The sequence below is a fragment of the Myodes glareolus genome, chromosome 1 (assembly GCF_982192425.1).
Source record: "Myodes glareolus chromosome 1, mMyoGla1.1, whole genome shotgun sequence".
Classification (NCBI taxonomy): Eukaryota; Metazoa; Chordata; class Mammalia; order Rodentia; family Cricetidae; genus Myodes; species Myodes glareolus.
The window spans coordinates 15418198-15490286 of NC_142026.1; the positions used below are offsets into that span (position 1 = coordinate 15418198).

General features: G+C 47.0%; 2 pseudogenes; both read right to left on the reverse strand.

Moving 5' to 3' along the window:
* Positions 1-39897: 39897 nt before the first annotated feature.
* Positions 39898-40723, reverse strand: LOC146896173 (exportin-5 pseudogene; annotated as a pseudogene).
* LOC125416432 (exportin-5 pseudogene) lies at positions 40720-41365 on the reverse strand (annotated as a pseudogene).
* Positions 41366-72089: the final 30724 nt, after the last annotated feature.

Genomic DNA, 72089 nt, shown 5'->3' on the forward strand with positions numbered 1-72089 from the left:
AAAGAAATTTATATAAACTTGTGGTCCTTAAATTATCCCCAGGCAAGAATATTCCTACCTATAGTCTCAAGTAACCACTAATATATAAGATTTAGTTTTTGAAAGCAAATTTGATTTTAAGCCCATGATCCTTTCTCCAGTGGCGACCCAGCAAGTCCAACAGGAGTGGGCTTCTTCATCTGGATGACAGCAGACACACACATTTCACAGCGAGAACCCACAGAGTTCTTCATCAGGTAGCTTGTAGGCGTGCATCTGTGCCTATCACATGCTGAGTCTTAGCAACCTAACAGTAAGTGCACATACACACACACACACACACACACACACACACACACACACACCCCTCTACCTCAACCAGGGGTCTGCACTCTCGGGTCTCGTCGCTGGACTAGACGACTGTAGTGTGAAGCACAGAAAACCAAGTGTTCCATCCCCACAAGGCTCCAGTGTTGTGTTGCAGGAGGCCCAGGAGGATGGCCGACCTGATCAAAAGGTCCAGGAAGAGTCTTCCAGGAGACAAGGTCGAGAGTAACTACAAGATCGACAGAATTAGGCAGATGAGCCCCGTGTGTTCCTGTTAGCTCTCAGCACACTGATCACTAGTTAATTATCTGAAATACCCCCTCTTCCAGTTAGCACGCTACAATACCAGGAAGCGGCTCGCCTTTCCCTCTCAGGGATGTGTCAGCTGGAGACCAGCACCTTGTCTATGCTAGAGGGAGTCGGAGCAACCGTGTTAACAGGGCACACTGCATTTCACTTGATCCTCTTTCCAACAGCCCATTGACCACGGTTTCCTTTTCCACACCAGCCACAAAATATTCCTTTGCTGTCCCTCTGCTGAGAGTCTCATCTACTTGAGTACCTTTGCCGCACTTGCCTGGACCGTCATTCATGTGGTCAGGCTCCTGGTGTTCTTGGGGTCTGGTTGAAGTCTACATAACTTTGGGGTCACTAACTGTCTTGCTCAGACCTCTTGCTAAGAACTTAGCTGAGTGTAGGGGGGACAGAGAAGACAAAAATGTCTGATTTATTAGGGCTGAATTTTCTGTGGAGGGGGAAATTTTTCTGTTCTGCCTCCTCCTTTCCATCACTCCTTCCACACTCCACAATCTCAGGAGTGGGCATCAGTTGTCTTGGAGGCCTGGAGGAGGTAAAGGTGTGTCTAAGGAAACAATGGCTGCCCTTCCTGCCGTCACCAGTCACGCCATTGTGCACCTATTAGGCACACCGAAGGCTCACTGAGTATGTTCTAAGAACCATCCGCCTTAATCTCCAAAGAACCTTGGAGGGAGATACTATTATTATGCCCATTATATAAATAAGGGAAATGGGCTTGGCAAGGTTAGTTTTTTGATTCTCGTAATACAGCTGTGAATCAGGGCGCATAGGGACTGGAAGTCAGGCGCTCTCAGCATGAACATCTTCACAGCTCCAGCCTGCTTATTTTGTATGCACTGTATTAGCATAGGGCTTGGGTCCTCGGTGTGAACCTCTTGGGGCCATACTCATCCTATCCATACAGGGGGTTATCATTTCCTGGGGTGGTGATCTTGCATATGACAACATTTTTCCTTCTCTTCTTTTTTCTTCTCCCTTCTTCCTGTTTTTCATTTTAGTTTTCTTCTTTCTTTCTTTCTTTCATTTTTTTTTTGGAGATAAGGGTTTACTGTGTAGCCCAGGCTCACCCAGAACTCTCTGTATAGATCAGGTTGGCATCAAACTCTAGATCCTTTAAATTCTGCTTCCTGAGTGCTGGGATTATTGGCATGAGTCCAGTATAAACCCTTATTATTTTCCTATTTTTTTCCTCTTAGGCATCCTCATCCCACACATTAACCTCTTTCCTTATGGTCTGTGAAGTGTTTTCTCAAACCCTGGTGGAAAAAAGTCTTTGCAAATACCACTAGGAAAAGATCCTGTCAAGTTTTCTTCAAATGTCTACCTGCCGCGTCAAGCCCATTACAAACCTAAAGCCATGTGGGGGCAAAGTGCTTTCCGCAGTCCCAATTTAAGTGAGTTCTCTGGGTACCTTGTCCACAGTCCTGCAGGTGGTGGGTAGGTGCCTCCCTGCCCCCGCAGATGGGCGTGTTTTCAAGTGAATTCAGATGATGGTCTTGCTCTGTGGAGGTGGACCCCTTGGGCAGAGGTCTAGCTCTGAAGTACAAAGACATACATTGTTCATTGTTCCATCTTTGTTCGTTGCCACGGTGACTTCTAAAATGGAAAACCTTTTCTTTTCCCCCCCGGCAAGGGTGATCATGGGATCACGGGATCATGATGTTGGTCTTACATGTATTTCCAGTGAGAGATGATTTAATCTAACTTTCCCATTTCCCAGATGAGGAAATGGAAGCCTAAGGAAGATTAGGTGTTTAATGAAGCTCATGGTGTTGGCAAGTACTCTATTATTTGGGAATATTGCTGCTTTCAAGAAGAAGTAAAGAATTCCAAAGGAGTCCTGCAGTTTTGAGTTATTGGGTTGTGAGGTGCAGCTCCGGTGGCTGGGAGAGAGGGATGAACTTCACGACTTGGGTATCAACCATGTTCTAGGATAATTCAGGGCATCTGTCCTTCATAGGAATGACATTTTCACTTGCTGAGTTTCTTACCCAGGATGTTGGGTGTCAACCAGGTTCTAGAATCATTCAGGGCATCTGTCCTTTGTAGGAATGACATTTTCACTTGCTGAGTTTCTTCCCAGGATCTGTAGAAGAATGGAATCTTCAGGGATGTAGCTAAGTGATAGAATATTTGCTTAGCATTCACGAAGTCATGAGTTCAACCCCGTAGCAAGACACACACACACACACACACACACACACACACACACACACACACAAACACAGAGAGAGAGAGAGAAAGAGAGAGAGAGAGAGAGAGAGAGAGAGAGAGAGAGAGAGAGAGAGATTGGGAATGTTTAGGGAATTAGTAAAACTTCCTGGTCTTGAGTATGCTTAGAAGGAGGTTAGAGGTTAAGGTGACACCTGGTGACATTGCAGTATGATTTGCAGGTGACAGGGGATGGAAAGGTGGTCCCTTAAACTCCAATACACTCTTTCAATTTCTCAAGACCACTGTAAGTTAGAACTCAATGCTGGGCTCAGAGATGTTCCCTCATGTTTGTTTTTAGCGGGGTGAACTGCCTCTGTCCAGATCCCTAGAGTTATCCATTGTCACTGGACTTCCCAGTCAGCAGAAGTCTGTCATGCTGGGAACTATCTCCAGGGAGGCAGACACAGTCCTGCTGGAGCCCCGTGGTTTGGTTTTCTTGTCCTTCAAACTCCACCTCAGGGCAGTATTAGTTCTTTTCTTCACTGTAAGTCGTCAGTGAATGTGATGTTCATGAATCAATTAAGCACTTATTGAACGCACACCATAGACACACACACACACCAGCACACACATTATAGTGACTGAGATGGGCCAGGCAGGGCCTCCACGTTTTAAGCTCGAAATGTCCATGCACTGTCACTGACTTTGCATTGATCACCTGGCTCCATTTTCTCTCACCTAAACTTAGGACTGTTTTATTTGGGGCAGTCTAGTTTTATTTGGGAGTCTCCACTGCGTTCAGGTTGTGTCTTCCTAGAGAGTTTCTCTGGGAATCGTGTTTTGTCAGAGTTCCACTAACTAAAGGGAGTTCCATGGGATGAGGTTAAGCCAACAGCACCAGATGTGGCCATAAGGCCACGTTGGGCATCTCAGAAGTCAACACGACTCCCACCCTAAACCTTCATTTGCCTTTTTCACTTTCATCCTTCTCTGTGGCTACCCTGGAGTTTCCAGAGACTCAACTCACTGCCTGTCATGTGGTCTTAAGCAGATTGGATGCAGAGGCAGCAGAAACGGGAACCCAGCTGTCTTCCATCAAGCTGAAATAAAAACAATTTGCCAAAACGTGGAACAACGCCACACTTCTCACTAAATTCTTTAAGAAAGTAGTTGTTTCTGTAACAAGTCAACATTGCATGTTAATTTGTAACATTAGAATTCCTTTGAAATGAACTGATAAATACTAAAAGCTTTCTATTATTATTATTATATTAGTATATTATTATAAATATATTATATTTCTATTTTTAGTATTATATAGGTATTAGTTTCCTATATAATATATATTGACAGTTATAATCTATCTAAATAAAAGTTGTCTGGAGTCTTCAGTAGGTTTTAGATCTCTCTCTCTCTCTATGTGTGCGTCTCTCTCTCTCTCTCTCTCTCTCTCTCTCTCTCTCTCTCTCTGTGCGTATGTGTGTGTGTGTGTTTGTGTGTGTGCCCATGAGCATGTAAATGTTACTGGAGACAATATGTAGAGGTTCATGCATTTTAAGCAAGTATACTATGCTTGGCTAGATTTTTACTTTTGAGATAGGGTCTCACTGAGTTGAATTGGCTGGCATTGAACTCACAGTGCATCCCAGGCTGCCCTTGAATTAATAATCTTCCTGCCTCAGCCTCCAAAGTAGCTGGGATTAAGGCCCATGTTACCAGACATGGCTAATTTCTAGAATTTTAAAAGAAAAGTTTAAAAACCACAGTCTAATCTGGTGACAGCTGTTGGCCATGTAAGTGACTCAAATTAGACCAGTCAGATTAGATTATGGAAGAATTTGCATTCCCTGTCAGAGCAGAACTTTCTCTGTTTTCTCCTAGTGGATGTGAAAGCCTTTAGCTAGCACTGCCAATGGTAGCCTGCTGCGGTCTTGAGCATCAACATCGACACAGTGGCTAAAAGGGTGGTGTCAAATGGTTTGAATGAGAAATGTCCCTTGTAGACTTATGCATTTAAACATGTAGTTTCCAGCTGGTGACAGTTTTGACTTGTGACTGTGGGGTCTAGCTGGCATATATAGGCCAGTAGGGCAAACCCAGAGTGTAAGAGATTGGCCCCAATTCTCTCCAGATTCTTTTTTTGTTTTCTGGTGTGTTGACATGCAAGACACCCAGCTGTCGATCCCTAGTACTGTGACCTCTACCTTGCCTTTTCCATCATAGTAGATTGGACCCTCTCAAACAGTAAGTCGAATAAAATCCTTCCTAATTAAATTCTTTCTGCCAAGTCTTCTGTCACAACAATGAGAATAGTAATTAGCACCCGCAGCAAGAGAAATGACCATGGGGTGTTGAGGTATCACCAGGCTGCATGTCCCATTGTCTAAAGCTACCCCATCTCTGCCCTTCTTGCAACATGAACAAGAGACTCTCTCATCCAGCTGGAGCTGGGTTCTCCATGGCTTCCTGCAGGATCTCCCAAGCTGATGTGACGGTTGGAAAGTGAGGAGCTGGCATGGCCAGATGGGTCTCACACTTTAGAGGACATTTTACTGTTGTGTGTAACCAATAAGCCACCATAGTAGATGAGCCCTGGAGGTGTCCCCAAGACCAGGGACCCACAGGGAATGAAGAAAGGGGCCCTGACAAAGAGAAGGCAACAAGTGTGCACCGTGGAGGCCTTCCTACATACAGATATATGATAGATCATGCACATGGAATGGGAGACAGCTAGGAAATGTGGGTGCCATGGTGCTGTAGGCCTTGTCAGTCTTCCAACAGCTGGGCTCCATCAGTGATTGTCCCTCCCTGCCCACCTTCTCCAGCACCCCCACTTCACCTTTTAGAGCTGTCTCCTTTGTCTAACAAACTGTCTACATGTCTTGGGAAGGGTCGGCTCATGGAAGGTTTGTCCCCTACTTGGCAAGTAGGGGACTCGATTTCACAGCCCTGGGGCAGAGAAGCTGTCACACCTGAGGCTCATATGGCCAACTTGAGAAGCAAGAGGAGGTCGCGTGGGTAGAGTTCTTTACTGCTTCTCAGGAAATGTCCCTGCGGTAATTTGAATGTCATTGGCCCCCATAAGTTCACAGGGAGAGGCACTATTAGGAGGTGTGGCTTGTTTGGAGTAGGTGCAGCCTTGTTGGAGGAAGCATGTCACTGCTGAGTGGACTTTGAGGTCTCATATATGCTCAAGCTACACCCAATGTCTCAGTTCACTTCCTGTTACCTGTGGGTCAGGATGCAAGAACTCTCAGCTCCTTTTCCAGTAGCACATCTGCCTGCTCACTGCTATGTCTCACCATGATGATAATGATTGAATCTCTGAACTGTAAGCCAACCCAAATAAATGTTTTCCTTTATAAGAGTTGCCGTGATCATGGTTTCTCTTCACAGCAATAGAAACCCTAAGTAAGACAGTCCCTAATACCTTTCCCATCTGATGACAATTGTGTTGGTTTCTGACTTGTAGTGCTTTTCAGAGCTATCGAAGGATCTTGTAGGTAAGCTGAGACAGGAGGAGGAGAATGTAAACACATATAGAATGACCTTGCTGCTTGTTAAAACTAGTCTTCTGACCTATTGGAACAGTTTCCTTCTCTGTTGGAAGTGAATTTGGTGTCAAGAGGTTGCCACCAAGGCCTCTGGTAACAGGGCTCTGAGCTGCAGATGAGCTGAGTGTCCACATTTACGGGTGGTTCTTGGCTGGAAATCATAAAAGTACAATAAATATGTACTTGGTTTTCACTTTCATCTTGACAGGCAGTAAGTCTCAAGAGAAAGCAGGAAAGGGATCCAGGGACCTTAAAGACTTCTCTCTAACAAGTTGTGAGGAAGACCCACAAGTACCTCTTGCTAGAAGGAGGCCAAAGTTGAAGAAAAAAAACCACTTGAACTTTTTAGAACAAGACTGGCCCAGAAGACACAAAGCACACTGTGCTGGGGATAAGACCCTGGAGAGCATTTATATCCAAGTTAAGATCATCTAAAAGAATTTAATCTTCCTGGTTCTGGAATGAAACCAAGGTTATAGTCAGCGATATGTGAGGCCAGTTAAAGCTAGCAAACACGATGACCGTATTTAGCTGTTGGTGTCTATTCTCATTCCATTCTACGTGTTGTTTTTCATATTTAAAAAAATGTCATGAGTAATTATTTCTATCAGAGTTTAAAGATGTCATAAGGAATAGAAAAAACATGTTCTAATCTTCATTATTTACTTTTTTTGTTCTCAAGGGTCCTTGAAGCCAAAGAGTGTCTGCTAGAATTAGAGAAAACCACAGATAATTACTCTCTCAGCCTCCAGGGCACCATAAGTTGCTATTCATTGTAAGAATGCTGAGAAGTTGCCACAAAATTAAACCAATTAGGATAATAAGGGGAGAAGGAGAAGATTAAATTTATTTCCATCTGATTTAACTTATTAATTTCTCAGGGGAAAGGGATTTCCTTGCCATTGGCTTCGTGTTTTAACCTATGAGCTCCACAAGTTCTCGAGACACGTCAGAGATTTGACTCATCTCTGCCTCTGTTTGCAGTGTTAGCTTCTGTTATGGGGAAGGAAGTTTGAAAAATGGCAGTCAATGAATAAATCAATACATTTTTTTGAAGCCTCTACTATAGCTAGTCGTGGTGGTACACACCTGTAATCCAGCACTTGGGAAGCTGAGGCAGCAGGATTGTCAGTTCAAGACTAGTTTGCCCAGCTTGGATATGTGTTTATGTACACACATACATATGTATGGATATGTCTGTCTCAAAAAAAAAACCAAATCAAACAAAACAAAGAAATATGAAGAATTATAAGAAAAACTGGATATGAGTACACAATTGTAATTTATCATTGGGAGGCCAAAACAGGTGGTTCACAAATCAGAGGCCAGCCTAAGCTACATAGTAAATCCATGTCTTACCAGTACAAAAGGAAAGAAAAAAAAGCAAAAAAAAAAAAAACCAAAAACCCCAAACCCTTCTACTACCCAGCATGTTCCAGAGTGAATAAGCAAGAGCCCCTGGCCTATAAAAACTGATATCCCAAAGAGGCAAACAAGATCATAAACACACAAGCAAATCCGCAAGTTCAGTGATCAACAAGTGCAGCGGAGAGCAATGGAATAGAGAAAGGAGACCAGTCACTTCCCAGGCTGGAGATGGGGCTCAGTTTCCAGAGTCCCTGCCTGGCATGCCTGAGGCTCTGGGGTTAATCCTCAGCACCGCACAAACCAGATACAGTGGCACACACCTGTGACCCCAGTCCTTGGGAAGTGGAATCAAGAATTTGATGTCATCCTTGTCTACGTGTGTCTGAGAGAAGTCCTGGCAAGGCAGGGCTGGGGAGGAAGGAGGTGCCATATGATTCTTCTCTTTCTTCACAGCTCTCTGGTTGCCTGTGCAACCGACACCTCCCACACCTTTCTCTACCTGATGGCAAGATGCTCACTAGAGAGAAAACGGTCAGGGAGGAATTGGTCGAATTCTCCTGTCTGCTAGGCTGCCAGCTTCCCTTTCTCAGCCCCCTGGGAACCCTGGCTTGAGAGCAGCCTCAGGGCTTGGCCCTGTCACCGTGACCTTGCTGAGTCACTCAGCTCTGCCGGCTGCAGCCAGTGTGAACCGGCTCTAGGGTAGGCTGATGGAATATGAGATACATAACGTCACATCTGTCCCTCAGAGGGATGAAGATAATGATTCTAGGATGAACACCAAGGAACTACACTGCAGCCTAGGGTCCCGTGAGAGCTGGCCCCTCTGTGGCATTTAATGAGTAGCACCAGTCCCAGAGGGCTGGCTGTCTTCCTACCTCTGCTCCATCTCTTTCAGTTCAGTTCTCTTATTATCCTCTCTCCCCTCACAACTCCATTCGGAATCAGAGTCTTGAGTCAGGCCTCAAGTCCCACCCCAAATCTCTGCTGTAATGTAGTTTTCAGGAGGGGAGCTTGTGAAACTGGATAGGTGCTGGGCAGGCAATGGACCAGCTTGCACCCTGACCAAGTGCGATTACGCTTCTCCACTCAACCTTGGGCCTCCTTCCAACCGCTCTCCTGTGGTGTTTAAGCAGGAGGGCTGCAAAGCCACAATCAATTTTCTTTAACAGATTCTGCAGTCAGGGTGTGTGTCCTCAGGCAATATTTGATCGGGACTGGGCCGGTTTCATCTGACCAAGGTTTGAAAGAAGAGTTGGTTAAGAGAGATTGTGTTTTGACTCCAAGCTCCGAGGGAAGGACAGCCATGGTTGTCTTTACTCATTTTTGTAGCCGCCACACTAAACATGGATCTTGACATATAGTAGGCACACGGCAAATATTTATTAAGTAAACAAGTAAATGGATAAAAGTAGAATTGGGAGAGAAGCCCTTTGGCATTGGATATCAGGCATGTTCATTTGAGCCCATGTTTGTTTAACAAATGCTAATAACGCTTGCTATGCACTAAGAGCTTCACAAATATTAACTCATTTAATTCTCATAATTGCTTGATGAGATATGTGTTGTTATTAATCCCATGAAAAACACAAACTCAGAGAAAGCATGTTGCTTGCCAAGGTCACACAGTCATTAAGTGGGAGAGCTAGAGGTGCATGGGAATAAGCGCCTCCTACTCTCTTGAGTTACCCAGAGAATTACTGGTTAACGATTTGGTGTCCCGGGGAGCATCCTGAATGTTGATCTGTAGTGAATGCAAGGTGCATAGGGCTTCTCTTACATCTCCTATATCTCCTGCTCTGAGGCCTCTTCCAGACTCCTCTAGTTCATATCTGCCCAGGTGTCTTCTTCCCTGTTTATCTTCCATCCTAGATGGGCTATGTGGGCCTCTCAAAAGTCTCGCGAATCCCAACAGCCTCAGTGAATTCCATAGTAGGGATGCAGCTGGAAGCACGCATCTTCCTGGTTCAGAGCAGATCTGGGGACTATGCCAACCTTGACTGATACAACTTCCCCCAAGAAGCTTCCGGAGAGGCCTCAACAGCGTGGGGTGAGTATGCTATCCCTGCCGCACCGTTGGGTCTAGCAGACACTCTCTTCTTGAGTAATATGAAGGAAACAGATCCTTGTAAAGCCAGATGAAGTTACAGCTCTGGGAAAACTTCGGGGCCCCAGGAAATGTGTGCCTGCAAATATTCTGGAGGGTTGACTCCTTATAGGTACAGTCAAGATAATTTGCAAAATTCAGCACAACACGAGAGACCACTGACAGTTCTCACAGGTGAGGGGGGTCTGTCAGGCAGACAGAGGATGGGGAAGGAGTGACAGAGAGAACGGGTTATACTGTGGCTTCAGAGTGCTTCCCATCCATCCCCCTGCCTCTAAGCTCTACTGCTCTTCCTGAGCTTCGACCTCTTCCTGGTGACCAGAAAGTCCCGATTTCTAACTGCTAACCCTCTCCATTAGACTATAGAAGTCTAGTCCCTTTTGTTACACAGTAGAATGTCCACCTCCATGTGCATGTGCTGCTAATGACAAAGAGTTCCTATGAGATTAGGGGACTGGGGATCTCCGCATCTAGGGAGAGCCCCACGAGGTTATAGCAGGCCCTGCAGTGCTGCGCTTTTTTCTGAGTCTCAAAACTACACTCCCTGTTCATCTGTGTGGAGCATAGCTTTTCCTTCTGCGAGGTTTTTTTTTCTCCTTCTGGTGTTTACATGAACTGGTTGAACCCATCACATGGTGACTGTGTTTATATTTGCAGAAGCACCACCCGGAGGGAAGTTCTGTTTGCATAGAGGTCACCCCATCTCCTGGGCTTGGCTGCAGCCCCACACTGGGGTTTCAGTAGCAGAAGCTGAATGCATGCCAGGGCCCCCTCCCTGTTCATTGTTCTCTCTGCTCCCTCCCTAGCCTCTCCAGCACGCCTAGAGAGGAAGAAGCAGCAGACTGGGTGTCGCAGTGATGAAACACCATGACCAAAAGCAACTTGGGAAGGAGCAGGTGTATTTCAGAGTACAACATCCCAGTCATGATCCATCCCTAAAGAAAGTCAGGACAGGAGCTCCAGGTTTCAACTGAAGCAGAGGCCATGAAAGAGTGTTGCTGGCTCGATCGCTCCACGTGGATCCGACATTCAGCCTGCTTTCTTATAACACCCAGGACCTCCTACTCAGGGGTGGCAGCACCATCAAGAGCTGAGCCCTCTCAATGTCAACCATCAATCAAGACAATGCCCTAGAGGCCAATCCTATGGAGGCTTTTTTCCCAGCTAAGATTCCTTCTCCTCAGATGCTCCTAGCTTGTGCCAAGTATAAAAGCTAGCCAGCACACTGGGTAATGGAAGGGTCTCTCCAACCCAGCCTCATATCCCAGCGCTTGCTGTCCCCTTCTTTTGAGCCTCACTGGTCCCTAAACTTGGATGGTAGATGACCCCACCCTATGACCTGTGGGTAGCTATGCTGAGTCAGCTGGGCTTAGACTAGAAAAGCCACTAAGGTTGTGGGCCATGCCGCACGCATGATGGAGAGCCCACTCACTGACTCCTGTGGGGAGGGGCTCCCAGGGGGTACGATACGTGATTGTTTACAGACGAAACTTGTGAAAACACAAACCTCTGACGCCTCCTCTTTGACGTTAGGATGCTCACCTTCACAGTTCATTACAGTAGCCAAACCATCTATTCCTTTTTGTTTTTTCCTAATTCTTTGGCATGTCACCATAGCTCGGTGTGTTAGGCTAGTGGTATCCACAGAGTAGGAGAGAGGTGTGTGTGTGTGTGTGTGTGTGTGTGTGTGTGTGGTGTTGTTTCTTTCTCTGACAAAGAGTGGCAGTGATCTTTAGGACAGCATGATTCCAAACACTTGGGATGACCAGAGCGTGGACCTAGATGAAGCCTGCAGCAGAGTATCCTGTAAAGATGTATGTAAAAAAATAATTTGTGTCACTGTTTTGTTTATTTTTGTTGAGACACCTTGCTTTGTAGATCAGGCTGGCCTCGAACGCATAGCAATCCTTCCTAGACACTGGCACTGCAGGTGTGTATCTCCACACAAGGTCAGATTTGACATTTGACCAAGGCCTGCAAATTCCTACCTTGTCCTGAGAGGGGACAGGGAATCTGGGAGGACTCTTGAGTGGCAATCTTTTTAGTGGAAGCATTGTAGCTTGGAAGGCAAACAAGTGCTCAGATTCCCACCATTGGCTGGCAGTGTGGATTCTGACTGTTACTTAGCTTCTAGATGCATCTTCTTAAATAAAAATAAGTTTGTGTTTTTGGTTTTCAGGTTGCTTAGCAATGTTGTGCTCAGGTTCTTTTTGGTTCTGACATCCTACAGGATCTACTTGAGACATCCTTTAAAAATTAAAATCAGTATTATTAATATTCTTGTTGTTGTTGTTGTTGTGGTGGTGGTGGTGGTGGTGGTGGTGGTGTGTGTGTGTGTGCCATGAAACACATGTGGAAGTCACAGTAAAACCTTCAAGAATGGGTCCTCTTTTTCTCCAGGGATCACCCACAAATTGTCAGGCTCACATGGCAAGTGTATTTCCCTGCCGAGCCATCTCACTGAGCCTGCCTAAGGGATTCTTCAGTCAGCCACGTGGACGGGACCTGTGCAAGAAAGTGCGTGTGCTTTGTGACTCTTTGAGGAACCATCCTTTCCCAGTTCTCCCTATTAGCACTAGAAAGCGCACATATCTCACATTCTCCGTGTGCGGACACTTTTCCTTTCTTCCCCACCATTCACTTCCTTCCTAAGAGGCCTCTTTTGTCACAGTCTGCCTCCATGTGTGAGCCTCTACCTACCATGTGGCATCCGCTCTGCCTTTGCCGTCAGTGGGAAATAATGCTCATGCCACGCGGAAGAGAGTGAGGGAAGGCAATGGCTTGCTGAGGTTCCTGGAGCTTGGCACTCAATGTAATGGCGCATGGGGGTGATGCTAGCTCTGGCTTGACTTGCCATCTTCCTTTAGTCAGCTGACAACAAGTGTGTCTTCATCAGGAAAAGGGAGAAATTTCCAAGGCAATCATGAGGTCTTCTTCCTTCTACGACTAATCTGTGTATTTGTCGGTTTTCTGTTGCTAGAATAAAATAGCTGAGACACGGTACTTTACAAACAAAAAGGTGCTTACTTGTCTTGCCATTATAGAGAATTAAAAGCATGACAGGCTTATCTATTTGGTTCTCTGGAAGCTGTTCTACCTGCACAGAAATGAGGTAGATGGTGACAGACTGAGACAGGAAGCCACAGAGCAGGGAGGAGACAACCCTGCTTGCTCTCTGTGCAACAATTCAGGGACCTGACCTGGGCTCAGAAAGAGGTGCATCAATCCCTTCTTAGCATGGCATCCCAAGTGATCTCCTTACCTTCTTGAGGCCCCATTCTTAAAGGGGCTTCAAATCAACATCACAGCATTGGAGACCACACTTTCAGAGTGTAAGCTTTCAGGAGACGAAGCTCACCAACACAGCAGCACAGCACACTTTTGAAGAAATCAATGGAAAGGATCAAGTCCTGTCCTTATGGTAGGCGTGTCTCATTAGCCAACCTCTTAGGACTTGGAAAACACTGCGTCTTTCCGAACTGTGGTCCACACTACTCTGCGAGCAAGACCTAACATTGATCTTGACTGGAGCCCTATTATAATGCTTCTCTATTGCTCTGTGCTCCCATCTACAACTCCAACCCTATCTGCTTGTTCACTTGCCCATAATCAGGAGAACAATTCCCTATAGGATGCTGGGTAAAGGAAGACCTCAATAACTCGGTTACTGGATGCTGACTCAGTTAGGAAGGGCTCTCCTAAGAAGGTAGAGGAAGAAGACCAATAGTTGATGGTGCCAGTCAGTCCTGTTGGATATTTTTGGTTCATTCATACATTTCCATTTCTGCTTTGCTGTGTTCTAAAATCCACAGCAAGAGAAGCAACTATGAAGTCCCACAGCCCTGGATGTTTTTATCCTTTCCCACTCAGCTGGTGGCAACTGATATCTCCATGGAGACTGGAGAGTGAGAAAGGGTGAATTCCTCTCCATCTTGATCTTTCTAACGTCATCCCAGCCTCATGGACTACAGAAGGGGTATTGAATGACAAGGTAATGTTAGCTTTTCAGTCTAAGTTGGGCGAGTCCACTTCCCAGACACCTTCTGTACCGCATTGACCATCCCCTCTCCAGAGGTTATTCTTTCAACAGAGCAATGCCTGTCGCACCCAGGAACACCTTTTCCTTATTTAGCCAACACTTTCTGCCCCACACGTTACACCAAGTTCTATTTTGGCATCACATTGTAGAGACTAGGAAGGCAGAAGCTGGGTTTTGACAGAAACAAGACCCTAACTCTTGCTAATAGTTAGCTTTTCCAAACTCCCAACCCAAGAAGGGTAAAATTAACAAAACAAATCAGGGTGCTCCCTCAGTGCACCCCAGTTGGAACATTCCCTGATCAGTGACGGCAAGGAAGAGAGACTAAGCATGTTCAGGACACGGGAAGGAACAGTTGTGGGATGTGGGAACACATATGGATTTGTTTTACAAAGGAAATCAGTTCTTGAAGGACGGATCCATTAAGTTTCGTCAAACACTAAATGCTTTTGGTAAAGAGGAATCACATCTGTATCTCTTGGCATCCAGAAAGAACTGACCATAATTTACCCCAGACAGAAAGATCCAGGAACTTTAGTCGTTCATAATTTACCTTACCAGTCAGCAAAAATGTCAAATCGCTTCAGTTTTCATTGCTCTTATTTTATTTGGACCATAAGGCAACAGAAAAGATCACCTTCTGTGTTGTATTTGGAAGTGGTCTCGAAGGAGCTCAAACCAGGTGACTTCAGTCTTCCTTTCCCGGTCGTGAATCATATGGAATGTTTTCAACAATCTATCCTCAAATTGGGCTTCGTCTTATAGGAAGCCTGTGTGGGAAGCATGTGTGTGACATGAAGAAATGTGTGTGGTATAACATGAGAGAAGTGGACAGCACCGTAGGAGAAAGTGTGGGTTGTAGGGTGATGAAAACAGGAAAAAATAACCCAAAATTCCACCATGATGAAGTTGTCCTCACCCCACCATCAATTTGGATTTGCAGAACGTGTCTCTGTTGGAAGTGGCACAGGCTGATGACCTTCCTGGACACCAGACTTAAATTACACATTTTTCTGAAAGTACCATCCCTGGTGGATTTTCTGGTTCTGTACTTGTTTTCTCTCTTATTACTGTTATTTTTTTTTGTTTTCTTTTTTGAGACAATCTCACACATCCTAGGTTGGCCCTGAATTTGCTATGGAGTCAAGGATGCCTTTGAACTTCTGATTCTCTTGCTGTCTTTCTCCCCAGTGCTGGGATTGCAGAAGGCATCTCTCACTTTTCTCATGTACATATACATGGATAGGCACGCATACACATGTGTGCGCGCACACACACACACATACACACTTTACATGCTTACTATCTTCTAATTTAAACTGTAATGAGATGGAGTGATGCCTCTGGGTGGGGGACCTATACAAAGGCACTATGGAAAGGCCAGCCAGTTGGTTCCCACCGTCCTCTAGTCACTTGAGGTAGGAGGAACTCAGTGGCTGCAGAGTTGGACATGGGCAGCTGCTGGATTCACTGGATGATTGCTTCCTATTCTTCTCCTAATCTAATCGGAGGGAGCAGAGGAGGTAATTTTCCTAAGATTCAGGACTCAGAGGTCCAAAATCCTTCTGACTTTGACTGTACTCTGAAGATTACGTTGTGGGAGGGCAGGTGGGAGACTCCCAAAGAGGGTGGTGCCAAGGTTATTGAAGATCAGCCATGTGGCCACCAGCCTTTCTCAGGAGCTGAAGTTACATTCATTATAGGACCCCTGTCTTTCCTGGCTCTAGGCCAGGTGACTCCAAATTCGCCTGTGACTCCTCCCATGTCACCTGTCCTCAGTCCCACAGCTGTGCAGTAATAGGGAGTCAGGAGCAGGAGAAGCCCTCTTGCATGCATGTGTGCTCACATCTGAGTCTTCCTACTTACAGGCGAATCCTTCCAATGGTCAGGCTCTCTCCCCGGGCCTACAGACATTCTAAATGCCTGGTTTCCTGTACTTATGTGCTTAGTGATCCGAGCAAGGAGGCCAGATTCTGGATCCGTTTGCAAAAGCCATCTATCCTTGCTCAGGTCTGTAGCTGTTGGCTGCTGCTTGTGGACTTGGCAGCGACTTTTGTTACTATGTGTGGCCAGTTGCAATGGCAACGGTAGCTAATGTTTATGGAGTGCTTGATAGGCATCAGGCGCTGTCTGAACAATCCACATGCTAACCCACTCAGTCCTCAGCTCTGCTCCACAGGGCGATTATATATTAGCTGTTTTGCAGTTTTGCAGATGAAGAGACTGAGGTCCTTGCCCAAGGTCCCTTACGCCAAGAACGAGCAGATCCTGCTTCTGAATGCAAGCCATATGACTCCAGAGGCCACTTACCCCTGTGCTTCTGGCGCTGCTACTGCTCTAGGAGGGTGGGGATGAGTCAAGGGAACGTGATCCCCAGTATCAGGAAACAGTCCTCCAGCATGGCAGGGAGGAAAGGGGCATGCAGACCCCGCTGGTGTACCAAGGGAAAAAAGGGGCATGCAGGCCCTGATGGTGTACCAACAGAGGAAAGGATCATGCAGGCCCTGATGGTGTACCAAGGGAGGAAAGGGGCATGCAGATCCTACTGGTGTACCAAGCCACCACCTCGAAGCAGCCACACTGTTCACCTGTGTGTCCCATCACCAGCGTGAAACCAGACTCCAAACACTGGAGACTTGGCTGGTTGGCTGTCTTATTTGGTTGGTAAGTACTTGCTGGAGTCAGGAGTCGTTCCTGGCTTTCATAAAGGGTTAGGAGCAGGTCTGTCTATCTGTGGAGTATGCTGAGCATGGAGGAGGAGGTCTGGATACTGTTCCATTCTTTTATATATCGTTGTCACCCTCCTTTCCCCTAGCACACACATCACCGTTCCAAGGATGTTTCTCTGGCGCTTAGTTCTAATTGATCTTAGATTCTTTCTTCTTTCACGTCTTGGAGTAGTTTGCTTCCCCGTCCCAGGCTCTGGGACCATCAAGCAATCATCCAGAGGCTCTCCAAGACCCCAGAACCAAGGCTTGAATGTTTCTGTACCCCCATATTACAGAAGAAAGAATGGGAAACCCCAAGCTGGGCTTCCAGAAGGTTCTGCTGCTGTTGTGAATGATAAGAAGAGTCCACACTCTCAGCTTACAGGCTGGGCCAAGCAGGAGTGTGCGGCGGTGTTGGTGAGTGGACTTGGTGAGCATAGTGGGACCTCGAAAGCTGCTCAAACGGCTGGAAGCGTGGATGCTTTGGACACCTGGCTTTCTTTTTGCCATGTGCCAGCTTAAACTAGCTGGACTCTATTAAAGGGACCATGACTACAAGCAAAGCAACTCTTACCCAATTTAGGCTGGCACGAGAGCAAACACATTGTCCTGGAGGCACACCCAGGTTGCCAACCACAGATGATGACAAGTGGAGTCCAAGGGCCCTGGCCTGGATAAGCGGGGCATTCTGGGTATTGACATGCAAATATGCGGAGTATAATATGTGCAGGTGGGCAGGAACATTGCCTACAGGTTTAGGGCATTCCCCATGAGACTCTCAATTTCTCTTGAAGGCAGTGGCCTATGACAAGGATAGCCTGGCATGGTGAGGCTTACCTGTGATCTCAGCATTCAAGAGGTTGGAGGCTGGAGAATCTCAAAGGTTTAAGGTTATCCTTGGCTACGTACCGAGTTTGAAGTCGGCCCAGGCTGTTGGAGACCCTGTCTCCAAAATAAAGGGTGGCGGGGGCGGCAGAATGGAACAGGAGAGGAGAGTTCCAAGAAAATAGAAAAGAAAGTGGGCAGCAGTGGGAACCAGCTGCTAGGAAACAGTGCTGGCTCATGGTTCAGGGGGATGCTGTAGAACGGGCTTGGCTAGACCTCAGATGAAGCCTTGACTGCCCAGGGTGCCCGTCAGAAAGCTGCCCCTTCCCTCTCTGGCTGGTCCCATCCTGGGAATCACTGCAGGCAAACTCTGACCCTCCTGTTCTATTCCTGCCTCATTGTCTCCCAGCACCTTGGCCACATTCTTCTGGCCTCCCTGCCTTCTGTGGTTGTCTTATCTCCCAGCAGCCTCGAGGTGTGCAGCGTCCAGTGGACCAGCAATATGGAGCATGGAGCTACATGAGCGTATCTGGTGACCTTCTCTTGGCTCAGTGACCCGAGACAGCCCCCACAGTTTTATTGCCACCCCAAATATGGCTTTCGAAGCAACTCTCCAGTGGGCCCGCTTCAGTGAGGCTAGGCCAAGCTACCTCACTCAGTGAATGGTCAATACCTTACTCTCAGTGATGTCATATGATGACCGTTTATCCTTGCCCACATCTCTAGAGGAGGCGGTGTAGAATGACAAGGGGTAGGGATTGGGGCCCAGGTCTTTCATGCCATGGTCACCAGTTCTCCAGTGGATCTTTTCACAGGCAGAAGTTGTCGCACCATGGTAGAGAGCTTGCCTGGCGCACTCAAAGATCTGGGTTCCATCCCCAGCTCTGTCACACACTCACACAAAATTGAGACTGGAAATAATAAAATAAAATAAAAGCGACTTAGTTATAGTCCCGAGTTCTGTGCTGAAGCTGCTCTGATGGTAGCAGGGTGAGGGGAGAGAGGAGTCTCTGCGAAGATGACCTGCCCAGTCTGTGGTGGTGTCCAACACTCCTGCCCACAGTCCCTCAGCTGGGGCTGGGCATACACAGCCACACTGGACTGGAGCCTGGAAACGCTGGGCCTTGGAAGCTAGAGACAAGTGTTTAGCGATCTGCTGGATCAGCAGTTTTCAACCTATGGGTTGAGACCCTTTGGGGGTCGAGTGACCCTTTCACAGTGTCACCTAAGACCATTGGAAAACCAGATATTTGCATTATGATTCATAACAGTGGCAGAATTGCAGTTGTGAAGTAGCAACGAAAATGATTTCATGGTTGGGGGGTCACTACAACATGAGGAGCCGTGTTAAAGAGTCGCAGCGCTTGGAAGGGTGAACACTGCTGGGCTAGATGATCTTGAACACAGACACTCGGACCAGTCTCTGGTGTCAGGGAGCCTAGAGGAGAATGGTCAGTCCTACAGCTCTATGGTGTGTGCTCGCAACCGTAGAGATGCTGTTGGCTACCGAGGTTAAGAACACTCAGCGAGTTACGTGACGAAGCCCATGCTCTAACCCAGGCCAGTGTACTGTGTGGTTGACCAGGCTACTTGTTCTCTGGGCCTCTGATTCTCTAACTGCACACTGAGGTTGTGGTACTGGATAAAGTGGTTGTTTAAATAAACACTGCACACGGAATGTCACTGCCATACTGCAAAGCATCCCGGGGTTGTTATGTCTTGCTCAACCCTGCCATGGAAGCTGGGGTCAAAAGGTTAAGGTCAGTAAAAACTATCACTAAAGGGTCTTGTTGTTCTTAAGGGGATTTAACATGGTGACTTTCCTTCATGAAGACCGTGGCCAGAGGGCTTGACCTTAGTGCATTAGTGAGTTTGGGGATTGGTGGCCTCACTGCAGTGTGGTATGAGGAGAGGATGTAAGAGACTGGAGAAGTGGGCAAAGGCTGTGAAGAGGGCTTAGCAGGTGGGAACGACAGTAAGCATCGAGGCAGTAGACAGAGGGGCTGCGCTGTTCCCCTCTGGATGATGGGAAATACAGCAGAAGATGAGGAGGCATTGGCTGGGGCTCAGGGAAGCGGCCCAGCAAGTCAATATGTCTGCTATTGAGCCGGGTCACCTGTGTTTGAGTCCCAGACTCACATAGCGGGGGGAGAGGACCAAGTTCCATAACTAGTCCTGTGACTTCCACACGTGTGTCATGGCTCATTTGTCACATCCCTTGTCCAAAATAAGCAACTAAATAAATAAGTGGCAGAGAGACACATAGGCAGAGAGACAGAGACAAATACACATACAGAGGGAAAGAAAGAGAGGGAGACAAAGAAGAAGGGATAGGAATAGGGATGGGGAGAGGGAAAGGGAGAAAGAAGGAGAGAGAGACAGAGAGAGAAAGAGGGAGAGGGAGGAGGGAGGGAGGGAGGGAGGGAGGAAGGGAGAGCCCTTTGCTTTGCTCCTGTTCTCCTAGGGCTGCACGCAGTCCAAGCCTCCTCCATCTGCATGGAACCCTCACCTGTCCCCAGGGCCCTCCTTTGTCCTGTGGAAAGCGCGCGAGTGCTTCTATGCACAATTCATTTCCTACCTATAACGCATCTGCCTTCTTTTAACCCCTGTCCTCAGGGGTAAGTACATGTTGATTTCTTTTTCCTCTCTGTCAGAAATAGACTGACTGGGCCCCTACCTGCGGCAGACACAGTGTGTGGCAGCCAGCAGAGCTGTTTTCCACAGACACAGACTTGCCTTTCTCTCCTTACGTGAACTTAGATGCTGCTGATGGCCGGCTTTGGATAATGAAACGGGAGTGGAAGCGAGGGATGCCGCACGTTTTGAGAGCAGGTGTGGTGCATTGTCACCCTTGTTCCATTCTGTCCTATCTCTGACACTGGCAATGTCTGAGCTGATCAGTGTCCCCAGCAGCCCGGATCCTGGAAGGGGCAACACGTGCTTTGCGGAAGACCTACAAAGGGAAGGTTTTTAATCCTTAGAGACTTTGGGGCTGTTTGTTGCCGAGCATAACCCACCTGAATGTCATGACTGATACACCTGGTCATTGGTTTGGTAGGCTTCATTATTGGCAGGGGTCACAGCCTCTGGAGACAAAGGCCTAGATTTCTGGACACCGTCAGATGCTTTCTGAGGAGAAAGATGATGATCAGGTGACAGTAAGAAACAGGCCTGCTGCCCAACAGGCTCACCGATGGGTGACTCAGGCAACAGCAGAAGGTGCTGAGGCCCTGATGGGTTGTCCTTGGAGGGCAGCAACAGGCACTGCTCATTCCCACTTTCCTTCACCCTCTGACTGTGCCGGGATACTTTACTGCATGGGATGTCATGGTGGGAACAAACTTTCCGTGTGGATCAAGGACCACCTCAATTTGTGCTTTTATGGCACTTGGAGCGGATGGAAGCGGCCACCTCCTGTGACTGGAATACAGTAGAGGGAGAAACACAGACAGTGATGGACTCACCATCAGTGCCCCAGGTGGCTCCAAAATTACATCTGGTTTGAATCCGTCTCTTTCACTCGCTCATCAAAATCCACACGTGTGGAGGATTGCAGGCCCCGAGCTCAATGCTGTGGATTTGAAGGTAGTTAGGATGTGACTTCAGGCCTCCAGGAATGCTTGGACAGATATGGAAATTCTTTTACATCTACTTGTGTGGGTTGTGGTGGGAGAATGAACATATGAAAACATATGGTTTGGAGGTCAGAGGTCAACTTGCAGGAAGTGGTCTCTTCTTCCAAAAGGTGGGTTCCAAGGTTTAAACTCAGCTCCTCAAGCTTGATGGCAAGGACTTTACCCAGTGAGCCATCTTACTGGCTGGCCCTGTAAAAGAAATCCTTAAACTGTGGTGTATCCCCGGGACTTCCGCTATCTGCAAGAGAGTAGGCATGGAGCCCTAAGAACTAAAGCACCTTGGATATGAGGGACTGGTTCATTTCTAGCCAATTCCAGGGGTAGCAACTTTCCTTTTCTGCCAAGAGAATTTTCTGCCAAAGAGAATTTCCCCTAATGGTCAGCTGAGAACGCCGGGGGTCTGCAATCTCATTGCCCCTCCAGAGGAAAAGCTGCTGGGTTACATAAACAGAGCCATGGCGTCCACATGCTGTGTTATTATAGTAAGGCAGAATGATTTGTTTATTTGTTTTTACTGCAGGTTTCAAAAACAAACTTTGACAGCTGGAGATGGGCAACCCACAGCCGAGGTAGATTGGGAGGGGAGGGTGGTGAGCTACAGCTTCCTAGAGCTGAGAAAAACCAACCAGGTTCAGGCTTGCACGGCACAGGGGGAAGCCAACACTTTTTGTTTCTTTTACTTTGGCTTTGATACAGGTTCTCACTATGTAGCTTGGCTAGCCTTGAACTTCCTGTATAGACCAGGCCTCAAAACCTGTGGCAGTTCTCTTGCCTCTGCTTCTCTCAGGGTTGAGGTTATCAGTGCACACCACCACACCTGGTTTTGAAGCTAAAATTTTAGCAAAATAGATGAAGAATCTATGTGGATTCTGCCTTTTTCATTAAATTTTCCCTTCCTTCCTTCCTTCCTTCCTTCCTTCCTTCCTTCCTTCCTTCCTTCCTTCCTTCCTTCCTTCCTTCCCTTCTTCCCTCCCTCTTTCCTCCCTTCCTTCCTTCTTCTTCATTTTCAAACAGCTTGTTGTGACTTACAGGCTAAAGTTTTGTTACCAGATCCAGAGGACCTTGCTTGACAATTAAGGAGGCTTTGGCTCCCTGAGGCTTACCACCAAGCCAGGAACTTCTTTCAGCTTCTGCCTCTGCCAGTCTGGTCTGGTCTGAGCCGGTCAGGCTCACACAGGCTTTGTACCTCGGCCAAGGAGGGACTGGATTGCTTACTCCTTTGGGGCTGGTGACTCCAGCTCCAATTTAGGGGCTCATTGAAAACGTCTTTCCAAGAAGGCAACCTTGGGTTTTGTTTCTGGATGAATTTGGGTGTTTGAGGATGAGAAAACCATTTTTTTTTTTCAAAGCACACAGGAGGATGGGCAGCTGGTGAACTCTGGGAGCTAAGGAGCTGAGGATGACTCAGGCTTGTGCTCAGCCCAGAGCCTCCCCATTTCAAGATACCAGGCAGGCCAATAAAGCGACTGTGCGCTGCCAATCCGGGCTCACTTTCCGCGGGGAGGCCAGCTGGATTTTCATCAGAGTCATGGGATATTCGGTCTCAGTGTTCTAAATATAGGCTGGGCTCTAGGATAAGAAGGCCCTACCCTCGGCCACGCTTCTCTTCAGCAACACCTTCTCCTGTGGGTTCATATCTGTGAAATAATGAGAAGGCTGTTCCCAAATGATGGTATCATGTGATTGCTGGAGCCTCAAACTCACTATGTAGCTAAAGATGACCTTCAAGTTCTAATCCTCTTGCCTCTGTTCTTCTGTGTTGGGATTCCAGGCATGTGCTACCATGCCTGGTTTTATGTGGTGCTGGGGGTCGAACCCATAGCTCCATGCATGTTAGTCAAGCACTTAATTAACTGAACTATATTCTTGGCCCCACTTTTCCATCTCTCTCTCTCTCTTTCTGTCTGTCTGTCTGTCTGTCTTTATAAAGTGCATTTTACAAAGGATTCTAATATTTCAATATGCAATATCATTTTGCATTTCTTTGAAACAAGACTTTGTAGTCCAGTAACCCAGACTTGCTTCAGATTCTCTATCTTCTTGCCTTAGCTTCCTGAGGACCGGGATTATGGCCATAGGTCCAGACCTAGTTGTTATGTAATGCTTGTTAAGGGGACAGCTTGAAACATTGAAAAATTAAAAATAAGTTGGATTTTAAGTGAGGGATGCGGGGAGCCTAGCCACAGCCAGGAGGCAGAGCAAGAACATCAGGAGTTCAAGGCCATCTTCAACTAAATAGTGAGTTCAAGGCTAGCCTAAGATATTTGAGATCCTGAACAGTCAGCAACCATGGATAATCTAAATAAATTACAATGTACCCTTCCACAGAAGGTCATGTTGAAGGTATCCATAAATGACAGAGGACAATCGTTAGAGAAAAGGAGCCTGGAGTCAGAGCCATCCAAACAGATTTTACTCAGGACTACTGTTGTAGGGGAAAGAGAGCTTAATGATAAATTGGGCTCAGTCCTGAGGTAATTGTGATTTGTAGCCTAGTACCTGAAATGGGAGTCAGTTGAAGGCGGGGGTGGGGGGATCCTGACTAATGATACATGACCTGGGGCTGGGGAGATATTTCAGTGGGTAAAGTGCTTGCCAGGCAAGTGTGAGTTCAAGTCCTAGACCCAATGGAAAGCTGGTAGTAGCAAGAGTCTGCGATTTGTGTGCTCCTCTGACAAGATAAGAAGCAGGGACAGAGAATCCCTGGATGCTTTTGGCCTGGGAAGAGCAACTACAGAGACACCCTGTCTCAAAGCAGGTGGGAGGCAAGAACTGAACCCAAGGCTGCCCTCTGACTTCTACCCACACGCTGTGGCATGTGTGCACCCTGCCCCTCCCCAGCCACACACAGAAAATACACTTGGTTGATTCCTGCTGAAGTAGGCCACGGTAGTTGAATATAAAAAATGCTCGAGGACTTTGATTAGCTATCAAGACTCTGGACTTTTTTCTGAACTGACTTAGTGGAGACTGGCCAAGGTCAACGTGTCCAGGCTTACAGTATCTTGGATAAAGGTCCATGAAGGGTGATGTCCTTGTCAAAATCTTTATGCACTGTTTCTACAACACCAAAGCAGGGCAGATATTAGTAGATGCACTAAGCTCCTGATTGTGTTAAAATATTTATAGGCTGGGAGAGTTTGGTTTCCCTTGTGCCTTTTTTTCCCATTTTTACCATTTCTACAATGAACTATTTTTTTTATAATTAAAATGCATTGTTTATTACATATATTTAAGAGATGGGAGATTCTTTATCTAGACTTTTTAGGATCAAGTTTATTCAAGTTTTACTGAAATTATGTATCCCTGAAAGCAAAAATTAATAGACTTTGCAGACCACTACTTGAAGAAGGGCCATTGTCTCATCATGTGTGTGTGTGTGTGTGTGGGGGGGGTGATGGCGGTCAGCTTTGGCAAGAGGGATGCTGAAACCAGAAGCTACTATGCTGTTCCCCTTAACGACCATGGCTTGAACACAGCCTAGTTGCCTGGTCTCAAATAGATGTAATAGGGCATCTCATTCTGTGATCCAGCTTACACAGCACATACTATTTGCTCTTACAGAGGATTTCTCATCCTGAGCACAGGGAGGCTGAGGGGTTATATAGTACACATTTATGAGGTCATTTAGGGTAGAAACAGGGTAAAGGTAGATATGTCCCTATTCCTGAGAAGAATACAGTGGACCATTATTTTAGCATTCGGAAGGAAATACATCTTATAAAACCATCAATGCAGCCTTCAAGAGAGGGAATGGATGAGTGACATCCAGATCTTAAGTGAAGTTAGGAAGGTTGGGTGTGTCCCCAAGTTGGTGGTTTCCAGCCGTTTTGTATTGGTAGTGCTTTCCTCAAGTCCTCTTGATAGGAAACAAGAGTTTAAAGATGGTGCTTGGTCCTCTTGATAGGAAACAAGATGGTGCTTGGTGTAAACATTCCAGCTCCGTTGGAAAGGTATCCCGACAGCTAGGAGCCAAGAAATACCACAGAGTCACACTGCACAACAAACCTCACACAGGAGATTTATTGGGAGGGATAAAAGCCAGGAGGGTGGCTGCCTCTGCTCAGGTGAGACACAGCAGCAAAACTGAATAAGATACAGGGCTAATATAGAGTTTCTTGGGAAAGGGGTGGAGCTTTGCAGGGCGGACCTTTCTAGGGTGGGAATTGGTCGGATTTCAGTCCCTGAGCTTGGGCTTTTTCCACTGTGGAGTGGGGGAAGGGCCCAGCAGTTCTAATGGGGCAGTAAGAGTAGTAGTCTGTGGGTGGAACTTGGCAGCCTAGAGAACCGCGGGGGAGGGGCCTGGCCAGTCAAGGGGCTCCAGAGGCTTACACTTAGTGTCCCAGGATCCTTAGGGTTCAGGATCTTATTAGGGCATTTTAATTAAGGTCTAGCACAGTGATTCTCAACTTGTGAACCATGAATGACCCTTCCACAGAAGTCACTTAAGACGGTTGGAAAACACAGATATTTACATTACGATTCAGAACAGCAGCAAAATTACAGTGATGACGTAGCAATGAAAATAATTGTATGGCTGAGGCTCACCACAATATGAGGAACTGTGTTAAGGGGTCGCAGCACTAGGATGGCTGAGAACCACTGGTCCAGTAGCTATGAAAGCATTCACTTATCCCATGATTCACTGCGGTACTTGTCAGTGTTGTGACCCGGATGACCTTCAGGACAGACTCCACTGGGCCTGTCCCCTTTGCAGCTCACCTCTGCCCTCTCACCTCTGTCAGGAAGAATCCATTCCAAGCCGAGGTACATAGTGCAACCACTCACAGGACTATCACTGCTCTGTTAAGTTGCAACAAAGTCTAGAACGCACCTTTAGATGGAAGACAGCCTTGTGAAGCTTGGGAGGACCTTGGTTTTGAAGCAGTCTCCAGTCTGTGCCAATAGAGAGGCTGCTAGGCCTTGGCGGCATCTGCTCATGGGACATGGAGCATGGGGCTGCATGGTGGGGGTGACACCTTTTATGCTTCAGCAGAACAGACATTTGCTAAATGGTTGCAGTGTTCACGGTGGTCTCATGGTCAGTGTGTATTTCCTTTGTTTCTGTTTCTGGAAATCTTGGGGTGATTGACAACTCATCCATTCTTCTCAAGTTCCATTATAAAATGAAAAAGCAACTAGGTGAGGCATGCTTTGGGTCATCACCATCATCCCCATGGTGCCTCCCGGAGGAGCCTGAGCGGTTTCTTACAGAGATACCTATAAGATTAGTTTTCTCCAATGGAGTCTTACTGGGAGTATTAACCCCACTTTAGGGCAAGCCCAATGCTCAGGAGGAGTTGGTCAATACAAAATGAACTCAATGATATTTTTGTAGCCTTTTTGTCTATTGCTTTGTTTGGGCTTTTTTTTTTTTTTTGTCTTATTGTTTTTGTCTTGGGGTCTTTTGTTTGTGTTTGGGGTTCTTATGTGTGTTTCTTGTTTTTAGCATCTGTTTTCAGTGAGATAGCTCAAATGAGCAGTAATAAAGCTGTGTGTGGGGGATGTGGGGAGGATCTGGGAAGAGTTAGAGGAGGGCAAAAACATAGTCAGAATATACTGAATGAAAAATAGTTTCTCAATTGAAATGTTATGTAAAAAAGATGTTTTTTTGTATTCTATATATACTTTTGGTATACTTACTCACTTTTAAATTTGATTTTTGACATAGGTTTCAAGTAGCTCAGGCTGGCTTCGGATTCTGTGGGAAGCCAAGGCTAGCCCGGAACACTTGATCTTTCAGTCTGTCTCCTGAGGGCTCGGATTGCAGGTGTGTGCTGCTGTGATGGGATCCTAGTTTTTGTTTCCTTGAAACAGAGTCTTATTCTGTAGTCCCGCCTAGTTGGGAACTCACTCTGTAACCTAGACTGGCCTTGAACATGAGGCAGACTCCCAAGTGCTCATACTGCAGGCATATACCACTGCTCCTAATTGGCGTAATCATTTTTAGCTAAAGAACTTTACTTCAGTAAAAGAGATAATCGGGTGGTTTCTGAGATACATAATAGGCTGATCAGATAAAACTAAAGGCCAAAGAAATACTTGTCATACATAGGTCTTGAGGAAGTCAAGATGTTTTTTAGTGTAAATATGGTTCTTGCTTGTCAGAGTCTCCTTTTTTGGGGGATGAGTTGTCAAGTAGTCCGGGTTAGTCCGGATTGATGTTGAATTCCTAATTCTCCTACACTTCAAACCTCCAGAATGCTACATTTTTATGTGTCTTCTGAGTCTCAGCCAACAAGGATGCAGGGTTCCTATTTCTTCCTGTGTCCCCCTAATTCTCTCTCTCTGAGTTGAGCACATTTGTGAATCTAGCAACAGGGGAGCTACAGCAGGAGGATTGCCTCAAGGTCAACTTGGGCTACACAACCAGCACCTGTCTTAACATCTTTTAGAAACCTCTCCACCCCAAGCTATAGTCTTGTCTTTCTATCTTGCTTCAAGGTAAGGCTGACTTAGTCGGTGGAGATTATTATTTAGAAGAATCCTGTGATTTAGAAATCTTTGCAGTCCTGATTTCATGCCAAAGTCTTGAGGTAAGATAATGGATGGAATAGAAACGAAATGCGTGTGTGCTCAGGCACCCTTGCATACACAGGGAACAGGTGTTTCATATGCTTGTGTTTGTACATCAATTAGACAATGTGTTGCTGTTGGTGCGCTCACACACAGGCTCCCAAGGCTGTGGTCTTTCCTTAGTTCACAGTCTGTGTGGAGTAGACTGAAGCGGTTGTGAACACTGAAAACATTCCCTGGGGGACTCTAGTTCATCTTCTTAGAGGACCGTCATTTCTCTTCTGCCTCCTCAAAGTAGGGTCCTCTTGCTCACTTCTCTGGATTGCCTTTACCTACACTGAAGGCTCTGCCATCTCTAGGCGCATTATCAGAGTGATAAAAATGCCAACTACTGATGCACTAAGGAGCCACCCCTTCTTTGAATCTGCACAGCAATTGCTGGCTCCAAGAGAGGCAGGCCACACCAATTGCTGTGAGCTACAGCCGTGGTGGACAGACCCACCTTAAATCCGTGGCTTGATCTTCTGAATGCAGGAGGCCTGCTGGACTGAGAATCCCTGATGATGAAGGTGCCGTGCAGGGGAGGGGCATTTCAAAAGCGGCTTTGGAGAAGAGTTTTAAACGGTGCCTCATTAAATATGCAATTATTATAGGACCCAGGTACTGGTTCATGGCCATTTACCACAGAGTAAAGAAGACTCAGCTGAACACCAGTGCAAATGTTGATAGGATGCTAAACCCGGAAGTAAACCAGAAGGCTAACCTGACTGCCATCCATTCACACAACAGAGTAATATTACTAAGTCTTCAAAAAGAATAAGCTGCTGGCGCATGCAATCTCTGTCAAACTATGCTGGAGGAGAGGCCCTCCTTTAAGATAGGACTAAAGAGCAAACCTAGGGCTTTGATGCCTGCCAGGCAACCAACGTGTAGTCCCAGCCCTGAAAATGAGCACTCTTGAAAAATTACACGTGATTCCATTTATATTAACAAAATAGATATCAGCTCAGAGAAACGGCGCAGGACTGCGGGAGTGGGCGTGTGGGAGGAAAGTGGAGGTAGCTGCCTGCCGGTGTGTGAGGGACTGGATGCTGGACGTCGTCCGTCCAGCATCGTCACAGTAAATGGCGCTCTCCCAGCTGGGACCCAGTGCTGCGCCGTCTCATGGGGGCGGGGGAGGGGGTATATCATCCGTGTAGTTTTTTTACAGCTGTGTGAAAATCTACCATTTTCTCAAAACACAGACTGTAGTTAGCTCTGAAAAGGTTGGATATTACAGAGCCAACTCTGGTCCTGAAGTTATGGTTCTGTACCGTAGAGGTTCAAGTTTGGTATAAGATTGACTCTGACTTAACGTTGTGCCGTCTTGGAAATAGGCCCTTTCCTCAGATTTGAATGTGAGCAATGGATTCACTTCCTCCAAGGCCCTGAAGGGTTTTTCTTGTCCTTGTTTTGTTTGAGGAAGGGTTTCTAGCTCAGATAGTTGAGGATGACTTTGGACGTCTGATCCCACTGCCCCTATCTCTCGAGTGCTTGGGTTACAGGCTTGGGCTGCCACGCAGGGTTTTAATGAGGTACTAGGGGTTAAACCCCGGGTCTCAGAAGTGCCAGGCAAGCATGCTGCCAATGCAGCAGCATCCTAAGCCCTGCTGAAGTTATTTTTAGCATAGTAACATCAAGCTGAAGACTCTCCACAGAGACTTCCCTCATTAGAGGCCGCATCTTTGTTGGTTGCTCTCTTTTGTGCTGTCTCCCACCCCTTCTTCCTTCCCAGGAGTCAAAATCCCTGCCTGGCACAAATCAGCCAGGGCCTGCGAGATGCCGAGTCCAGGAAGCCAGAGAAGGGTGACTGAAGGGTGCGGCTGTCTTTCCTGCCCCCCCTCTTCTCTCCCCTCCCACAACCACGTGCAGCCTGGGGTGGGAGGCTGGGTCGGGGTGGAGGAGGGGTGGAACACTTAGGTCAGCACCAACCAAGCTGATTCTGCCTGGCTCCAGGGTTGACTTTGCTGGGGCCAGAGCTGTCAACTCTGCCCTTAAAAAAAAAAAAGAGCAACAAAAGGGAGAAGGAAAGAAAAGGGGTGGGGGCGGACACAGACAGGGTGGGTGTGCGGGGTGGGGGGGGTCAGCGCTGAGAAACAGGTGGGGACTCCTTAAACAGAGGCCCTGACTCAGCCCTTTCCTTTCATGGACTCTCTAAGGCACTGTTTGTTTTAGTTCCACAGGCGGGTGGGAGTGAGGCTGGGAGGGGCAGGGAGCCAGGCCTGGGTTATGGGGGAGGAGAACAGGCACCCACTGGACTCCAGACACCCCTCTTCTTGAGGACAGCGTTCCGGGGCCTCCATGGACTCTAGGTGTCTTAGCTGCTGGACTCCCTTCTAGGAAATGTTGGGATGGTCAAGGTTGGAGACAGTGGGACTCAGAAAGTGTCCATGAATTATATATGATACCTCTATCCCCATCCGTAAAATAATGACATATTATTCTAGAAAACGTGCAGATGGAAAGAAAAGAATGACAAGGGCCTGAGGGGAAGGGAGGATGAATACCTATGCCTCCCAGGCTTGCTGTTATAGTGCACTTTGATGTTTCCAGAATTGAGTCTTTAGTTAACCCAGTTAAGCTCCTAGGCTGGGCAGAGCTTGGGGTTGCAACTGTCTCCTGGCAAACCACACCCACAAGAAAGTCCCTGGATGGTGCCCCCCTCGTATGTGGTGTTGGGAGCTCTCAAAACATCCTACCGGATAGAACCATAGGGGTTGTCAGTGTGCAGGGCAAGATAAGACTCTCCTGATGAGGGGGTGGAGAGGTTTTTCATTTAAGTCATTGAAGGAAAGCTGATGGTTTCAAAATGTTTAACTGGACGGGGCCCCAGTCAGTATCTATGAATCAATGACATGGTTACAGGATTTGATTGATTTCTCCCCAGGGAGTCAGGCTCCACCTGAACTCAGGTTTAGAACAGTTTTGGTCTAGAAGGCCAAGCTGTGCTTAAAGCAAGCGAGGAGACACAGAAGGAGGGCTGTCAGTCATAAGTTTGCCAGCTGGCTCTAACCTAGTGCGGCCTGAAAGACTGTCTTTGGCTTGCTCTCTACTGGGTTGGTCTGCAGGTCTCTGCTCTGTGCTGGGCTTCTCTTCCGCCTCCTCTCCTCACCCTAACTGCTGGTTTTGCATTCCCCTGCTGCTAGAGGTAGCTCAGCCAGCCTCTGCCTGAGCTTGTCTGGTGTCAGGGGTCGGGGTGTCTTGCATTCCCTGTGCACAGAACCCAGCACGGGGGCAGGTGGAGATGCTTGTTAATAAATATCTTTTGACTTTGATGCATGGAAAGGGAGCGGAGGGCTGCAGCCGACCAGCAATATTTCACCTGGTTGTTTTGCTGAATGTCAGACCAGAGTCGAAAGACAAAGCACACAAAAGACTGTGATTTTCCATATTTGACTAGATTTGCAATCCACGCAGAGAAAGAAGTGTTCTCACGCGAATGTGTGGGAACTAACACCAATTCTAGTCACTCTACCTTAGCGACAGGCACAGGGCACAGGGGCCACTTAATCTCAGCCCCCTGGTGACTCAGCCAAGTGGCTTCTCTCTTCTGTTTTTAAAGATAGACAGGCTGGGTGAAATCGCAGGTTCCTCTCTGTTTTTTTTTTCCTCACTACTGAGCTACCAATAATCCAATTATTATTTCATTATATGGATCTATGCTGTGGAATATCTGTGGCTAGAGTATTTAAGGATATTGTGTTATATGCCAGAACTTTAGAATAAGAATCTTTGCTCTGGAGATTGAGACGAGTGGGACAAAGCACTTGCCCAACATGCAGGAGGCCCTACATTCAAGCCCCAGTAACACACAAGTGCTCATTCTTGAACACATGGACACAACCCAGTATCTATTAATGCACGAGATAACCAGTGTTCACCTTATAGAATTTGTTTAATTCCAAGAAGAAAACAACAATAACAACTGCTGATTGCTAATTCGTCTTTGAAACTACTATATATCTAGTCTTTTTCACCTTTACCAAACCTGTACGTACTGTATTGTAAGATATAGATGGCTGTGGTCCATTTCCAACATGAGGCGTGATTAGAGTTTATCACAGTGCCCAGAGGGGCCTAGCTGGCTGCTGGCGCCTGCTTATCTTAGACATTGAGAATTCGAAAGTTTCAGGCTGTCTGTTACTTAACTGAGTTCAAGATGGGAAAGGGATTTGAGAATTAAAACACACACACACACACACACACACACACACACACACACACACTGTCATGGGTTGAGCATGGTGGCATATGCCTTTTATCCCAGCACTTGGAAAGCAAGAGGCAAGTGGATGTACGTGATTAAGACTAACATAGACTGCCTAAGTATCAGGATAGCCAGGAATACACACACTGAGACCCTGTCTCAAAAAAACAAAACAAAACAGAATGAAAACCACCATCGTCTTCTGTCAAAAAGTATTCCAGTGATCTGTTTTGTCTTTGTTTTGTTTTTTAGGTTTTCTCCATGCCTGCATCCCCTTTTGGCAGAATTGCATATTAAAAACTAGTTTGTTTCCACTAGCCTTCTGAATTTGTTATTGTCTTTCCCCGACATATATTACTATCTCAAACATTACGCTGAATGACTGATTAATTAATTATACTCAGGGTCAGGAAAGTTGATGGCAGAACTGGAATTTGAACCATGATTTAGTCCACCCAAGACCCTTCTCCTTTGTTACTAATGATGCTTCCTAAACACAAAAGTGTATTAGCCCATTTAGTTTGTTGGCTTTAATTTTTTTTTTGGTTTATTTTTTCCTCTAAGGATGACATTTAAGGATGAACCTCTACAACTGGGCTGATGTGACAGCAAAACAAGATGCCCAAAGATAGAGACAAGCAGTAAGAGTTATAACAGATGCAGTTTAATTTCATTACAATTAAAAATACTTACACTTTAAAGAAGAACTTCTTCAATTTTTTCCCACTCACCACCTCCTTTAGGTCAAGATAGTCATAGAATGTGGGCATGCAGAAATGGGTTTCTTTTGTGCTTTGGTTCTGGTTAATCCCTCCAATTGTCCTGCAGGCTTCCAGAGGATGGAAAATGACTCCAGGTGACTGGCCAGTTTCTGCGGGTTTCTGCAGTGCCAGTGATCACCGGTTGCTTATTTCTTTCAGTGCAGTTAGCCAGAGGAAGCTCCGTCTTGTCAGTCATTTCTGTCCAGCACAGGTATGGTTGTGCCGTTGTCTATTAATTAACGAATTATTATCTTATTCATTTAATAATAATTAATGTTTAATTTTAATAATTGACTAATTATTGATCAACTTGCAGATTAGTTGCTGAAGTAGAAAGGCAGCTACATCACAAATAGCGTTTATATTTTTCCCCGTACTTTTTTGTTTTTGTTCACTTTGGTCACTGAGCGGTGACTCTAAGAGTTCGCTCCTCTCTGTCTTCTTACATCCAGCAGCGGCCAGAGAATGCATGCAAAAATGGGTCACCTTAACTAAGAGGGAGTCAACTGAGCTGGAATGGGTGAGTTAGATTGCTGTGAGGGTGAGGGGAGCCTGAGCCTGCCGTGGTGTGAGCATTCATGTCTTTCCGGGGCACTAAAACAGGTCATTGAACTAGTGAGAGACGGATGCGTTCGCCAGTGCAGGGAATTGACAGTTCACCTTGTTCTCAGGAGACATCTTGAGACACTGGCTCTGGAGCTCGAACCCCATAGAGAATGAATTCTTCACTGGGCCAAGCTTCGTACCCCCAGTGCCTTGTCTCAATGATGGAAGGCGCTAAGGCACAATAATCTTTCTCTTCTTTACAAATGGCTTCATGCGTGGGGAAGCAGTGAGCATAACCGAGTAAGTGTTTTGTTTGTTTTTTAAGATGTAAAGGTAAATTTTGTGGCTCCTATTGTTTTCATTTACTAAGAGAAAAGAAGTATTTAACCCTTCTTAGCTATGAAAACAAGATTTATTCTCTCAGTGTATAGTACCTGGCATATCATATCCAGCCACAAGAATGGATTTAAGAAACTGTCTTAGATTGTTCTCCATCCATCCATCATCCATCCATCCATCCATCCATCTATCCATCCATCCATCCATCCATCCTCCCACTTATTCATTTACAACACCTACCAAGCCACCAATCTAATCAGCAATATAGTCATCCATTTATCCTTTGTAAACATGAGTATATTCATCCACCCAGCCACCATTCATTGATATCATTCATTCATTTACCCACCCACCTATCATCTAGTCATCTGCCATCCACTCAAACATTCATTTATAAAATTCATCATCATGTTCATCTGTCATCCATCCATCCATCCATCCATCCATCCATTCATCTGTCCTTCTGTCTGTCTATCATCCCTCTATCTGCCCATCACTCATTAATCTAGCTATCCATCCCTGTTGGCAGGCCTATTATGGATGCCTGCCTTTGTACAGAACCTGAGGGGGACCTGACTAGAGGCTGTGAAACTGTCCATGATCCCCAAAGAGCCTCAAGCATACCTGTTCGGTCGTTCTGTCTGGAGTGTGCCTTACTGGTGAAAGTGGGGTCATGGAATGCCTTCCTTTCTCTCTTCTCACTGTGGTTATCCTTGCAGACTTTGCCTAGTCCTAGTTTCTCCAGAGGTTTTGAACTCCTTCGGGTGTTCAGAGGTTCTAGACAGCTATATGGATGGGGGATTAGGACTCCTCATGGGAGCCTTTGGCGTAGAGACCTTCAGTAGATGTGACTGGGGCAAAGGTGGGGTGGGTGAGGGGAATGTCACAGACAGATAGAGGCTCAATCTGCCTCTATTTAGCGCTCGAAGTTACTGAGCTGTGCTTAGTGTCAAGTCCGCATCTCATGAGTCCTGCCTGTTTGCCTGACTGCGGAGTCCAGGCAAACTGCTCCCTCCATCTCATGAATCCTGCCTGCTCGCCTGACAGCGGAGTCCAGGCAAACCACTCCCACCACCAGCTTGTTCTGGATGCTAGCCATGCTTGTCAGTCAGTAGAAGCAGACCAAGTGCCAGCCTTGTCCCTGTTAGCTCCATGCCACCAACAGGCTCTTCCACTCCCTGGCATCGTGGACCATGGTCTTTTCCCACCCTCCTTGTCCCAGTTGATGAAGGTTTTCACTCAGTGACTGGCAATGTTGTCAGTACAGGAATTTCCTCCAGAACCCAGGCTTATTACTATTGTTTTTGAGACAGACTTTTGTTGTGTAAACATAGATGGCTTTGAGCTAATTCTACATCATCACTGGCTGGCCTTGATCTCTTAATAATCTTCCTGCCACAGCCCCTTAAACACTGAGAGTAGATACAGGTGAGTGTCCCTGCACCCAGCAAAGGACACGGGTCTAGCTTTCTCAAGCTTGACTCTTTCCAAACGTTTTTATTTTTGATTTCTGCAGTTCCGGGGATGGAACCCAGGACCCTGGGCATGGTAGACACTCATGCTGCCACGGAGCCACATCCCAGTCCTCAGAGCTCAAAGACAGTGGGGTAGAGCATGAAGGGAGGGGGAGGTGGTCACAAAGTCAGGTGGCAGCAGGATCACCTCTATCTCAGGGTCCTTGGATGCTACTGGATAACCTGTGAAGGGTCGGTCAAGTTCTTTGGAGGACTTGAGGACAAAAGCAAAACAAAGAAACAAAACAAACAAACAAAAAAATCTAAGACTACGTAGAGAAATAAGAGCAGTTTAACTTTCCCCACAAGATATGCAAAGTGAGGATGAGCCAGCAACAACCACAGGCGCCTTGTGCCTGGCCTTCAGCGACCTTCAGCTCTCAGCCCCGGATGCCCACTCTGTCTGGAGGGTAGCCTCAATGCTCGCCTCTTGTACTTTTGGAGGACAATGAAGATGTTTACGCCTTTAGAGCTGTAGAGAGTTCTAGACAAAGGCGCAGGCACTGAGTGAGAAGGGGAGGCCAGGGGAGTCTAAAATTAGCCCGCAGGGAAGGCTCCTGAGGCCATCTCCCCTGTTTTCTCTGTTGGACAGAGCCGCTGAGTACCGTCATCCTTATGGAGCTGGAGCGAAGGAACTGTGCAGCGGACTGCAAAACGGTCCAGAGAGGCATCTAGAGGTGATGCAATGACCACAAACTGGAGCCGGAGGCCAGGTCAAGTGGAGGGACTCAGTGCCCCCTGGGGAACTCTCGGTAACGGTGGTGCCAAAGCACCCTCTGCCGTTGTTCTCCGACCCTGGAGAGGATAGTAAAGGTCGCCCTGTGACTAGACGATGGCTTCCTGCAGGCCTGCCTCCCTCAGTGGAGACCTGGCCTTCGGATGACCAGGACACTGGCCCTCTGTGGATTTGAGGGAGGAAGGCTGACAGTTACCCCACAGATCCCAAAGCCCTCAGAACCCGGAAGAATGACTCATGAGTGGCCCGGTTCAGGCAGTTGGCTCCAGGGACAGTTTGGAACAGGTGGAGGCTTGCCTGGTTCCCATCAATCCCCCACTGTTATACTGGGTCATGGAAGAAGGAACGGAGGCAAGTTGGGCGGGTAGTAAAGACCTTATGGGGAAAGGACCAATTCTATCTATGGAATCAGGAGCCTTTCGTGGGTGGCCATGTTTTGGGGATGGCTTATTCTCCCAGTTTTAGGGATTAACAGCCAAAGACAGAAACAGATTAATCAACTGGCCCACACTGGCACGTTCTTTGGCGCTTAGTTTGTTTGGGACATGGACCGGTGTGTGTCTAACTCCCCATTGTGGGGTGTGTGTGAAAAACGAGAGTTCAACAGTTTCCTTTGTCCCCTGTGCTCAGACAGTGAAACCCAGAGAGAGTCCTGAGCTGACTGTCCTCATCAGTGCTTGCCGGCCTGGCACAAGCTAGAGTTAACTAGGGAAAAGGACTCTTGATTGAGAAAATGTCTCCGTCGGATTGCCTGTAGGCAAGCCTGTAGGACATTTTCCTGATTAGTGATCGATGTTGGAGGGGCTGTGCCACTCCTAGATAGCCCCTGGGTAGTTTAAAAAAACAGGCCGAGAAAGCCCTGAGGAGCAAGCCGGTGAGCAGCACTCCTCCACGGCAGCTTCTGTTTCAGTTCCTGCCTTGAATTCCTGGCTTGGCGCGCCTTTGTGAAGGACTGTAGCCTGGAAGCCAAATAAACCCCTTCCTCTCCAAGTTGCTTTTGGTCACTGTTTTATCGCAATAAAGAAACCAAACTAGGACCCTCACACTGGGAACCGACTCTTAGGTTCCCTAAGCTCAGGGAAAGCCAGTGGAGGATTTGACCCTGCCCGTGGCTTGGTTTTGGAGGGCCTAGTTTGGAGCATCCCCACGGTCCTTCCGTGGCTTAGAGCTGAAAGATGCATCCCCAAGCCCAGATTTTCTCTGGGTATCTGGTTGCCCCAGCCTGGAATCTGAACCGATCCGTTCTCCATGGGTGAATAAGTGAAACAATCCAGCTTGGACAGGGAGCACCCTTAACAAGCCTGGGAATGGGCTCAGGGGAGCTGCACAGGGTGGGAAGGGGGAGGAGACAACACACTGGCCTCCTCTTGTCTCACTGTCCCCCCTCCCCACCCCCGGTCCTCTGTGCTTGGGAACCTGCTGGGCTGCTGGTCTCCGTTCCCCGCCTGCTGAACGGTGGGAATTTGTTTTGGTGGTAGACTAGATTTTCCCCGGAGACGGTTTGAATTACCTCTACCTCCTTTCATTTAATTAGGTGGAGGCTGGTGTCCATTGTGTCCAGTGGGGCCTTTCAGCATGAATAAATAGTAACATGTTTGTTTTCTTTTGGGTGGGGTTCGTCTTTAAAAACGGTGGGTTGGCAAAAAGAGGAGGGAGCCTGGGGGAGATTATGAAGTCATTGGGTAAGAGGTAGAGGCAAAGTTTTACATCCCCTCGCCCCGAGCCAGCTCAGTAGCTCTTTTTCCTGTTTCTTCTTGGCCTGAGTTTTGTTCAGTGCATTCAGAACCTCCTCTGTTCTCAGTCCTCCCTGGTTGCGCTCTCTCTCTCTCTCTCTCTCTCTCTCTCTCTCTTTCTCTCTCTCTCTCTCCCCCTTTCCCTCCTCCTGGGAATTAGACACTTCCTTCTTAACACTGCTTGCCTAATATTGCCCTCTTCCCTTTACTGTACTGTAGTTTTCCATCTGACCCTTCATCCCTCTGCCCTGTCTTCCCCAGCTCCTGGCTACTGCAAGTAGCAGGGAACTTATTAACTGCAGTCTTCCCATAAAATACTATGCAGCCAAGAAAAAGAAGTCAGAGATCCCTCCTATACCAACATAGAACTGCTCACCAAGAGATGATAGAAAAAAGTAAATGCTATAAACCACTTGTCTTTTTTAAAAAGGCTTTTAACCCATGTACACAGCATTTCTGGAAGCATCCGAAAGATCTCTGAACACTGGCTGCTTCCAGAGAAAGGGAATGGAGGCTGGATTCAGATAGAGAACTACACTGATATGTTTTAAACATTTACATTTCTTTATCCTTGCCATCCCCGACCCCCCATGTGTGTTACTGTGACAGGCATGTATGTGGAGGTTAAAGGACACGTTTTGGGAGTTAGTTGACTCCTTCCTTTATGTCTGAAAAGAGCCCAGGTTGTCAGACTTGGCAGTGAGCAAGTACCCTTTATCTCGTGATTCATCTCACTGACTCTTTTACATATTGAATATTTAAAGCATATTTTTGCTGTTTTTTGCCATTTTTAATTATTATGAATGTTTATTACATTTTGTAACAGAGCCTGTCTTATGAGATGAAAATGTTAAACTTGAAAATATGAAACAGTACATGCTTAATCACCAGGCGTATTGAGAGCTGGCTCGGAGGATTCAGGTTTACATTACAGTCTGGCCCAGCAACCAGTGTGCAACTGTTGGCATTGACTTCATCTTTCTAAACCCTGGTTCCCTCATCTGTGACAATGGGCAGGAACAGCTGGCACTCTCTGAGATACACAAGCTTATACTTTGCTGAGAAGACTGTTGGTTAAGAATGTCACTAAATGGACTTGCTGTAAAGTCTTTATAAAATTCCTGCATGAAATGCAGATTCTGCAGATCATTAAAGGTCATTTTAAGAGCAAATGTTCCAGTCTTCTGTTTAGAAAGTGACAGAGCCCTTGAGAAACAGCTCTGTGTCTGAGGTGGGTGAGAAAGTCCACGGAGGAATCTCCTAGAGGCCGAGGCTTGAGTGGGTGACAGAGAGATTGAATAGGATGCCCTGTGAGGTCACTCTGATGCTGGGCATCACCAAAGTCCAAGTGAGCAGAGGAAGCATGGAGAATGCAGGCAAAGCCATTAGGAGCGGTCAGGCTGGAGATGTGTCCTCTCCAGGTTGATGACCAGTGATAAAAAGGCTGGTGCCAAGTTATTAAGACCCAGGCTGAAGCATACACTTCAAGAGTTTATCCCATAAGCAGTGGGAAGCCTGAAGATGGGACTAAAGGGGCATCTGAAGCTTCTAGCACTGTCACAAATTGCCTGCAAATTTAGAGCTACAAAGTCGCCATTCTCAAGATCACAAGTTCTGTGTGTCAGTTATTTGAACTTGCTAGGGTGTAGCTGCAGTGGCTTGTCTCTGTATGCCCCACTCCCCAATCAGGTGATACTTCAGTGGTTGTATTTGGGCTCCCTGGGGCTGTCTGCTTCTGTGCTTTCCTGCAATGCTGGCAGGCAGCTGAATCTTTGGCTGGGTCTCCCAGAACACCCCCACTCCCACCACGGCCACTGGAGTTTACCATGTTCCTCACAGCATGGTGCTTGGACTTTAAGGACAAGCCACTCCAGGCCTGCCAGGGGACTAGACAGTGTCTCCTCAGAGAGTTCTAGGAGCCTGGCAGCAGATTATCTGCAGACCCTTTCATCAAAGCAACCACAAGGTCGTGTCTGAGTGGAAGGGTTGAGAATCGCTGAGATCACGCCTCAGTGGAGGAGCAGTAGGGGTCAGAGACACAGGGAGCATTATTGCAAAACGCATTCTGCTGCAAAGAAGGGTGTGGGAAAAGCCAGGTATTGCAGACAAGCAAATATCTGTTAGAATTTGCTGTGTGTTAAGACTCCAGGACAGAGGTGGGAATACCATGATGAACAAAACTAGATATAATCCAAACTTTCTGGAGGTGGTAGATGGGTCGAGGAACAGACATTCGCTTTCAAGCATGTAGTGTTGAAGACTCTGCCCAAGGTAGGACTGTGAGTTCTTATAACAGATTCTTGATTTTATAGCCAGAGAGGGGAGGGAAAGTTTCCCTAAGGATGTCTGAGTTGAAAAGAAAGGAGGGTAAAAGGGAGGGTAGAAGGGGGGGTTGAGGCGTCAGGGGAAGAAGATGGGTTCTCCACACTCGGGTGCCAAGGCAGGATGGAGTCATATGAAATGATTGTGTAGTCCTGGGGAGAGAGAAGCGTGGACTACAAACTCAGTGAGTCAAGTCCATCACTAGCCAGACCTCTCCTTTCTCTGGTGCTTGAAGCTTCTGGTTGACCACAGTTTCCCCTGCAACAATCCATAGCTTCCCCCTGCACAAAGGAAGATGAGAAGGTGGAGCTGAAGCCTGCCTCTCTGGTTCCAGCTGTAGATGGGTCCACTGGTCCAGTCTCAGTAGAAGTTGACAGTAGCAGCTTGAACCACTCTGTAGCAATCTGGAGCTAGTCTTGGGATCCAAGAGACACATCCACTTCCGTACTTCTCTGTGCTGGACTCGAGAGGAATCAAGAAACGCATTTAAGTGCCTCATCTCTATGAAAATCAAATGGAGAACATTTATAGCTGGGGAAGTCTTAGAAGGAGAGTTCATCTTGACCGAGTTGGTTCCAGAAGCATGGAGGTATTTCGGTTTTATTGCTAATAGCAGTAGATTGGGAGATGCCTGAAGAGGGCTCCCCCAGTCATCTGGGTTAAAAAGCATAGAAACTGACTTGGGTGGGTTGCAAAAGTGAGGAATAAAATTCCAGGTGTTTTCCAATGTTTTCTGGTGTCTACGGATTGGAATCTAAGCCCGGCCATGTGCACAGGCGATTGCCCAGCTCATACAGTACCTGATGAGGTCTCTTCAGGAGAAGGTAGTGTTTTTCTACCAAGACCCCTCCACCAGCCGTCTGCACAGAAGAGGGAAAGCCATGCTTAGCAACGTCTTCCCATGTGATTATCGGGGATTCCAGCCCTTGCTTTTTCTGTTGACGGTGACGGTGATGACTGACGGGCACTCAGCTGCTCCCCACTATTGTTCCTGTTCATCTCGAAGCAGCCACAGTATCTAGGTGTTCTGCAGTTTTCAGCTGAAGGCACTTGGTTACATTTCCCTGAAGTGTGCTCAGTAGAGAACTGGGCATTCTTTTCCCATTCTGAGATAATGTTTGTTGGCTTTCCCTTCGTCTTCAAGGGAGGGATGTCTGAAAGGTCACTACAACCTCTGCCAGGTGTGAAGGGATGAACTTGCCAGTCCTGTCTCTGTTTCCCCTGGCCTGGAGAGCGTCCAGCTCCATGTCACCCCAGTGCTGTGCCCACTCTTGTTAGATCATCTTTGCCATAGTTTGACACAGAATGTCTTCCGTGTGGTTCTCCTCTTCCAAAACACTCGGTGTCCCGCGTGTGGTTAGCTCCATGATGCTGGCCTTCAGAGAGACCTCCTGTGGAGACATGCTGTTCCACTGAAACCTGCCAACATGTTCCAGGATCCACAGGCCAAAATGACCCTGGCAATTTGTGTTTTCCCAGCCAACCTCCAATCACACGGGGCACAGATAGGCACTTTTTTTCAAACTCATCTCAAACGCCGAGTGCTTCCGGCTGGTCGTGCTGGGTGGAGCTGGCTTCCATCATGACTGTCACTGGTTTCCCCAGTTCCTCACTCAATATGTTCACTTGCTCCATCTCCATAGCTAGTGCCAGGAATTCCACCATCCCAGAGAATGAACACAGAGGATGGCATGTACAGGTCCCTTAGCAGGACCACACATTGATACCGGGCCATGGAAGGCTGGTAGTCCATCAACATATTTTACAGGGATAGCTTTCAAGGCAGAATAGCAATAAGTATTTATTTCAGACATAAACAAGGTTGCTTCTTTGCTTAGCATAAACTTGGACCATGTGAAGGCGGAACTGATAGGCGTTTGTTGAAGAGAGAGAACCTGACAGTGAAAGAGAGCCTCTCTGGAATGCCATCTTTTGAGAGCTGGAAAGATGGGGACTGCCCAGCTAGTGTGGAGGGGTGGAGAGACCTTCCTACTCAACAGACCAGAACCCCACCAGGCAGTGGTGGCACACACCTTTAATTCCAGTGGAAGGAAAAACATCCTAGCTAAGTAGAGCGGCAAAGACAGGAAGAAACAGCGAAGCCTCCAGATCCTGGAGAAAGAACAGACACTTGTTGGATCCCTAACGGGCTGCAAATAGCACATTAGATGTTATATGCACATTGTATCTGTTAGAGGCCGTGTGAACAATTCCACACTGTTGTGACTGCCCCATCTCATAGAGAAAACCTGATATGAGGTACGGAGCAACTGTCATGGTCAGACCACAGTGTGGCTCCTTGTGGAGACAGGAATTTACACCAGGACCCCATGCCTGGTGATTTACCTAAAGAAGTGTGGTGACCCTAAAATGACTAATAGGTGGAAGAGTGCTTAGAGGACCAGGTGTGCTTTTAGCTGTGCCCCAAAACAGTGGAGCCTTACTTTACCATGGAAATGACTTAGAGTCAGGCATTTGAGACAGGTCTTAAGTTGACCTCTGAATATCCGGGGAAGTTGCTAACAGCCATGGTGGCTGAAACTGTGGAATTGTAATTCGTTGTTGAACTTGCCTTCCTCAGAGTCCTAACGTAGGGGCAAATCTTAATCTCATGAGAAAAACACCTGTTTCCTATATGGCCATGACCTTAAGGGAATCGGGAGGACCAGGACGTTCTGAGTTACTTGCTTCTGTGCTTAGTCCAGGTGTCCGTCCCCAGCTACTGTCTCCAAAGACCTTAAAAACATTGGGTGAAATGAATGCACAATTCAAGTACCTCCTGGATGTGGTGGGATGTGGTGTCTCTGCCTCAGAGTTTAGATGTAAAAAAATGAATGAAATTTGTGCTCTGGCAATGCTGCAACACGCATGGGCAGCCCACATATGGCGACTCTGTTGAACTTGTCCATATTGGGTTTCATGGTCTAAGTTGTTGAGGATGAATGACCAGGTCTCTTCCTCAAGAGGTTCCTCATTACAGATGGTTGTGAGCCATCATGTGTTTATTGGGAATTGAACTCAGGACCTTTGGAAGAGCAGGCACTGCTTCTAACCACTGAGTCTTATGTGTAGAAGGCTTGTTCTCCAATGCAGTGTTCAGAAGTGGAGAGTCTGGAAAGTGGCCAGATCATAAGCACACTGACTTAATGGACTTGTCCATCAATGAATCCATAACTGAATGGCATTATTGCAAAGTGACAGAGGCTAGGAGGCAGGGCCCGGTTGGAGCAAACATGTCATTGGGTGTGATGGTTGATCTTGACTGTCAACTTGATCGGGTGAGGAGACACACCTCTGGGAGAGTGTGTTTCCAAGAGCCCTTCCAGAGAGGGTGGACGGAGACAGAAAAATTTGCTCTGAAAGCGGGTGGTACTTTCCACGGACTGGAGACTCAGACTAAATTAAAAAAGGAAAAAGGAGGAAACCAGCCGAGCACCAGCATTCCCTTCTTTTGCTTCCTGACATTAGGCTTCCTCACAGTTCTGGAGCCACAGTTAGCCCTGTGTTGGCTACCATGTCACTCCTGCCATGATGGCCATGTCCCCTCAACTGTGCGCCAGAGAACACTTCCTTCCTTAAGCTGCTTTTCCTAGGCATTCTGTCAGAGCAAGAAAAGTCACTCAGACACAGGGTGTACCCTTGAAGGCTGCACCTTATCCTTGGCACCCCTACCCACTTCGTGTCACTTCCTGAAGAACAAGAAGGAAGAGCCAGGCATGGTGGTACATACCCAGAGGCTAGCAGCTTTCCTCTGCTATAGTCTTTTATTCTGACATCTCAAATCTTGCCTCAGTACCAGCACAATGGAGCCAGCTGACCACAGATCCCAACTTCCAAATATGGGAGCCAAATTAAAGCTATCTTCTTTTAGATAGTTGTTCCTTCAGTATTCTGTGACTGCAATGAAAAACGACAAGTTTCTGACTTTGAGTCTTCCCACTGACTGTGTGTCAGCTTCGCCCCTCAGTTCTCCCATGTAGACACTGACATAGCACTTAACTCGCAGGGCTGTGTGTTTGTTGAAGGAGGCCACAGATGCTGTCTGTTAATATTACAGTGCGGTATGTATGCGAGTTATGAATCAGCTCGATCCACTTAGGACTCTTCATAGAGTTAAGGAAGATGGTCTCTCTTCATCATTCTCTCTCAGAGGGAGCCCTCTAGATTGGTTGATGAGCTTTGGTCTGTGATCAAAATCGTTCCAACCTGCTGTTTCATACAGTCTGTGAAGGAAAGGGCAAGTTTTGCATTCTTATTTTTTAAGAGTCATCTTTCTCTTTTATTTGTGTGTGTGTGTGTGTGTGTGTGTGTGTGTGTGTGTGTGTGTGTGTGTATGTCTACGTCTACACACATGTGCAGGTGTCCTAAAAGGCTAGAAGAGGACATGAGTACTGGAGTCACAGGTTGTGAGCTACCCGAGGTGGGTCCTGGGAACCAAACTCAGATCCTGGTGCTAGAATAGTAAGTTCTCTTAACTACCAAGCCATCTCTCCAGCCCTGATCTTTGGCATTTTAAACGATTGTTAAGAAGAATACTATTTCATGACACATGGAAATCACATGAAATTCAAATCTTCATGTCCAGAAATACGAGGTGTTATTAGGAGGCAGCCATGCACATCGGTTGACTCTGGTGGCCACTTCGGGTCCAGCACCTTTACCATATATAGTTCCTGCCCATGGCACCAGAATAACAGAGGTCTCAGTGAACCCAATCCTGGCGCATTGCATGGGTTGTGTCCATGGCTCTCAAACTGCTGGGTCTGGGATAAATTCCTGCAGACCTGGCTTCTGAGAGGATATCAGCTGGGTCTGCTCTTGCGTAGGCAGCGTTGACAAGACCCTTGAGAGAGAGCCCTTGTGCCCAAGGCAAAGAAAAAGGCCTGTCCCCTTAGGGTGGAGGCAGCTGTCTGACTGAGTCCAGAGACACAAATCCCACCCTGCCTGCTGCACTGGAGCTATTGAAGTTGCCTGTGTGTCAGCTGGCAGAGGGCTTTGCCTGCTGACAGGTCTCCCGTTTAAATATAATCACCTTTTTATATCCACAGAGCTCTCTGAATGCCTCTCCCCACCCAGAGCTTTCCCTGATGACTGAAAAGAGCTAATCCAGCGAATGGCATTATCTCCTCTGAATGGACCCCGTTTATCACCTGGACAAGCCCAGAAACTTCAACCCCAAGCTTCTCTTTGTTGTAGCAACAGGTGCTCCGGAAGGGAGTGCGGTTGGGCGGGGAAGGATGTGCTTAATGCCGGAATGGGAAGAAGGGGGCTGTGGAATGCTCTTTAGGGGAGACCTTTAGAAGGGGAGTCAGCTTCCCTCTGCCATAATGGTCTGGGACAGAGTCCCTGCAGCACTCAGGGTGACAGGTGACAGACACAAGCATCTCACGGTATTCTGAAAAGTGTTCCACGGCTAACCGAGGGTTCTAGAAAAGGAATGTTTCCTAAAAAATGTGAAGGGAGCAAAAACATTTAAGGGAAGATTGATTTTTCTTTGTTTTCAAATTCTGTATGTGAGTGTCCTTGAGCCAATTTAGCGACTTGAGAGAGAGAAATTTTTTTTTTTTTAAAAGGAGGAATAGCCAGGCATGGTGCTGCACATCTGTACTCTCAGCACTTGGGAAGCAGAGGCAGGAGGACCAGGGTTCAATACCAGCCTGGGCTACATGAGATTTTGTACCAAAAACAAGCCCACAAAAAAAGCAAAAATAAAAAGAATGAAACAGGAAGAAAGAAGGAAGGAAGGTGAAAAGTGGGAAAAATAAACGTGAGAATGAATTCATATAATTTTTTTTTTGGTGAAGGGAGTGCTGGGGATTGAACCCAGGACCTTGAGCATGCTAAGCAAATGCTCTACCACCCAGCTCCACACTTCTTGCTCTAGTGTAATCCTGCATGTCTTTATATCTATTTTTTATTAATTAAATTTTTTAATTTATTTTCCATCCTGACCACAGTTTCTTTTCCCTCCCCTCCTTCCATTTCCCCCACCTCCCCTCTGGCACCCTCCCCCTAGCCACTCCTTGTTTTGTTTCTGTTCAGGAGGAGCAGGCCTCCCATGGGTGTCAACAGAGAGTGGCATATCACGTTGAGGTAGGACCGACCTCCTCCCTTTGTATTAAGGCTGGGTGAGGCGACCCAGTATGGGGACTAGGTTCCCAAAAGTCAGCTCAAACATTTGGGACAGGCCCTGTTTCCACTCTCTTGGGAGAAGTGGCTTCCCTTGGCTCATGTACACATCGGTAGTCTGGGCAACAGAAGTTCATAGCTGGCAGCTTCTAGTAGATTACAACTGTGTGGGAGGAAGCTGTCACTAGAGAAGGTGCATTGCTAGAAGAAAGCGGAAGTGTCCCAGGCAGACAGAACGAGAGGTCCTCATCTTAGTCTCTCGCTCTTTTGAATAGCCTTCCTCTAGGCTTGGTTCGGAGTTGAGCAGAGATGCACAAGGCAGTACTGTGAGCCATTTCCTTCCACGCTACCATCTTCCATTCCTCATTCAAAACCTGTCGCTAGGCTGGGACTGCCTAAAAATAGCCCTTTTTCAGAGTGCACTCCCTCCTATATCCCCTGTAGATCAAGAAACTTCTTTTTGATTTTCACAGATAAATGTCACAAGCATCTTGGTTTTCTTTTTTTTTCCCTCTTGATTTTAGAAAGTTGCATGCATTGAATGTACAAGGTCCAACCTTGAAGCAGGGGACTGCTTTCCACCACTGGGACCAAATACCCCAGGGGAAAAATCATCTTTGCCTTTTAAAGGCAAAACAAACAAACAGAACAACTACGTTTATTTTGGCTCATAGTTTCGGAGGTTTTAGTTTTTGAGTTTCTTGGCTCCCTTAGTTTTGGGTTTGTAGTTAGGAGCGTGAGGTGGAGAAAAACTGTCACCTGGAGGAGTTCAAGACTCAGAGGCAGAGAGGAAGAAGCTAAGATCTTCTTCAAGAACTTGTAATACCTTTACTTCCTTCCCCTAGGCCCTTACCATCAAAACGGTAACAAACCTTCATGCAAGGCCCATCCAGATCAGACAGAGAATATCTGCTCAGCTCTTGTCGTTCACATATGAGTGTGCATTAGCTTTATTTGGCAGATCATGTGTGCTTGACCTCACAGCTCTGGGAAGCATGGATTTTTATCTTGCTCTCAGCTGAGGAAACTAAGAGGAGCTTGTCTGACATTTTATAGATTTCAAGCAGTCAGTCTATGGTGTGGACATGGGATTTTGTGGGACATGCTCAAAAAGCAGACATTTTCAAGGCAGGAAGCAACGGCTCCTTAATGGTAGCTTCCTATGGCTGCATTAAAAGCTTGGAGAAATTCTAGAGACATTAGAAGGTTTTGAAAATCCTGAACTCAGCAAAAGGACCAGGTTCTGTCTGCCCACACATGTCCAACTCAATAATCTTGAATCTCCTCTGGTCCTTAGGAGTAAAACTGACAATTTCAAATAACTAATAAATAAATAAATAAACATACACACACAGATAATTTGGCACAGACATATGAATGAAATGAAAGCAGGAAGGGAAATGTGAGGAGTCTCCTGGGAAGAGGGGGCAACAAAAGAGGAGCGAGGGATACATGTGTCATGAAAGCAATGGGTTACTTGGAAGGGCAGCATCAAAGCTGGGGGGATGAGAGAGAGCAGAGGGGAAATGAGTAAGGGAACGCCATGGTGTATATATATGAATATGTCATAACAAAATCCAGTTCTTTGTTAAAGAGAAGGCTAAATTTTAAGTGATTTTTTTTAAAAGCAAGGTTTCTCTGCATAATCTAAGTTGATCTCGAACCTGTAGTCTTCCTGCCCTCATCTCTTGAATAAATTGGATTATAGGCATGTGCCTCATGCCCCCTCAGTGATGGGAATCTACCGGGCAGCCCTTCCCCACCACTGAAGTCAACCTTCTGACTCCTCAGCGCCAGTGCCCATTTCACTGGTACCAGTTCGTCAGACTGATGCAGCAGAGTGTGGGCATAAGGGGGGAGGAGCTGGCACGGCTCTCTAGATGCTCTGGGTTTTTCTCCTAAGTCTCGTTCTCATGCCCAAAGTAGTCTTGTGGCTCAGCCCATGGGGCCGTGAGGCTCTTATTCCAGTGTCTTTTTTCTTTGCCTTCAGGACTTCCCAGCTCTGGTCTCTTGGGGTTCCTGTGTATGTAGGCTGGGAATATAGAGGGGGGCAAGGTCTGGGAGGGGGAGTTGAGGGGGGCGGGTGGTAATATTTTCCAGTTCTTCCTCTAAAGTGTCTGCCTTCCTTTAATGGACACGGAAGTGAGCCAGCCGCTGACGATGCTGGCTGCAAGATTGGCTACCGCTTACATCATCTGGGCAGCCAGACTGGGGACAGGATGGGGGAGGTGGGGAAGAAATTGAGTAGGGATTAATCCATCCCCGAGTGAATTGGTGGACAAAGGCAGTGGTGATCAGGTAACTTTTTTCCCAAGCACATGTCTTGGGGAGATGGAGGAGAGCCAGGAAGTGACATTAGTGCACGCATGGGGTAGTTCCTAATGCTCCACCCCTTTGCCGGCATCTGAGGTCCATTGCATGCTACTCTATGGAGCTCTGTTCTGTTAGCTCAAGTTCAGACTACACCATGAAATATATCTTGAGTGATATTAAGGGGTCCAACATTAGTGACTCTCTTGGTATGGGAGTGATATTGCATAGATTATATTCTGCATGAGGATCTGCCCCCGCAGCTGGAGATGGGTGACCACACTTCTTCATCACTGCCCAGTCTGAAGACCAGAATCAAGGCCAACTAAGTTGGGCAGGGCATCTTCGATCTTGGCTGCAGGGGCTTATATGCTTGTGGGCTGGGTGGCGGGTCGCTTGGCGAGACGATAGCCTGGGTCATTTGTTCATTCTACCCAACATGTTCTCACTCATCCTCCTACAGAACTTGGGTCTGTCTGTGTGGCAGGGTTAGGGGTCCAAGAAAGTGAAAGGCATTGTTGCTTTGAATCACACTCTGTTGCTGAAGAAACTTACAAAATAGTCTGGTTCAGGAGATGGGAGAAGATGCTCCATGTCTTTATGTGTGTGTGTGTGTGTGTGTGTGTGTGTGTGTGTGTGTGTGTACATCCATGGAGGTCAGAAATTACTATTAGGTGTCTTCTTCAGTCACTCCCTACCTTATACTTTTGAGATAAGTTCTCTCACTAACCCTGAAGTTCGCTAATTCAGCTATCTGACTGGCTAGGAAGCCCCAGGGAGTTTCCTGTTTCTACTGCACAGTCCTGTGCTTGGTTTTGACACGGGTGCTGGGGATCAGACTCAGAGCCTCATGCTAATGGGGCAAGTACTTGACTGGACGAGCCTGCTCAGCTGCGCCACAACTGTTTGCCATCAGTGCTGCTGCCTTTACCAGGAGGCAAAGAAACTTCCCGCTGGCCCTACCCGGCTTTTTGTCAGTTTGTAACATTCTCCTGTTTTTCCTCTTGAGTTCCTTCCCCATTTCTCCCTTTCCCACTGAGATTCCTGAGGGGTATGGATCTCTGAGAGCCAAGAAGGAAACTCTAAGTAGTGTTGGCCATTATTTCTCTGCTAATGGAAGACAATCAATCAATCAATCTTTGCCTCTTACTTTGTGGCGGCCCCACTGCCTATGCCGTCCTTCATCTGTGGAGTTCATACACTTGCTCAGTCCTGGGCAAAGGGTGAGTGATCAATACATTGTAGCAATTATTGTACCTAGATCTCAGAAGACAGCGTAGATAGAGTGGGTTCCACTCTGTGTCACCTTGGTGAGGTGGTATAAAGCTCAGAGGACAGGCACTGGCCTAGACAGATGTGCTGATAGGACCACTCAGCTCTGGGTCTGTCGTCTCAGAACTAAGTCATTAGGTAAGACCTCAAGGGTGGCTTGGACTCAGACTCATTGCAGCCACTGCCCTCTGTGGTCCTGGGTGATGGGTTTTGTTTTCTCTGTAAGTCACGGTGAAGCAGGTAGAACGAGGCTTCTCCTTTTCTTGTGGGAGACTTAGAAAAAGAATAAACAATGATCAACAAACCAAGGGAAATAAATAAGCAACAATTACTAGTCTGTCAAATTATACTAAATGATCTAATTGCAAAGCAGGGAAGAAAATGAAAAGATTGGAGGTTGGAAGATACAGAAACACAAATAGAGAGGTCAAAGGCATGAGCTTTCATTAAAAGGAAACTTACCCCCATTGCTTGCCTCTGCTTAACAAATTTTGTTTCTTTCTTTCAGAAAATTCAAGAGGGAGGACTGTGGCCAATAACTCTTTCACCTGCAAATGTTCCGATACCTCTGTTGTCCAATTCTTTTAGTTTGTTTGTTTGCTGTTTGTTTGAGAGAACAAACAAACAAACTTTTCTTAGAGTCCTGGCTTTCCTGGAAGCCTCTATATAGCCCAGGCTGGGCTCACAGCGACAAAGATCCACCTGCTGAGAGATAGGATTACAGGCTTGTACCACCACACCCGCCTGTCTGGTTCATCTGCATCTGCAATTGTAAGGACATCAGCAGTAGAAGCCAGGATGCCAAGGTACAGAGCCTAATTTTATTTATTCGTCAGCCAAGTTCTTCTAAAGCCATGAGGTGGGCATCTGATGGCTGAAGGGGCGCTTCTTCTGTGCCAGCTCAACTGTCCCAGTGAGCAGGGAAGTCTTGGGAACGTGTGGAGAATCCAGGCTTTGTAGCGGCTTGTGTATTAAGATTCCATGGATGTATGTGTGTCCATGCTTACTGTGTGTCTCCATGCAACGCTGTGCCATGAACTTGGCTGTACGTCCTCTTTGCAGCAGAACGGGATCTTGGCCTTGGCAGGGAGTGGGCGTACGTGTGGACTTGAGTCACGACAGGCTCAGAACTCGGCTCAAGCATCTGAAGGCCTGTCACCTGCAAGGCTCATTATAGAAGGGACCAGGTGCTTGGAGCGTGCCCAAAGCAGTGCCGACTGCACTGTCATGAGTTTGAAAAATATTCCTGTGAGAGATATAAATAAAGACTCTGAGCTGAAGCCAGGGTTTTAGAAAGCCAGCCTTAAATGCAGGGTGATTTACGGTCCCTGCTGTCTCTTCCTGTGGGTGACTCAGCTCTCCAGCCCAGTAGGCCCAGCCTGATCCAGTAACCTTCAGGCTTGGCTGAAACGGTAGAGCTGAAATGAAGCTGGTCTTGAGGACCCTAGTGATCCGACCACTCAGCTACCGAATACAGCTTTTCTGTGTCTGTTCTCTCTGGGGAAACTCTGAGACGTGGATGAACAGACCCTGTACCAAGAGACAGGGACACAGACATTCCCAACTGGTTGACTCTGGAAGCCTGTTCTATGCCTTTGGGATCATGAAGGATTCTCCGATTCTCTGAACGAAAGGGCTCAAATCCCATTCTGTCTGTTCTCCAGTGTCCCGCAGTCAGCGTCCTCGGCCTTGGGATTGGCAAGTTCAGGAACAAGTCCTGCTGCAATCACAGCTTTCCCCACCCTCCAGTGCTTGGGCCAAAAGGAAATGGAGAAATGAAAACAATTATCTGAGGTCTGGAGAGATGGCCCAGGGGTTAAAAACACCAGCTGTGCTTTCAGAGGACCCAGGTTCGGATCCCAGAGAACTACACCAGTCTGTAACTCTAGTTCCAGGGGTTCTGATTCCCTCTTCTGGCCTCCGAGGGTACCAGTCATGTATGTGACACATAGAATACATGCAGGAAAACAACCAAATGCATAAATAATTAAGGAAGCATCACACGAGTCCAGTGCCTCAAATGGCTGATCAGGGGGTCAGATAGCAATAGATGGACTGTAAAGGTGTCCTGGGAGGCCATGAACAAGGAGTAGAGCTGGATACTGGACTCTCTGGGCACCGTCCTCACACGCCTGTGCCTGCTTTCTCTCACTCTGTCCTTAACAGACTCTCCAGCCATCTGAAGAGTCAGATGAAGTTTCAGAGGGGGCATGGAAAGACCAAACACGGCTTTTTTTCAATTGCATTTTTCTTCTTTAAGACTTCCAAGAGTGTGTAGAGAGCTGGAGATGCCGGATGCCCTTTAGCCACAGGCTTTTCCTCAGCTTGGTGTTTTTATGCCAAAGTCCATCTACCTGCCTATCCAAGCATAGGGGAAAAATTTATTATTCAGGATTGTTTTAAAAATAGTGTAGCTCTTTGATTAAATGGCTAAGTAGGCCCAAATCAAACTTTCTCTGCTCTAGCCTGTGATTTGTGCAACTGACCTAATTTTAGTACAGGCTCTAAATAAAATAGGTATGCAATGATTGTTGAATATATAAACAATTCCTTAAATTGGTAATGTAATGAGGTGTCTTCATTCAGTGTGGCTTGATTAAGCTAAGGTGTGTGTGTGTGTGTGTGTGTGTGTGTGTGCGCGCGCAGATATGTGTGACCCTACAAATGTGTGTTCTCAAGAGAGGTTTTTTTTTTTTTTGCAATAACACTTTATGATGCTGTGGCTTATGTTCTGGGTACATGTTGTCATATGCTAATAGTAATACACACACACACACACACACACACCACTGTACTTCAAACCCACAGAAATCAACTTTTTAAATCATAGGAAGCAGACTGTCTCAGTCACTGCCTGCCCCAAATCATGGCATTTCTGCCTGTGCTGGCCTGGATTTGTTGGATTCCAAGAACTTCCTGTAGACCAGTGGTTCTCAACTTGTGGGGATCACACATCAGCTATCAGATATTTATGCTATGACTTATAACAGTAGCAAATAGTAAATACAATTTAATATAAGTACATACAAGCAGTAAATAGTAAGTACAATTAGTAAATAGCAATGAAATAATTTTATGGTTGAGGGTCATCACAACATGGGGAATTGTATTGAACAGTCACGACACTAGGAAGTTTGAGAACCACTGCTCTGGACACTGGTCCAGGCTTGGAAATTTCTATGCTCTGCTATTGAGTTCTGATCTTTACAGTCCCTGGAGAGTTGGGGGTCTTTCATCTTATGTTCTGAAACACTCCTAATCAACCATGTCCTTTTTAAGTGATCAAAATAAACTGTAATCCATTGCTGGTAGCTTCCGTGGAGTGGTTACCTTTAGAGACCCTTGCATGCTATGGAAGGAAATTGTCCAGTAGAAACTAAAAGATTTGCAGGTTTGTGTAGGTACGAAAGAGCCACGTCGCCCCCTCTCATCTCTACCTGATGGAGAATAATTGCTACCTAAGAGGTGCAGACAGAACCCTACAAGCCTGTCAGTCAGGACCATCCCCCTGAAGGTGGTGCTGAGGCTGGGGCAAGCTGATGTTTCTGCATCCTGGCCTCTGACGGCTGCACTTAGGTCAGTATCACTTGCATCAGCTTCCAGCAGTTTCTTCTTGTTGAATTCTACATACAGCATCCGAATTCATAAACCTGGCTGACTCTGCCCAATGCCATCTGCTCTCTGAAGTTTTCAGTCGCCGGGTAGAAGAATCCCAGATTCACCAACTCCTCCCTTGTTTTCAGAGGATGCAGGGAGGTTGTTTAGTAGAAGTGCAACCTTGGGGTTCTGTTTTCCCTTCAAGACTGAGATAGATCTCTTCTGTCGGGCTGCAAAGCTAACTGTGGGCACCCCACCCTGTACATGCACCCCCACCACACACAGCTCATTCCTGAACACCCAGGATACGAGCCACTGCCTGGGGTGCCACAGGATCTCCCACAGCCCCCAAGACACAAAGCTTCCACATCACTGGCTAGCGCTGGGAGGAAGACAGGTACACACGAGTATTCTGTTGCTCAAACAAAAAGGACTGTATGCACGCGCATGGAAGACTGATGGCCTCTGGCCAACACGACATAATTGTGACCTGAAAGACTTGTAAGATGGCCTGCTCACGTGTATCCCAGCCTAGGCCGAGGTCACGGTACACATGACAAGCCTGGGAAAGTCTGGAGTAAGAAAATTTAAATTAGTGGGGAACAGGAGGAGAGGCGAGGTGGAGAGAAGAGGAGAGAGTGAGCGAGCGAGCGAGCGAGCGAGCGAGAGAGAGAGAGAGAGAGAGAGAGAGAGAGAGAGAGAGAGCGCAAGAGAGCTCACAGATATTTCCATCTCTGGGACCCTCCCCCAACTTTCCTAAGTCAGAAAAGCCCATAGCGTGGGACAGCCGGGGACAGCTGCTTCTGTACTGCGCATGCCCTGTAACTAGAGCTGGTGCTCGCAGAAGCTTCCTGACAGCTGCGGAGATAGGAGGCTTTAGCCTCTAAAGATTGGATGACCTGTGTTGGCGCCCATTTAGGGTGGGTGTGGGGAGCTGAGCCCATGAATTTCTCAGGCCAGTGCATGGGAGTGGGAACACGGAAAGGAAGCCAGGTGCCAGTCACTGTTCATGGCGTTAGACTTCGGGAGCGTGTGTGCCCACTGATCTTCCGTTCTGAGTGGGCTCCTTCATAAAAGTCAAAGGAGGAGAGAAGAGTTCTATGTGTTTCTGTAGACGGCTTCTCCTCACCCTTTACCTCTGCCACCACAGAAGACAGAAAAAACACTTCGTGAGGCTCTGAGTCAGTCAGGGCTCTAAATCCTGCCGCCTACCCACCTTCCCGCACCCAGGGCATCACCTCTTACTTCTGCCCCACCTCTGACAATAGCCTTGTCCCTCTTCCCAACTGGGTCTCCACAGACCTGGGAGGCAGAGTCAGGATCTCCCTCGGCTCATCGACCCTGTCTGTCCCAAGAGGCAAGGACCCAACTCTCCTAGTCTGGCTGTTGATTCTGACGCGAGCTCAAGCCACAGGTTCTTCCACACACTGAAACATACCGTGTAGGAACCTCACTCTGAATTCCAGATTCTGGTCCTTCCAACTCTCTCTCTGCCTCGTTCTCTTCCTTCCTTCTGGTACTAGAGATGGAGCCTGGAGATTGGAACATGTTAAATAAACATGTAACTGAGTGTCACTCAGCTGGGCTTTCAGTCTTTTTTTTTTCTTTAGGTAAAAAAATCGAGATGAGATAGCCTTACAATTTGCCAAGTCACCAAGTAGGGGAGGGAAGTTGCCCAGGCTGGCTTTCAACTCCCTCTACTGTCCAGGCAACCCTGACCATATTGTCTAGCCTTAGCCATTAAGTGAGGTATAGATTTGCCCTACCGACTAGACTCAACGACTTCCTTTTTCCTCTCTCTGGTGGCTTTCCATCTGGTGTCCGCCCCTGCCAGTGCTCTGGCCCCTGGTCCCGGGTGTGGAGATACATCGTGTCCTGGTTCGCAGTGTTCACACCTCTCATGAGATTTGCACGTGGTTAGACTGTTCTTTCTGGTGTCCTGTGCCCCGCCACTTTGGCAAGGAGGAGGGGGGACTTAGCTCATGCTGATGCCTGTCCTGTGTACTCAGGCTGCCTGCCAAACAGCTAAGACTGTCCCTGCCTGTCCTCGTTCTAACGGCATGGCAGCCTTGACAGGAATGGAGACAGAAATCATGGAGCTTGGCTGAGACTGCTCCGCAGCTGCTCCAGACAGACCACAGAGAATGGCGAAAACAACAATGCAATGAGAGATCTGAGTTCAAGACCACCCACGGCCACTGAGTAGGTGTGGGACCCCAGGCTGCTCCTCATCCCTTCAAATGGGAATGGTGAAAGAGTCATGCCTCAGGAGGTGGATGCTAGCACACGGCACAGCGGGGAGGAAGATGGATGGTTGATGAGTCGTGGTAAGTGTCAGCAACAAGGAGGAAAGAGGGAAGGAGAACTCGATGAGCTTTCTGGATCTCTGCTTTTCCAAGTTCTGTAAACGGAAGCTAATTAGAAAGAGGCTCCGGAGTTTGTGTCTCACTTTTGCTGGTTCTTTGCTGATGAAGACAGTTTTCTTTCTCTCCCCCTTGATCAGAGTCTCAGGGAGCACCTCTCCTAGCACAGATCCATTTTCAAAGAGATGTTGGCCTGCGCTCCTCCTTCTCTCCCATGTTCTCCGCATGCCGTTCTCCTGTCCCATGCTAACTTCCTACTCCCCCCCGCCCCGTTTTCCAGTCTTTTTTTGGGATCCTATCCCATGGGAGCCTTTGCCAGGTCTCGTCTGTACATGTAACACTGTCCACGACAAATCACTTTTAGGACTGTCACCTTTCCAGAGTGACCTGAATAGGTCACTGAACCATTCCAGGATCTCAGTCTCCTCTGTAAGGAATACATCTGGCTTGGAATGTGGTAAGGGAAGTAGTTATGCCTTACTGGAGATGGGGACAGCAGTCCTGTTATTTTTATTCCTTACAGTAGATCCTCTCCTCTCTAGTCCTGGGAGCAATCATTTCCCATTCTATTCTCACTCTGCTTCTCCCTCAAACAAAGTGTGACTTCAGGGTGGGATACTCTTCCCAGCTCCCATTTCTACACAACTACCAAAGTCAAGCCCTTACCTCCTGCCCTACTCGTTCATATCTCTGTCTTATTGAATTTGGGAGAAGCTGTACAGATCTCAGAACTACACACAGTCCTGCTAGAATATACCCAATGGGTAACTTTCCTCTTGGGCCCATAACTAGAAGTGATGCTGGATGTTTGCCTTACGTTTGACGTGTGTATGTGTGTGTGTGTGTGTGTGTGTGTGTGTGTGTGTGTTTGTCTATGGAGGTCAGAGGACAGCTTTGGATGCCCTTTTGTACCTTTCTAACCGACCTGGAGCTTACCAAGGGTAAGTTGATGGACCAGCAAGTTCTGAGGATGTGACTGCCTCTGATTCCTCAATGCTGGGATTACAAACCTGGCTTTAAAAATGTGGGTTCTGGGGCTTGAACTCAGGTCCTTCTGCTTGCAAGGCAAGTATTGTAACAAGCAAGCTACTCCCTAGCCAGACTTGAAATACAAAACAGCTCCCTCCTCTTGTGCATTTATATACTAACTGATACACACACACACACACACACACACACACACACACACACACTAACTATAGGGCTCCTCACAGTTAAACACTTTGAAATAGTTGCATGTGTGATAAATGCTTCCCATGAAAGTAACCGAACACAACAATGACACACGTGAAGAGAGGCAGGGTAGTGTGCAGATTTGCTCTGTGAGTGGAGGTCCCTCCTCACAGGTATGCACTGCCCATGGCACGGATGGAGGGATGCAGCGTTTGTCTCTAGTTTTTACTGGTGTAGTAAACTGTCCGTAAGACCAGCCCCTACTTCTTTTCCCTAATTTTGTTGTGTGTTCTTTCTCTTCCTATTCCGGGTGTCATACCAGCGCACCCTTAGCAAGGTTGCAGGCAGCCTGAGTATTTCTGCTGTAAGTTGCAGTTTCTTCAAATGTCTCCCTCAGTTCAAAAGAGAGCTGTGATTCCTGAGTGTTTTGTTCTGAAGACGAAGCTTTTGATGTCTGAGGGGCCCATTACCATCTGGTTTGGCCATTGCGCTTCCTTTTGCTCAACCATTCTTCCCCCACTCCCGTCGTCATGGATTTGTCTCCCCCCTCTGTTTGCTATCAGGTGCATCCTCCTGCTGTTGGCTGGCTGGTGACTGGTGGTGTGAGCAGGCTTGCAAGGTGGGGGGAGCAGGACCTGGTCCCAGGCAGCCAATTCTCCTGCTTGGATTTTTCATAGCACAACTGTAATAATCTATTTCTGAGAACTCTGGCCTACTGGACAGCTGTCTTTTAGCAGAAGTGGATGGGGGGGGATGTAGCCAAGAAATAGATGGTGAATAATGCTCTTTCTTTGGAGGTCTATCACATGCAGCAGCTAATTGCTTTGACTCTGGGGCTGGGAAAGTGACAAGAGACTTCCTTAGCATTGGTTCCCAAATACGAGTGTGCAGAAAACCACAACGATGTTTCCTTAAAAAAAAAAATCAATTGACAGTTCTCCCCATCTTCCACATGGATTCAGTAGGTTAAGTGAGGTGCCCAGAAACTGTCCTTTAACGACTTGGTTAGGGAACCCCAACCATAATTGTGAACACTTGAAGATATCCCTTGTTCTTCCCTTTATTGTGCATGGCCGGGCTTGTCCCATTGCCATAATTAACCACAGCCATACTGCTCAAGTGTGGTTTCTTGGTGATGCTTCTTCACACACACACACACACACACACACACACACACACACACACACACACACACATACACACACACACTGTTAGCTTAATGTCTGCTGTATGTCCTAGCAGGTGCTCTGGTCTACCAGAGTAGATTCATTCCAGGTAGAAACCACACAAGTCAGGAACCTGTTACCCTTATCATCAGTACCAGGCAACTAGAACTGCTATTGGCCAAGGGTGAGACACAGGGCTGCTTAGGGGTCATATCCCATAGCCTCCACATCAGGCCCCTACATCCTCAGCTTTATATCTACTTTTTGTCCCCTTCATAGCTCTTGGCTAGTCTGCATATTGGGACTACCTTTAGTTTTACAAAAAGAACAGGTTTCTTTTATTCTTCATTCCAATAAAGAAGCCACCAACTTTACCTGTAAAAGCCCCCTGCACAGATCAGAGAATTGGTGGTCGTAAGCGTGATCAAAGGACTTGACACTAGGGACAGGCCCTCAGGAAGCCACTCTCTGCTGGACTTATCTCTGAGTTCACGTTTCTGCTTGACTTCTGTCTGACTCAGCTCTTCCTCCAGTTCCTTCAGAGCTACTAGGGTAGCGGGGATCCTTGAGGGTCCATACTCCCAGAGGTACAGGTTACACATACAGATTCAAGATCACAGGAGACTGACTCACCAGGGGAGAAGGAATCTCCATCTTAGCAAGTACACTAGAGGGCATGCTGTCTGGGGCTTCTTTTTGGAAACAACCTTTGCAACTGCTTGGAAATTAGGAGTGAGCAGCTCCAGCCATGGGTGGGTTATCGCATCGGCTCCTGCAATCGGCGCCTGCCGTGACATCTGCTGACCCGACAAATTCAAGCTGCTTGGCTTCCACCAGGAACAAACTGCTGCCGCATGCGGTCCAGCTGGCACCCTCCTGGTATTAGGCTGACCCTCCAGGCCAGGTCAGTTACATCAGGCTACAGCCCCAGTGGGGTAGTATTCAGACTCACATGCTCAGTGAGCAGCCGAGACCCACAAGGCCCTGAGATCCATTCTTCTTTCTGGCTCCTGCTCAGATAGCTGGCTTTCATTTTCTTGTTTCTGTCTCTCCCCGCCCTGCCTCTTACATACCCTTCTTTGTCTCAGATCGGAGACTCGGAGGGGTAGGACAGGACTCTGAAGCAGCCCTTTCTGAGATCCATCGAGAAGTGACATACCTATGCTGTATTGTCACACTTTACACACGAGCAGTATTTTTGCACTTCCTGCAGTGAGCCTAGATTCCATTCCTAACCGGCTGGGAAGCTGTGGGCAAGCTGTCCTTCCTGTTCCTAAGGAACACGCCTGGCATTTAGAATGTTCAGAGAACACTAATTAATCCTATTGTACAGGAAAACTCCATCTCCCACCGCGGCTGACAAGTGCTTTAGAGATGGACGAATGTTACTTGTGCTTTCCTGTAAGACCTGGGGGTCCGTCACTCAGGGGTCCCTGGTGATCTTACTATTTCCGTGTGCTCCCTGCAGGTGGCAATGGGGAGATGGGAGTAGAAGCAAGGTGAATAAATGTTTTGCAGTCCTTCGTGGTTGTGTTAGGACCACAGTTTTACACACAGACACACACACGCACAGACACAGACACACACTCACACCCCTTTGACTTAAGTGCAGCCAGGAGACAAGCAAGCGGCAGGGTTTGCACAGGAAAGCTTTGCCCCACACAGACCCATGCACTCACACTTTCTCCTACACTCAGGAGCACGCACGTACCATGTGACTCCATCACCACCTTTTCATGCACTGCTCTGCACAGCTGCACATAAACACATCTTATATGTGTTCTTATACATACACACATACATACATACATACACACACACATACCATGTGCACATCCAAACACACATGCTCATTTTCTTTTTTAATTAAATTTTTATTATTTAAGACAGTTCTAAAATTTTAAATATATTTTGGTCATATTCCTCCCTTTCCTGAAGTCCTTTCGAATCCTCTTCCCCTCCACTCAATTTTAAGTTCTTTCTCAAAACATAAACAAAAACTAATACAATAGCTCTCCAAACCAAGAAAACAAAATAAAACCGCACCTAAGGAGAAACAAAACAAACCCCACCAAACTGTAACCAAATAAAAGGACACAAAAAACCGTAGAGTTCATTGTATATTCAGGCCTGTCCTGGAGTAGCTGATATACCCAGTGTCACTCTATCAGAGAAAACTGATTTTCTATTTCTCAGTGGGTGTGAGTGATACTTTAGTTGTTTACCCTAGTGGCTAGGTTTTCATTCAGTAATTGATTTAAAAATATAGTAAAATAAAATAATAAGATAAAACAGAACTTTTATAATGAAGTTGGACAAGACAAACCAACAGAAGGAAAAGAGCTCAAGAGAGGACTCAGAATCAGAGACCCACTTGTTTGTGCACCCAAGAATTCCATGAAAACACGTATGCTCATTTTCATAGTCTCGTGTACAGATGTTATACAGCCCTGTATACTCACGTATACATGTTCACACTTACACATGCTTAGACATTTCCACACTCTCAATGCATATAATACACTCTTAGTGCACACACACACACACACACACACACACACATGATCTTATACTCATAATCTCTCACACACCCGTGCTCACAAAGACACACACAATTGCATGGTCTTACACATTCTCACAGAGACACTCACATTCTTGGGCTTCTCTCTCTCTCTCTCTCTCTCTCTCTCTCTCTCTCTCTCTCTCCTCACAGCGGCCTCTTCTACAGTCCGAGAAAAAAAAAAGGGCTTTGCTGGGGTAGTGGAGAGTGGTAGGAGCTAAGGGGAGATGGGCAGGAGGAATTCAATGAACACGGAGGCTAACCCACTCTGTGCTCATCTTAGAGAGCTGCCAGATAAAATCAGACTTGGTCTCGGTGTCATCCAAGTGAGAGCCCCACCAATGAAACCACGCTGGTGCTAAAGCTAAAGACCTCAAAGGCAAGGTGTGGTTGACCAGAGGAGGCAGATTTGTTGAATCCTGCCTGGAACATGGCAAAGAACAACGCCAGCAGACTGTGTCTGATGCTGTGGAGCTGGAGTTATAGGCAATTGTGAGCTGCCACATAGGTAGGTTCTGGGACTAGAACCCAGGTCTACTGCAAGAGTGAGAAGCACTGTTAACTGATCAGCCATCTCTCTAACTCCCCTTTATTTTCTTTAGATTTATTTATTGGAATTTGCCTTTTTATAAGTTTTCTCTAGCAGAGGGAAGAACAGAGTTTCGTCTGAGGAAGATATTCTAATGGGATGGGTGGGAAAGGTGACAGACAGCCCTGAGGAAAGACCCTCTGATGAAAGACCCATGGAGAAAATGGGAAAAAAGACATGGCGAGAGTCACATGATAGGCGGGCACGCTGCCAGGTGGGACGCAAGCCGGTTGAGGAATGCCGTGAACAGGTGTTCTGACTGTAGGAAGTGGCCATATGCAAGAAGAAAGGGGTACCAAGTTTGATGGGCACACTTGTACCAAAGATGCTAGAAGGACAGGGGCTTGCAACCTAGGTCAGGCAACCCTAGAGGAAGATTGTGGGGTGAGGTGGCAGCAGCAAGGGACTGCATGCAGCCCACGCTCCTTTGGCGAAGGCCCAGGGAGCAGGAAAGGGGGCATGCAGCTCTGCTGAAACATGGGACATCCTGGGGCAGGCACGTGGGGCAGCGCCCTGAGGAGAATGCTCATGTGGGAGGCTGGGAGAGCCGCCAGCTCTGGACACCAGAAAGGTCAGACAGAATTTTCCTCTGGAGAAGAATGGCCAGTGTGTGTGTTTGGAGATGGCCCTTGTTGCCTCCTCCTAGGGGCCTTTATCTCCCCCTATAGAGAAGGGTTCTGTGTCCGCCTGTTTTGGTTGACTTCTTATCCAAACACCAACAAGGCCAGAGCCCCTGTTTCAGCTCTGAACTCTTTCTAATTTCTCACTCTGGAAGAAAACAGGGGCCCTGGGTAGTCCTTCTTGGGTAGGACAGAAGCCCGAACATGCAGGGGTACCAGAGTTAAAGCCCACTGTGAGGAGAAGGAAAGGCAACAGAGGTGCAATCTGTCCCTTAATCCTGTGTGGGATTGAAGTGGAGGGTAGCCACGGGCCTCCTCTCTTCCAAGCACTGGACTCAGCTCCAGAATATAAAAATAAAATGGGACTAATATCTACACATGGAGTAATAGTTAGCATTAAGGGAAGAAGGAATGCCTGCCATCTGTCACAGTACAGATACCCTAGAGGACATCATGCCATGTGAACAGGCATCACTCACACGAGGAATTTAAGAGAAGCCAGAGTCAGGCAAACACAGAGCGAGAAGACGCTGTGCCAGGCTAACAGTATGGCACGGGTGTGCCTGCTAACTGGGACGGGGGAAGGAATCGACTTCACAGGGCAGCCTGCAGCCTCTGGAGGCTGGGGGCTGCAGGAGTCTGGCTGTGGCTTGTTCTCCAAGGTTTATGTGTTACAGGCTTGGTCTGCATGGCTGTGCTGGGAGACGGTGGGCCCTTTAAGAAGTGGGAGGTCCTTGGGTCACCGAGGGTGCTGTTTTACGCTAGTTGTCCCAGAGTTCCGAGGTCTGTTTAGAGTCAGGGCTTGTGTCACCTGCTGCCCTCCTGCTTTCCAGTGTGACCTACTGTGGTGCCGTCCCACTGCAGTGACCGCCTAGAGGTGGCCAAGGCCGGAGTCATGCCGTGGACCTCTGGAGCCTGCAGCCGAACAAACTTCTATTTCTTGTGAAGTTAACCTGAGCTTGGCATAGTAACACAGGCCTCTCATCTCCGCTATTTGGAAAACTGAGACAGGAGGATCACAAGTCTAAGGCCTGCCTGAGATAGAGGGGGAAGTGTGAGAAAATCAGTGAAACTCTAGTCTCAAGTCAGAATACTGTAAAGGGGGTCAGGCAGGACGCTAGCTGGCACATTCAAGGCCCTGCTCTCATCCTCAGCAGTGCAAGTAATGATGTTAGCCTGCTTCTGCTCTTACTAGGGAACACACGCACGCAGGGGCCAGTGGATGAACCATCCTCTTTCTGGCCCTCTAGCAGGCTGCTAGGAGGCACTTTCTACATGGTGTTTCAAGGACGCCTGCAAAGCTGAGCCTCAGTTTCCTATGGAGGCGGTGGTCAGCTCATGAGGTAGCCTCGTGTGGGTTTCTCTCCCTTCCTCGCATTTCCCTACTCCTGCTTCCTGGGTCACTTCCAAAACTAAGCCACCTCCACTCCAGCCCTTGGCACAGGCTTGACTCTCTGGGGGCAAGATCAGGTTAGGGGAAGCTTGGAAGAAGAAACTGAATCACAGAGCTCCATAGAATTTTAGTGAATTTGATCTGGAAGAATACTTAGAGACTGTATGGCATACTTAACACATGTAACAGATCTGAACCTGGGCCAGACACTTAGCCCAAACTCGCCCTCCAAAGAAAATTGGGAATGTGTGCTCTCCATGAAGCAAGGTAATTTATACAAAAACACAGCACGTAACACGCAGCAGGTGCTTGGTAAATGGAGAGATAAAATCGCGCCGGGAGAGGAGTGGATAAAGGTCAGCTGCAGTGTTGTTCCAAACATTTCCATATGTCTGTGACGAATCTCTGTCTCCAGAGCGGCGGCTCGCCTCCACCTGCTGCCACTCTTCCGAGCCAGGCTGTGCACGCAGCAGTGAAGGAAACTCTAGTCAGTGACTCTCAACCTCCCTCATGCTGCAACCCCCTAATACAGTTCCTTATGCTGTACTGACCCCCTGACCATAACGTTCTCTTCTTGCTACTTTATAACTGTTGTTTTGCTACTGTTATGAATCATAATATAGATATTTGATATGCAGAATACCTGATACACAAAGGGGTCACGGCACACAGACTGAGAACTAGGCAAGAAGGATCCCAGTAAAACTCAAAGAAAACTCAATGGAAATTTATTACTCTGATGACTATTATACTACCAGAACCAGGGAATATAGACAAAGGCAGCAATGCTTCATGAGAATTGCATAGTGCCTCATTGGGTCAATCCACCTCAAAGAACTTAGTTTGATTTCAAGGCTATTTTTGTTCTGCAAACTTGGTAATTTGAAAGATTCTGAAGCTGGTGGAAGCTGGTGTTGGGGGGACCTTAGAGAGATACTATCCTTCCTTAAAAAAAGGCTTCTTCCTCTTCTCTTTAGCCTTCCCGTAGTGTTTTCTTCCTTGCTTAGGAACAGGAGAGATACTAAAGAACATTCCATTGAGAATGGATCCTTTTCATTCGAGGACTTGTCTACCACTATGGCTCTAACTCAAGGGTGTGAGGACGGGATTCCTACTCACCCATACCCCCATCATATACAAACAGTGAGGTGCTTTTCTCATGGCCGAGTATCATCAGCTGTGAAAAATAACACAAGCAAACAGCTTGGACTTAAACAAGGGAGGTATGAAGATTACAGAAAACCCCCAAAGTAGGCTGGGGATTGAAAGAGGGAAGCTGATCCACAGGAAACTGCCCTTTCCTAGATCACAAACAGTTAAACGCTGGCAAGTTCATGTAATTCCACGTGTAGATGACAAAACATTTAAGAGAGACCCAGAAATGATAGGGAAAAGGTGAGAGAGCCAGTGTGAGAGAGGTGTCGCTGCCTTAAATGGGGCAGAAATACTCCCCTTGCTGACAGAAGGTGAAAGAAGAAAGTCCTTGACATGCTGTGGATATGAATTGTTCCTCAAAGACTCTTATGCTGAGAGCCCATTTCCCTGTGCTGCTTCCATTGAGAACTGATTGGATTAGGGGGGCGCCAACCTTGTCAATGGACTCATCTGATGAACTCAGAGCAGAACAGACTCCTAGGAGGTAGGTCAAGTGAGGGAACATGGTCTATTGAACCACGCCCTGTTCCCATATCTTGTTCCCAGATCCTTTGACCTCCTCTATTTCCTTGATGCTCCCTCTTCCACAACATGTTACTGTTACCATGCTGCTCAGATGCACCACTGGTCACAGTAAGGAAGCCAAGTAAGCATGGACTAAAACTCTGAAACCATGAACCAAGACAAAGCTTATCTCTTGCTGATTTGTTTCTCTCAAGTATTTTGTCACAGTGAGGAAGAGCTGACTGGCACATCTCTCGTGGACATCCTTCCACGTGACAAGTAGTGAACTTACAGTTCTCTGAAAGATCTGTTCTCATGGAATAAAAAGTGGAGGTTTAGGGCCTGGCTCATGGGACCCAGAGTGGAAGGGCAAAGGTGTAGCATTGGTCTCTGGACCTCAGGCAAGTACTCTGCTAAGTACATCAGTCACAAGGATGTAATGACTTAGCCCCCATAGTGTCCCAGGCATTGAAGCTGTTTGACCAATGAGTTGCATCCCCCACCCTGCTTTAGTGGCTTAGAAACAAGAAAAAGCAAAATAGGAAGTATATATTGTTAGAAGAAAATGAATTGCATATTTAAGTTGTGGGGTTCTTCCTCAGTCTTCACTTTCCTTCACCCATCTTCTCTCGTTAAACCCAGAAATGCTAAGTGTGGCCTATCTAGTAGGGCTAGCATGGGTGCATGGAGGATTCTGACTGGTGTAGGGGAGCGTGAGGCTAGAAGCCGTTACCCCATCCCCTCACCCAGGCTTTGGAAGGAGAAGTATAACTGTTTTCATAATATTTTACCATATGCAAAGCAGCCTGTCGATATTCTCTCATTTATTTTCATTGTCAAACAACCAAGGAAGAAGATTTTCAAGATTAAGAGATCTGGCTCAGAGAGCAAGTGCCCCCAAGGAATGTCATTGACAGAATCAGGTTCAAACCTGTGCCTTTGGACTCCAGACAGAATCCTGTTTTTCTTTTCCTGGAATGAGAGGGAGTGCATCAAAGAACCAGAAAACTCAATGTAGAAGTTGTTCATGTATGGATGAGGCTGGGTATGTAAACAGGTCCGAGTGAGGCTGGTTGGGTATAGCCCAACAGGGTGCGGTAGGGACTGTGGTGCAGGACCGGTGAGCCAGCACCTTAATTATGGGAATCCCTACAGGTTGCTGAGATGCCAAACTAATTTTTTTTTCTTTCGAATAGAAGCTGGGAATATAATTAAACAGATATTTATTAAGTGCCCACCGTGTAACAGACACTGGGGAGAAGCTGTGAATAAAAGGGTGGGAAAATCTCCAGATTCGATGCAAACTTATCCAACCCTAAGTGTCAAGAACTAATATAAAATTTAGAAGCATTGTTCGGGCCAAACCAAACACATCTGTGAGCAACATTTGGCGTACAGGCTGCCACTTTATGACTTCCATCCAAAGGCTTTGATGGTGCAAGCCTTCTGTGAAGAACCATGTACTAGGATCAGGGGGAAAGTGTTAGCACATCTATGCATATTTGTTTAAAAAAAATCTCATCAGTGGAAATTTTTGTGCATACCATATCATAACATGACATTCATAGAGCTTTTTTTTTATTACATTCTGAATATTTAAGGAGACTACTTATATACGTTGGGATATGTGACTGAAATATTTTTACTGATGGGGCATAAATAAGAAGGCGCTGAAGATTACTGGGATAATCTTTGGAAAGTGTGGAATTGCATTTCTGCTGGAAGCAAGACTGATGTCTTCAGCCCAGTGCTCAGAGGCCTGCATGGAATGGGAGTTGGGGCCGAGGGTCTGTTGCAACTCATACCACGGGAGCACTACAGCGTGAGAGAAGCATGCCAACCCTTCTGCGTTTCGGTGATGGCCCCAGTTCAGGATGGGCCAGCATGCGAGCCGCCATGGCCATGCTGTTACCGTAGTAGATGATTTTATGGATAATGACGTCTGACCCGTAGCTGCACAAGGTAGGAGCTGTGGCGCAGGGCTGCTGAGCCAGTGCCTTGCTGATGAGAGCCCCGAGGGCAGCATCGGAGATAGACTGGGATAGAGTCACAGGATGGACTTCTGAAAGCGAATTCGTGTGAGCCCTGCCCTAAGGCCTGTGTGGACACTGTCCTTACTGTCTGTTTGCAGAGGGGTGATGTGCTCTTCTGAGGAACGTACTGCGTGCATAGCCAGGAGATAAGAGGTCCAGGCTGCCAATGTCCCTTAGCCTCTGGGACCTCAGGCAATGCTGGATCTGTCCTTCTGACCTCATGACTTTCAATGATGAGGAAGGGCATAGTCTATGGTCTATGAGAAATTTCTACTTCCACTGTTAGCTTTATGCCAAGTGTCAGTGTGACGGAGTGGATGCTTTTCAGTGTTTCCTTAGTCCTAAAACAGTTGCTTCTAACTTATTTTAGCTATTTCAGCAGACAAATGTCAAAATACATCATGCCTTATGCTTGGTAGAAGTATTTCTTTTAAAAAAGATTATTTTTGTTTTTATTTAATTATTCATGTGTGTAAACAAAGGCTGCGTGTTCATTTTCTGGCCACCCAGACGTGAATAATCATACAGAAACTAGATTAATTACAATACTGTTTGACCAGTAGCTCAGGCATATTCCTAGCTAGCTCTTATATCTTAAATTAACCCATTTCTGTGAATCTATGATCGCCACAAGTCTGTGGCTTACTGGAAATGTTCCAGCATCCTTCTTCTTTGGCCGCTATATGACATTTCCCTGCTCTACCTTCTTTCTCTCTGTGTCTCTTCCAACCTGGCTACATTCTGCCCTGCCATAGGCCCAAGGAGCTTCTTTATTATCCAATGATAATAAGACATACATAATTATAGCATACAGAGGAGAATCTCACATTGTGTGTGTCACATGTGTATAGGTGGCCCACAGAGGTCAGAAGAGAGTGTCATATCTCCTGGAGCTAGAGTTAATGCTATTTGTCTGACATTCAACATGGATGCTAGGAACCAAACTTGGGTACCCTAGAAAAGCAGGATGTGCACTTAATTGCTGAGCCAATCCTCCTGCCCCAGGAGTTTATTTGTCCATAGAAGATGTCAGGTCATTTTCTTCCAAATGGCGACACAGGGATCCAGGATCTTTTGACCTTGAAATTCTCCCATTTTTGATACTTGGCGCTCATACGGACATGCTCATTGGTATCTCGAAAGTGAAAGGGGGAGAAATGTAGATGACTCGGCTGGGGGAATTTTTATGGGCTGATGGAGAAAAGTGTGCAATAATTTGTTTCAAATTCTGCTGACCACACATTAGTCATGCACAAGGCGCAGCTACAGAGGAGGCTGGGAAAGGGGACACAGCTTAGCTGTGTGAGCTGGAGAAAGAAGAAATGGTTTCTGTCCGTGACAGCCAATCTGTGCCAATGAAAGGAGAGCTGAGAGGAGAAAGGGCTATGTGCGTGGGGAAAGCCCAAGGCTCCAGGGGTCTTATCTTCTTTTTAAAGTGCTTGAGAAGGACAAGCAAGCTGGCCTAGTAGGTAAACATGCTTGCTGTCAACCCAACAGCCTGAATTTGAGTTCCAGGACACACACGGTGGAAGGAGGGAATGGATCCCTGCAAATTAACCCTTGACCTCCAATAGGCATGCGTGGCTTTTCTTGCAGGCTCCAACACACCTATCCGTACTCACCTTCCTCGCCCCACCCCCAACTCTCCCACCAAATAAATGTCAATACAAAGTAGAACTCAGGAAGTCTTCAGCTAGTGAGAAATGGTAGGATCTGGGCCCAGAGGGCTTTTCTGACCCACAGGGTAGAACCCTGGCCTCGGACTCAGGCCATCCTAGGTTCTGGTCTGGGCTGTGTATTGACCTAGTTCTGGGTCTGAATATAGTTTACTTGACCTTTATGCTTTGACTTCCCATTTATAAATGGCAAGCAAAATGCTAACCTTGTTTACCTGCCGTAGTTGTTTTAAGAGTCAGGTGTAACTGCCTCACATTTTGAGAAAAGGAGATTTTAAAATGGGGAATGAGTCAAACTGTGGTGAAAGGAAGTTATGGTAGATTTTTCAAGAGAGAGAGAAAAGGGGAAATTTCCCCACAGTGTAACAAGAAGCAAGTTGTTTTCGGAGAATGTACATGTAGCCAAGAAATCGGCAAGAAAAGCTTTTGAGAAGAGTAGAAAGAAGACTCAGACTCAAGGATCCCGTGACAGCTTTCGGCTCTAATTCTACAGGCAGGCTGCCATTTGAGGGCAGAGGACATAGCTCCGTGATAGAACACTTGCCTAGCATGCCCAAGGGCTAGGGTTTTATCCTCAGAATTGCAATCAACAATGAGCGAACACACACATAAGTATTTAAACTGCTGTTTGATCTTCAGCACTAGAGGTACTAGAGTTTTACTATAAACACACACCCTTAAAGTTGCAGATAAGGAAAGTCTGGTTGTTAAAGAGATCAGAGCCTTTAAAACAGAAGCCCAAGTATACTTTATATCTGGGAAACAGAAAAAAAAATGCCTGGAGTCAGTAAGACCCCAGCTTATTGCATGTCTAAGGGCCTAAAAGTATGAACTCCAAAAGACTTTCCCTCTAGAAGCAAGTCTATATAGGCTGTCGATGGGATTACTTCTCTGATCAGACACCCAGGCCTTCGGAGGCTGAAGCCACGTGACAAAAAGTTTGATTACTGCTTAAACCACTGGCCGTATTTGGCCATGGTTTTGCTGACATTAAAAGTGAAAGAGTTGTGAGATCGTGGAAGCTTCTGCCCAGATCCTGATGGCCGGACATGAAACTGTGAGGGTAAAGTTTAAGGTACAGTGGAATCCCGAGGAAGTTCACGATCCCATGAAACATCAGCTAAGAGGAGCAGCCTAAGAGAAAACCCGTGTGGTTGCAACAACCGAAGCCGCACGGGCTGGGCTGTCATGTCTTTCAGAATGCACACCATACTACTGCATGACTCGATGGTGGACAAAGAACAGCGGGATTTAAGGTTTCCCATGTTGGGGTTTGGTCATACTTTGGTCTGGTCCCCCATCTCTCCACACTCCCTCTTGGAATTCAAAAGTTTTTTTCTGTGCCTTTGTATGTTGGAAACAGATAATTTTCCTTTCTTCCTTTGTTGCCTCAAATCCAGGGACTTATATCTCACATGGTAGGCAAGCACGCTGTTACTGAGTCACAATCCCAGCACACACACACACACACACATACACACACACACACACACACACACACACGGACTCTCAGTAGACACTTTAGATTTTGACTCTTGAGCAATATTGGAACAGTTAAGACTCTGGGCACTTCTGGAGATGGGTTAAATGAGTTTTACATTATGAGATATCCATGAGTTTTTGGGGGCCAGGGTCAGAATGCTGTGGCCTGAATATGAAATGTCCCCATGGGCTCACGTGTTAAAGGCTTGGTCCCCAGCTGCTGGTGCTATTTTGGGAGGTGCTAGAAACTTCACAGGGTGAGTTCTAGCTGAGGTAGATCCCTGGAGTCGTGTCCTTAACTACATCTTACCACAGCTCCTTCCTGTTCCTTTCCTGATTCTCACCTACCACGAGGTAAGCAGCTCAGGGTGCCATGATGCCACAGTGCTCTGCCTTATCCCAGGCCCACAGTGATGGGACCAACCGATCCTGGAGGGAAACCGAGGAGATCAGGAGCCCACATAGGTCACCGCTTTATGATGGATGATTCTGTAAGGTGTTGTCATTGTGACAAGCCATCTGGCTGATCGTGAGTTACTTTGTCTCTCTCGACTTGTTCCCCCTTGCAAAAGAGGATAAATTTTGAGCAAAAGAAATTTTGTCAAAATTTGATTCTTACTTTTTATACATTGGAGTATATGTTTGCTTCTGTGTGGATACAGGGATCCAAAGGCTGTACACATTTATGCTGACAAACTGTGGTGACTGTCCAGTTAACGTTTCCACATGAATGTCCAGTAGGCACCTCACCCAGATGATATTCTTTTCTCTTCCTGCGGTCTTCCACAGCTGCTCTAGACATCTTTTAACACCGGATGTGTGTGTTCATGTGGGTGTATGCGTGTGTGTGTCTGTGTGTGTGTGTGCGTGCATGTGTGCGCACATGTATGTATGTGTGCATGAGAGAGAGAAGAAGAAGAAGAAGGAGAAGGAGAAGGAGAAGGAGAAGGAGGAGAAGAAGAAGAAGAAGAAGAAGAAGAAGAAGAAGAAGAAGAAGAAGAAGAAGAAAGAGAGAAAGAGAGAGAGAGACAGAGACAGAGAGACAGAGAGAGATTCTGGGGGCCAAACACAGATGCTCACACACTTGCAAGGCAAACACTTACCTGCCTGAACTATCACCTCAGCTCTAGAAGTCGTCTGTTCCTATGTCAAACAGCTGACATCTCATTGGCAACAATGTACTATTGCTCTACTTTCAAAGCCCTCTCCATCTCTCCTGCCCTTGGCAAGTCTTGGCCACACCTTAGCAAGTCTCTACTCCTCTTGTCTACACAGAGCCAGGTATCTCGAAGGCTCTCTTTCTTCTTACTGCCTGTCTCAGCTAGGTTGACCTTACCTGTGACGAAACATCATGAACAAAGGAACCTGGAAGCAAAGGGTTACTTGGCTTACACTTTCCTCATTTAAGGAAGTCAGGACAGGAACTCAATCAGGGCAGGTACCCAGAGGCAGGAACTGATGCACAGGCTGTGGAAAGGTGCTGCTTACTAGCTTACTTCAACATACTTTCTTGTAGAACTCAGTGGCATGGGAGGTCCTTCTGTCTATGTGTTGCTTTTATTGGTTAATGAATAAAGAACTGGCTTGGCCAATAGCATGAGAGGAGGAGGGCGGAGTCTGAGAGACGCTATGGAGCCACTGCCAGAGTCAGACATGCCGAAACTTTGCCAGTATGCCACTGCCTCATGGCAATACACAGACTAATGGAGATGAGTTAAATTAAAATGTAATAGCTAGCAGATAAGAAGTTAGAGCTAATAGGGCAAGCATTGTTTTAAACAATATAGTTTCTGTGTGGTTATTTCAGGTCTAAGCTAGCCAGGCGGCTGGGAACAAGTAAGTGGAGCCTCTCCTCCAGCAATCCAGGACCACCAGTTCAGCCATGGCTTTACCCACAATGGACTGGAACGTCTCACATCAATCACTAATTAAGAAAATATCTTATAGGTTTGCATACAGCCTAACCTCATGGAAGCATTTTTCTCAGTTGAGGGTCCCTCATCTCAGATGACTCTAGCATGTGTCAAGTTGACATGAAATTATGCACAGCGTATGTTTTCCACTAAGTGGTCAGAGTGTGTGCTTTTTTCTTTCTTCCCCTTTACCTTTCTCATGACATTGGGAACGAAGTCAAAGTCCTTACATTGGCCTGCAGGGGTTCTGCTCTGGAGCCATTCGACTCATCTCCTGCTGGTCCTGTCCATTGCCTGCCACAAGGCTGTGGTCATTTGGCATTTAAGCTATGTGCTCACATGCTGGGCTCATCTTAAGGTCATTGCCCTTCCTGCCCTTCTGCTTGGGGGTACTCTTCTTACCAATTTCCTTTGGTTACTTCCCTTCCTC